General features: G+C 39.4%; 1 protein-coding gene across 1 annotated transcript; it reads right to left on the reverse strand.

The window, feature by feature from the left end:
- Positions 1-5,670: 5,670 nt before the first annotated feature.
- Positions 5,671-51,941, reverse strand: LOC143880215 (Melibiase family protein). The gene is made up of 15 exons (XM_077383028.1): positions 51,589-51,941; positions 46,179-46,237; positions 44,079-44,135; positions 43,960-43,994; positions 38,376-38,479; positions 38,110-38,182; positions 37,564-37,622; positions 37,375-37,440; positions 37,173-37,256; positions 37,024-37,088; positions 36,807-36,889; positions 15,832-15,922; positions 7,666-7,724; positions 7,190-7,330; positions 5,671-5,975 (listed from the first exon to the last, which is right to left on the reverse strand). Exons 1-15 carry the CDS (start codon positions 51,777-51,779, stop codon positions 5,871-5,873), a joined length of 1,272 nt encoding a protein of 423 aa, XP_077239143.1. The 5' UTR covers positions 51,780-51,941; the 3' UTR covers positions 5,671-5,870.
- Between the last annotated feature and the right edge of the window lie 20,148 nt (positions 51,942-72,089).

Below are 72,089 nucleotides of genomic sequence, written 5' to 3' on the forward strand. Positions count from 1 at the left end.
ATATAGAGAACCTTAACTTGGTATGGAAACCCAAAAAGAACCACACTACTACTATCGACGAGGATCGCTTCCTGGATGTCTCAGCCTCAATAGTGGAAGATTGAAAAAGAAGTCTTTAAGAGCTGTCTCATTGGAGGTTTGAAATCTGGTTCATGGCTTCCGGAAGATGTCTGGGATTGGGTAAAAAAGTCTTGGGGTATCCCGGAGTTGGAAAAGCCTTTTGCTATTAGTACAGTGGATATTCTCTTTCGTTTCAGTTCTGAGGCCCAAGCTACCTCTATCCTTCGAGGGGGAGGTGAGGCGTTTGGGGGTTATATCTCTTCGCTCTAGCCCTGGTTTTTGGCTTATAATACAGGGGCCATAACAGTTCGAATGCTATTTTATGACATACCATTTACACACATGGTCTGCCTCCACGATGGAGATTCTTGGTTCACACCTAGGCCAGGTCCTTGAGACCCAACTTTTTGGGAACCATTCTCATTGTTTGGCATTTGCCTCTGCCTTAATTGTATCCTCCTTTTGGAAATCCATACCTCAGTCCATTAATTTAAGAGTAGAATCTACCATTTACTCGGTGAGAGTTAATGTGGTGTATGAGGATAGCATAAATTCCCTGGCAATGTCGGTGGTGGGAGAATCTAGCAGTAAAGACAATTTGCCCCTTTTTGAGAAATCTGATCATATTCCTATTGATAAGGGTTTGCCGGCGGTGGTATGCAGATCGGAAAAGGTGGCAGAGACCTCTGAGCTTGTACCGGAGTCGGCCATGGTCCCTAGTTCAAATTTTGAATTGGCCACCTACCCAGTTGTCCTTTCTGAGAACGTTCATGTCCCTTTAGATAGTAGGGTAGCCAAGTGGAGTGGACCCGTGAGCATGCCCAAAGTACGGATAGTACCGCAATCAAATTTGACTGCCCCACGTGGCTCAAGGGGAAAGGTGAGCAGAAAGGATGTTGTAGACTCGTTTACCCTAAGATCGGCTAAGGAGTTGAAAGTTTTAAAACTAAAAAACAGGTTTCTTAAAGCAGACAAGAAAGTTGATGCTAAGGGTACACGGTCGGGTAAAAGTAAATTTAGGAGAGACCTCCGGAAAGATACTCGTATCCTGGCTATGCGTGGCGGGCTTTCAGTACTCGAAAGGAAGCTTACGTGTCTGAACCGAAAAAAGGAAGCCAGAAAGGAAGATAACGACCTGGAAAATCATCTCTCCGAAGGATTTCTGGATATCTCGTCTAATTCAAGTATGCCTGGAAATAATCGATCGGAAGATACAAGTAGAGTAGTTAAGGATGTAAGCTCCCTGATGGATGGAGATCTGGATCTCCTAAGAAATCTCAAATATAACGAAAAGTTAGCAAGAAAAGAGTCGCTCACACCAGGTGAAGTATTACTCTCACCCCTCAAGAAATAGTGGCTGAAAGAAAATGCAGCAGTCAGTCGAAACCCAGGATCGTCCCCCTCCTTGACCTCCTTGAATAGTGAAGAAGATAACTTGCCCATTTTCAATAAGATTTTAGAAAAAAAAAAGACAAACCAGAAGGCGTTTGTAGGAGGAGAAACAGTTGGCGATCTCGAGTTTGGAAAATCGACGAGAGACCCTGGGCAATTATCCGGATTAGGGACAAGGATCCTTAAATATGGACGGTAGTCAGCAAGTAAAGCAGCCAATTGAGCCCACCAATAATGACAAAGGAAAGGATATTCTGTTATCGCCCGCGCTTGATGATCCTGGGCACTCAGAGGATGAGGGCTTTAATGATTTCCTAGCAATGGGTGATGTTTTAGGAATTTCGTATCAGGAGGATCTTGGTAAGACCAGTGAAATGTTCCAGGAAATCCAATCCAGAGCTGCGAAGGAGAATTAGGTAAGGGTAACAAACTTGAAACAATATCTGGAGATTGAGACCAAAATACCCTATTTTGAGAGGTTGTTTAGTCTTACTAAGTTGGAGAGCTTGTATTGCTTCAGAGGTTCTACTTCAGGTTTTTTTTTCGTAAAGGGATGGCCCTATCTATGTGACTCCTCATTAATCGTTATTCAGAAATGATGCTTCTGGTTGACCTAGTTATAATGCCTGGTTGAGAAAGATTGAAGAATGTAGAGAGCACAGCCCTATAGTTAGGGGTAAGGTAATTTGCTACAACGAAGGTTTGTAGGGATCAAGCTTTGCACGAGATACTCCCTTCTCGCAGATGAGGTGAGAAAAGATTTAGCCACTCATTAGTTGGAGAGACCATGGTCTTTCGATAGTTGAGGCTCTTTGGTGTCGAAGGCCTTCCTATGTGATCAATTAAGAGGGAAACAGACAAAAGATTAGTGAAAAGGATTATGCGCAGACCAGAATCAGATGCAACAAAATCTTCTGGGTAGTCTGATAGAGAAAAAGAAATAGTTCATGTTCCTGTAATTTCTTCTGTATTTTTAGATTGGCTTCAGGAAAGGCTGTACCACCTATCTCTAATATTTTGTATTGCAGGTTGGGATCACTGGTCCCGAATGCTCTCTGAATATTAATGAAATTAGTCAATTTTCAAAAAAAAAAAAAATGATCAAGCTGCTGTATGTTGTCCTGACAATGTTTCTTGGATTTTAAGTGTGAAATCAAGGTTTTAGAAATCTCTCCCGCATCCTAAGATTTCTAAAACCTGGAAACATGGGATGATATGCTACTCTCTTGAAGGGCGAGAAGTCAGAAAACGACGGTTGGTCTGCTTCTTCTCTTGTCTCTTTTCTACAATTTTGAAGAAATCCCGGATTCTAAAATCTGCGTATCCAAACGGCCCCTTTACTTCCCTTCGAAATTCATGTAATCATACCAGAGATTAGATGTATGTGTTTGATTTTTACTCGTCTTGGGGCAAGCCCAGCTGTTTGTTTAAGTACCCAAGTTTTTACACAGATTGCTGAACACTATGTTTAAGGCCTTTGAGGCTCTTTTTTACTGATAGTTGGTTACCAAAGCTTAAGGAGAAATGGATGCAAATATTTTAGTTTTCTCCAATCATGATTAGCTTTTATCAGAGTCCGGTGCCTTTTATCTTCTCCTTGATCTTTGAGTTTGCATCATGGTGTTGTTCTTTTCATGCATTAGGAAAAAAAAGCATCTTTACAACATATTCAATGGTTACTTCAATGGCAGATTTTTAGCTTGAGCTTATATTCAATTAACAATTAGTGGTGCAAGTTAGTAGTGTTTATGTTCTCTAATGGCTGCTATTAGCAAAGAAAAGAATGTAGCAAAGAAGTGTGGAATGATTTCAAATCCAAAGAGCGGAGTAATATTATTAAAACAAAGGTAGCAATTTGGATTTCTGAGATTTCAAAACATTTCAAAAACATTTTACAAAACATTTTAAAAACCATGGTATCTTTCTAATCAGAATCATGCTATCTTTCGAATAAAAACCACATATGAACTATTCCAAGACAATTTACAAAGGAATCTAGAATTGGACAGCCAAATTCAATCATTTCCTACCTAAAATCAAGAATTCAGGTTTTATTGCTATAACTCGTGCGAGACTTATATAAACATGTACCACATTGAAAAATAACTAGTTTACCGCACTTTTTCAAATTAAAACTTGATTTCACAAATTTTATTTGTAATTTACCATGGTTTTTAGTCCTACATTGACTTATACAAGTTTTGTCCAGATTTATAGGCCCCATCTAAAGGGAACAATTTAAAAAATCTACCATCATTTCAAATTTCATAGAGGAGACTCGCGGTAATTCTATAAAATTGAGAATTCTTGAATTATACTTGGAGAACAACTGGAATTTTCATCCCTGTTGTTGAGCATTTGAAGAGAAGCTAAGAAACACTACTTCAACAATCTATTTTCAATCTTCGTCTTAAAGGTATTCTCTTATTTTGCTTTAATTTATTTAGTCTTCATTTATCTTTAGATCCATAGTTCTTCAATTTCTATTGGTAGAATTAGAAATTTCCTTGGATTCAGTAGCAATTAGATCTTCACTTCCAGCTTCAAATTACATTTCCAATTGGCTAAAAGGGGATTTCCTAGCTAATTTCATAGTTCAGATCTTCAATTTTCTAGATTCTCTTTCACTTGGATGTAAATCTATTACCTTTGTTTTGTTTATTTATTTCTAAACAATGGATTAGATCTTCAAATTTTAATAAATTCTTTACATAACGCTCAAGATCAGATCCAAGAGTTTCTTCAAATTCTATTCTTTTTAATTCTGAAGTGTTCATCTCTAACCTCTAACTACCTAACTGAAATTTGAAAGGAGTGTAGACCTGAGAGTGTTTCAGACCAGTTCACTAAAATTTTACAGTTACGACCCTCAAACTTGATGAGATCATGTCTGAATTCAATAAAAATAGAGATTAAAATAGTTTACTTCAGTTCTCTGTATTGAAATGTAGCTCTGAACTCAGTCAATTTATTTCAACAATTTTCATTTCTGTCACCACAATTAGAAGCTGTTTTCACTTCAAAATTGAAGAAAGATCAAATTCTGGTTAACGAAATTGCAAATCATCATGGCATGCATATTAGTTAGAAGGCATGATTGATAGATTATCTCATTTTTTAACTCTGTTCAGCAAAATGAGGAGCTGTTTGGTGTTCGCAGTATTGTTATCTCTAGTTAATCTGATATGCAGAAATGACTTTAGGGGAGGTTTACTAGCATGGTATTTTGAATCCCAGGTAGACTTCGCGGACTATGAGTCACTCTTCAACAGGGACTTCAAAGTGATCGGATCTTTGAATTCCTGTCTCAGTCATGACAAAATTGGGGACATTTAGAGTCCTAAAAAGATTTCCATTCTGTTGAATCAACATGAGGCCACAAATTCGGGCAAATGCCCTTGAGAAAACCTTGATTGAATGATCCTAGGCCCTTGATCAATTAAGTCTGTTTAGGGTTTCGGCGAGGAAAGCTAAATATTTGTACTTTTGTAGTCATTTAACATAAACATGGGATCTCCGTTCAGCATGAGACAAAGACAATGTATGTCTCATCATGATGTCCTACAAAATCAATTGTCTAGATTGCACATAAGGTCCCTGCATGTGACTTAGAAACTGCCTGTAAGCATTGACAACTGTCCCTCAAGTTGTTTTCATAAACCTAACAAAAGAAAATCAGGGTAAGATGGGAAGAAGCCCAAACCCAGACAGTGCTTTAATAAGAGTTATGAAAGTTTTGAGAGGGGGAGGGAGGGTTGGAGTGAGGAAGAAGAGATGGGGACATGGGTGGAGAATAACCTACTGTGAAGGACTCACCTATCCTGAAATAAAAACCGCACTACAAACACAAAGCCCAAACCCAGAGTGTTTTAATAACAGTTATGAGGGTTTTGAGAGGGGAAGGGAGGGTTGGAGTGAGGAAGAAGAGATGGGGACACGGGTGGAGAATAACCTCCTGTGAAGGACTCAGCTATCCTGAAATAAAAACTGCACTACAAACACAAGGAAATAAAAAAAGAATACTATCCACTAGCCAAAATCTGGATGTAAACCTGTCAGATAAAAGAATACCATCCACTAGCCAAAATCTGGACGTAAACCTGTCAGAACTAAATGTTTTTATGCACTAAAACATGCAGAAACAAGCATTACAGAGAAAACAGGTATAGTCTGTAGGGTGCTATCATATTCTTTCTTCAAATCAGAGAAGTTAGAATGTGGAGAATCTGATAACTGGATTTCAAGTAACAGTAGTGTAAAAACCTAGCAACCTAGGCAGAAGTAAAAGCTTCAACAAGAACATGCACAACTTACTTCCACAAGCATAAGCATACCAGTATACCAAATTACTATCGATCTGATAGATATTAGTGCAATGCATAATAGTTTACTAATATACATCAGGTCACTGTGGCAGATTAAATTACAGAGACAGTAGTTGGGGTAAGGATGTACATTTCACAAGCATGGGACTGGACCTCAGCTCCGAAAGATCCCACTGTAATTCCCGATAGATCTTCATGCTGGTAATCATCTCTTTGTGAGTGTTTTTGTATAGAAGAATAGGGAAAAGAAAAACAGAAATGATGAAAAAAACTAGCCATATGCACCACATCGTTGCATCCGTGCATGTACGTGCGTGTACACACCACACACTGCTGATATTCACACACCACGCACACACAGATATATATATATATATATATATATATATATAGAGAGAGAGAGAGAGAGAGAGAGAGAGAGAGAGAGAGAGAGAGAGAGAGAGAGAGACAGAATAGAGTTCTTGAGGGTGCCCTCATATAGCTTATATGAGGTGGCTCTCACAAAACATAAGGGGCCCACATTATTAGGATGATCCGAAGCATTCATTTGAAAGGCCCCATCATAGATAGGGAGTGTACAAAAAATCAGCTCCATTGGATCATCCTAACCCTTCCAAAAGTGGGGGCAAAAATGGATAGACACGTTTTGTCCACAAATCTGACGATTTTTGGCCCCACTTTTGGAGGGGTTAGGATGATCCAATGGAGCTGATTTTTTGTACACAACCTATCTATGATGGGGCCTTTCACATGAATGCTTTGGATCATCCTAACAATGTGGGCCCCTTATGTTTTGTGAGAGCCACCTCATATAAGCTTATATGAGGGCACCCTCACGAACTCTATTCTCATATATATATATATGGACACACACACACACACACACATTTACTACTGATATTCACATCACATTGCTTTGATAATTGCACTAACTCACCTTGTCCTTTATCAGTTAACCAGCTGTCAAAGGTTTATTATCCAATTAAAAAATAAAAGACAAGTTGAGTTAGTGCAAGTATCAAAACATGGTAGTGCTAGTACCAGTAGCCTATGTATACACACAAAGAGATGATATTCTCACACATTTGATTCAATAATGGTACAGTTCCCAAAATACTCTCAATAACCAATTCAAGAAGTGTTACCATTACTGAAAAAGGGAGTGGGGATATCATTTCAAATAAATACACAACACCTATAATGTGTGTGCCATGTTTATGCATGCACATGCACACATGAGCGCACGTGGGCGCACGCACACACACAACACGCACGCGCGCGCACACACACACACACACACACACACACACACATATATATATATATATATATATATATATATATATATATATTGAATGGTACATATGCACATGTTTGCAAGCATACATGAATGTTTATGCATGTATTCTCACCTTCCATAAATCTCTTACGGAAACACTGATAGTTGAGTCAAGGCCGAGTGCTTCCCATTTTGCTGTAATGTTCACAACTTTCAGGCATCGATTCCAAAGTGCAATTACCAAGCAGTTTCCAGATAGAGGACCTGCCCATACCTGCAATCACAAAGGCAAAATAATCAATGACATATCTACAAGAAAATGAAATGACCTGAAAATCTTGCACGCACTTGACTTCTGAAAGTCAATTAAGAGCAGTTTCTTTCGATGTAAAATTTGTTTTTTGTTATAAACATAAACATAAAACAAATTTACATCCAAGTTTACATCGAAAGAAGTGGAGCCTTAATGGAAAAAAGGCTCCGCTTCTTTTTTGTATAGTGATATAGTGAATCAAATAAGAATTGCAATTGTACAATTGGGTCATGCCAAAAGCTTGAGAAGATGAAAATGGGTCACAGATACTGAAGTAAAAATGTAAGCAAGATTACCTCGGCACAACTGTCACTTTCATCAACTGAAAGTTTCCTTCCTTGAACGCCAAGAAGGTCTGCAGAAACACCAAGTGCTTTCTTGTTATTAATCATAAACCATCTTAGAAAGGTCAATCAAAACGTATCCTAAACTATCAGGATCTCAAAAGATAAAGGAAACATGATTTGGTTCACACACAAGGGATATTAAAGCAGTTGCTTTTGCTGTCTCTGCTATATATTTGTAAAAGGAAATAAACTATAGCATCATAAAAGCATACCTGAAACAAAAGCAAATATATATGATTAAGCTACACCGACCCCAACTAGTTTGGGACAAAGGCTTAGTTGAGTTGAGTATATATGATTATGCTACACTGACAAGCTATGTAACTTATGACTCGCCGTGTTAGATAGCTTACTTGAATGTCAACACTTCCGGAAAGTAACCAGATGATGTAAAGAAATACTATTAATCTGTAATAAAATAAATGCTAAACCCACTCTCCCCATTCTCATTCCTACAGTGTGGAGCACGTACATCATGATTCAGGCAATTGATTCAGTGGGCCATCATTACTCTATAGGAATCTCGAGTGCCACAGGAAAAGGATTTCTTTTAAAAGTAACTGAAATTGTGAAGGCGGTTAATTTCCATTGGCCTTTTGCATTGTTGGTTGCCCATGCAAGGATGTTGATTGAGTCGCTTTCAATTATTAAGGGACCCCGATGAGCGTTCGTGTACCACTTGAGCTCCCCGCAATAAGTCTTTAGCTTCAGCTTCGTTCGAGTCATATATTACAGCCGATCATGAATAAGACATTATCATCCTTTTTTTCTGAAAATTGACAAATATATTCATACCGGCAAATTTTACAATGGGAACCAGTAGTCCCACCAGATTTACATAGTATGAATTGCCCATGAGCATTCTCCTTGGCCCAAAAGAAAACCCATTACCCTCACAATTCCCAATAGCCTTAATTGTATCGAATCCAAAAAAAATGCCATATTGTGGGCCCCCCCAAGCCAAGATCGTGACGTGCCACGTCATACCGACTTCACCACATCCCGAATTCGATTTTCAAAAATCCCGCTCAAAAGCCCAGAGCAATCGTACGCCCTCACCGTGCACGATAGCCAACCACCGAACAACATCGGATCTCCGACGGCCTCCACCTCGAACCACCACCAATCACCACGGTCACCACCTCCAGTCCCACCTTAGTTTCCTCTACAGAAAACATATTCGCCGGGGGAGTCTCAGCCACCACCACCGTCATCAAAATCCGGCAACCACCATTGCCACTGGCCACCACGCCCGTCCTCAGGCCAACACCCATGATCTTGATTCCAGAGACCACAGCCTCCTACAGCCAAACCCATCAACCCCATTGCTAATCCGGCAATCCACAGCCTCCGGTAATCCTCGGCCTGAAAAATAAGATCGCTTCGCCTATAGCCGGCCTTCCACGACTCCGGATCCAACAACCCACGGCCTTTCACGGCCTCCGACAACCTCCGTGGTTTTCTTCGGCTCCAGATCCAGCATCACGGCCTCCACATCTCCAGATCTGGCCTCCATGGTCCCAGATCTGGCCTCCACGGCCCTAGATCTAGCCACCACGGAAGAGCCATACTCCAGATCTGGCCTTCACGGTTAAACTTTTGCCAGCAATGGGAAGAGACAAGAAAGAGAGGGCGAGACTCAAAAAATGAAGAGGATGAGAGGGAGACGAGAAGGGGCCAGCAATGGGGAGAGACAAGAAAGAGAGGGCGAGGCTCAAAATTCAGAGAAAGAGGAGACGAGAGAGAGAGAGAGAGAGAGAGAGAGAGAGAGAGAGAGAGAGAGAGAGAGAGGGGGGGGGGGGGATAACCATCTCCCTCCCTAGGGATTCCATCGACCTAGGGAGGGGAGAGCCACGAATCACCTTTTCTTTCGCCTCTAGAATCGCCTGAATAGTTGGAAGAATTCACCTGCCCTCAAAAGCCCTAATTTTACATAATATCATAAGACATTATCATCCTGCCACTTGAATCATGGATAATATTCTCCAATGCGAGCGGGTCCCAGCTTTCCTTTTGAGCTCCCATCAAAGTTCACCTTTAACCACCCATCTGGTGGAGGTTGCCATTTTGGAGCAATGATAATCCTTGCTCCTTCCCCGTTCACGATTGTTTTCCATTTTCTTAATATGTCATCAAATTGGTAGCTTGCTCCTAGCTTTGTCCTTTCTCCTCGAATATCTGGTTGTTACTCTCCTTCCAGATATGCCATATGTGAGTGCATATGGGACTGACTTCCATAGAGCTTGGCTAGTTTCTCCAAAAGGTCTTCCACGCCAATTTAAAGAATTTTGCTAATCTATCTTTGAGGTGCCCATGCAACACCAAAACTGTCAATAATGGCCTTCCATTAGATCAGCGTTTCCTCTTGCTTTTCGCATAATATAAACCTACTTACAAGGTGGAATTTTCTTCTTCTTTTTCTTTGAGCCGGTCAAAAGAGTTAATTTTATGTGCACCATTGTCCAAGCAAAAGTTGTGATCCTTGGAGGAACTATGGATTTCCAAACCTTTGCACGACAGGACGTTCTCTTGTTGTTAGAGTTCAACCGGTAAAAAAAATGAGAGAATAGAAAACTGTCCTTGAGGGTCATATTTGCATATTCTCCCATCAAGAAGGTTGGGTGAGGCAATAACAAGCATGCAAGGTCTCTAAAAGAGAGGAGAAACTGGTGATTTCCTCATCTTTAAGGTTGCGCCTAAGCCTAAGGTCCCAAGTTACCCTTCCATCACCCCCTCTAACCAGGTAGTAAAAAACTCTCAACTCTACTGGTTGCTAAAACATATAGGTCCAGGAAAGCATGGTGAAGGCTCGACTCACCTAAACAATGGTCTGCATAAAACCTAGTGCTCTCTCTCCTCTCCACTCTATATCTAACAAGAGGTTCATACAGAGGTCTGGATGCACAAATGAACTTTATGCTCCCGAACCTTTTCCTAATCACCGGGTTCCTACTCTCCCAATCTCTCCAATCCCTCCCATATTTGTCCCCAATGATCTTGTGGCATAAAGCACTATTTTCTTCCCCATACCTCCACAACCACGTCCCCAATGATCTTGTGGCATAAAGCACTATTTTCTTCCCCATACCTCCACAACCACGTCCCCAACAATGCCTTTGGAGAAAGGCGTTATTTAATCTTTTATACTTTAACACTCCCCCGCACGTGTGGCCCACTTGGAAAACACGTGGCTCATGTGGTTCCACTTTGGGCCGACCATCGCATGTGGATTTTTGCTATCCGGGAGGTTTGAACTCGAGACCTTTGGCTCTGATACCATGTTAACTACCAGTTACTCCAAAAGCTTAAGCTGTAGGAGAAAGCAAGTATTTATCTTTTATACTTTAACAGCCTTGTTGTGCAATTTGATTTTTGCCAATTCCCTAGCTGCCTTGAGATTTAATTCTACAAACCCTCTTCCATTTGGTGAGACACTGAGCTTTTTATTTGATTTTCCTCCTCCCATAAGAAGTCTCTCTGTAGTTTCTCTATTCTCTTAGTCACCTTTCACCGAAATTTTACACAATGGCATGAAATTCACTAGTAAATTTGCTAGCGCCGCTTTACTGAGTGTGATCTTTCCCGCAAAGAAAAGGTATTTTTTCTTCTAAGTACCTAACATCCTTCCAATTCTTTCCACTACCAAGTCCCAAAGAGAGGCTTCAGGCTGCATATTAATTATAGCTACATAATCCTAAAAGGTAATTCTTCTTTCCCACATCCAATGATAGCTACATAATCCTCCACCTCTTCAGGCTGCATATTAATTCCAGCAAGTGAGCTCTTGGAGAAATTGATCTTCAAGCCTGACGTCAATTGGAACCACCTAATACCCTTTTGAGATTCCACATGTACTCTATCTTTTCTTACATAAAGATTAATGAGCATCTGCAAATTATAGGTGAGTAATCAGGGGAGAATTGTTGCTTGGTTTCAAACCTTTGATGAATCATGAAACCCTCAATTAGTCATCTCCAAAGAAATTTCACCATTTCCATTTGTTGTTATAGGCTATGATTGATGCATTATGATCATCAATTCTCAAAGGGACCAGTCTCTTAGAGGCTGATGGTGGCCTATCACATAAATGGACCAATTTCCACGTGTGGTGGGGCAGAGAATGTCTGGAAAGGGAGTTAGTATAGAGATTAAAAAGTATAACCAGATAAGTGGATTGCAAAAATAGACTAAAATTAAATAAATGACCAATAGTTTCAATAAATGGTGTCTGACCTAATAGTTTCTTTGGTAAGTGTGAGAATAAAATCAACATTTTCATCCACTATGATCGGCCAGAAACGGGATAGCTAACAACGTTCGATAGGTGGTTCTAACATATGAGGACCGCTAAGTATATAATAAAACAAGAAAAATGATAAATAATGATTTTCTCTCAATGTTTGTCACATTTGCCAGGGTGGGAAACAGATTCGGGAAGCGAAACGGGAAACGGAAACTGGAAACGCAAGGAAAAAATAGAGGTGAAACGAGAAACGGGAAAGCAATAAAAATCATAAGAGAAACGTCTTAGAAATGTTTCAGAAACGATAGAGAAGCGTTAATGAAAACGCATGTGAAACACAAGAAAAACATGAAATATATGGTTTTGTAGATTTAAATTTTGTAAGTTCAAATTTCCATTTGGATATTTTTTACTTTTAGTTTTTATTGCGGTATACACTGTTGTTTTCCTTTTTAATATCTATTCCACAATTTTTTGTGTGTTTTTTAACATGATTTTCCTAAGTTTCACACATATTTCCCACACGCTTCACATGTGTTTTCTATAGGTTTTCATTATGTTTCTCACGTGTTTCATATAAGTTTCTTATATGTTTCTCATGCATTTTGGAAATGGGTTTCCCACCTTTCCAAAACGCGTTTTAGGGGAAACGAATTTCCCACCTGCCCAAGGAGTTTCCGGTTACTATGTCTGTCAACATGAGTCTAAAGGGTTTAGAATTGAGACAACATTCTACACAAATTGGATAAAAAGGGGAAAACATTGAAAAATATATAATCTAGGGAAATGTTATCAGCACAGCGGTATTTGCACAAACCCAGCTATCTTTTCTTTTTTAATTGGCTCCTGAGAGCTTTTTGGGAAATGCAATAACCTTTTGACAGCTCTTTAAATACTAAAAGACAAGATTGTTTGTGAAAATATCAAAACATGGTTGTTCTGATATCATTTCCCATAATCTAAATCCCCATGATTTCTTTTAATCTCCAGTACCTTTAGAAACAACAATTCAGTTCTGCAATCTAAGCAGTTTTGGCAAGATTATCCCCCAATTTCAAACCTCCACATTTACTCCTTGCACTTAACAAACAGACTTGAATGTACCTTTAGTTATACAGTGGTCGAGCGGGAGCCGACTAAGATTTGTGAGCACATTTAAGGAATCAACAAACTCAGGTTGTCTTTTCTTTTTTAAATGGCATATGAGTAGTAGCATTTATCAAAACATGCTAGTGCCAATATAAGAATCTCTCTCTCTCTCTATATATACACACACACACACACACACACACACACACACACACACACACACAAAGGCTTCTTATTCCACAACAACGAAAGCACTTTTTCATTCTTTCATATACTAGGGGATTTCGCTTGGAAACGAAAATGTCCCATACTAACAGATTCGGGTCCATAACCATGGGTTCCAATGCACGAGATCTTGTAGCACTTACCAATGAGGCCCTATCAATTAGTATTACACAGAAGAAATCAATTATAGACACTAATACAATTAGATCAGCTCTTCATAGACAAACTTGGGATTTGCGATCCGAGGTAAGATCGGTTCAGGATCATGGGATCCTTTTCTATCATATAGGAAGGGCTGTTGCACAAAATGTACTTCTAAGTAATTGCCCCATAGATCCTATATCTATCTATATGAAGAAGAAATCATGTAAGGAAGGGGATTCTTATTTGTACAAATGGTACTTCGAACTTGGAACGAGCATGAAGAAATTAACGATACTTCTTTATCTTTTGAGTTGTTCTGCCGGATCGGTCGCTCAAGATCTTTGGTCTCCACCCGGACCCGATGAAAAAAATTGGACCACTTCTTATAGATTCGTTGAGAATGATTCTGATCTAGTTCATGGCCTATTAGAAGTAGAAGGTGCTTTGGTGGGATCCTCACGGATAGAAAAAGATTGCAGTCAGTTTGATAATGATCGAGTGACATTGCTTCTTCGGTCCGAACCAAGGAATCCGTTAGATATGATGCAAAATGGATCTTGTTCTATCGTTGATCATAGATTTCTATACGAAAAATACGAATATGAGTTTGAAGAAGGGGAAGGAGAAGGAGCCCTCGACCCGCAACAGATAGAGGAGGATTTATTCAATCACATAGTTTGGGCTCCTAGAATATGGCGCCCTTGTGGATACCATATATATATATATGAGAGAGAGAGAGAGAGAGAGAGAGAAGGGTTGCTGCACTCGAGCATAGAAACAGGGTGGGGCCACATTTTGGGTGGGATCCAAAGCATTGATTTGATGGGCCCTTTCATGGGTAGGGTGTCCACGAAAAATCAGCTCCATTGGATCACCTTAGGGTGTCCATTTGTGGGGCCAAAAATGGACAGATTTGTGGACAAACAGTATCTGTCCATTTTTGGCCCCACAAATGGACACCCATTGGTGATCCAATGAAGCTGATTTTTTGTAGGCCCCCCATCCATGATGGGGCCTTCCAAATGAATGCTTAGGATCACCCCCCCAAAGACCCCACCCCCCTGTTTCTGTGCTCAAGTGCAGCAACCCTTTTCTCTCTCTCTCTCTCTCTCTCTCTCTCTCTCTCTCTCTCTCTCTCTCTATATATATATATATATATATATATATATATATATATATATATATAAACAAATCGATAGCATTAAAGATGGACATATGGATAGTGGTGGCTAAGGAATATCCCTAAAAAATGTAAATTTTATTTGTTATTTAATATCATCCAGAAATTTCGGTAATTTTGGCTGAAATTTCGGTTTCGGTGAGGACCAAAACGCATTCTGAAACCAAAATTTAAAACCTTGGTTACATGGAAGAGGTTTGGAAGTGGAACTAAGAGTGACATTCCAAAGAAAATAATATATTTTTTCCTTTTTCTTTTTATTTAATTGTAAAGTTTGAACCCTTAAAGTTATGCACCTGATGCCATCAAAGCTGGGACAAAGGCTCAACTTTACCAAAGTAAAAGGTGCAACTCATGCAGAAGATTTCTGCCTCAAATTTCTGTTCCAATGATGTTCTCTTCGCTTCTAACCATACTCATGAAGAACAAATTAAAACTGCAATGGGATGATTGATTACAGTAAAATTAAATAAATTTATCAGTATTTAGTAATTCTAATAGAGAAGCCAAGTGATACAGCATTAGTGACTAAAAGTCAACAAAGATATTTGACGGAATCACACATTCTTACAATATCTAAACTTCCTTTGAAACCTCTTCAAAGTCTGTTAGATGCTACGATAAGGCACTAGATAAAAGTCCATTGATCATACACATGTGAGTTAAAAAACTCAAGTGCTTTGCTAAACTTTTGGCTGAAACCAAATGGTACAGTAAAGAGTTAAAAAACACACTGCTTTGCTGAACTATTGGCTCAAACCACATGGTGGAGGAGGTTTTTCAGTTTCTGAGGGTCCTTCTGCTCCATCAACCACCAAACTCATTACTAATTTATTATTTTAATCTTTCAACTTTTCCCCCATTTCTCTCATTCTTCTCCTTTATGATAAGTTCTTCATTGCTCTCATCTAGTGCCACCTCACGACTCCCTTAGCTATATAAGTGATATATTACTATTATTGCCTTTACTGCTTTTCAATATTATTTTGTAATTACAAAACAATCTTTTGACCTTATTCATTAACTCATTCAACTATGTTGTACTCGAAAGCACCTTAAAAGTGCTATGAGATGATAGATGCAAACCTAAAAATCTCCGATGTTTAATCAATTATGTCAGTCAAACAGGTAGACCAAATAAATCATCCATAGATCCAATTGTGCAACTCAACCAAAGTAAATAACATGAAACCACATATTTAGCCATGACATGTAAACTTTGAAAATGTATTACCTTGGTTTACTGCAATAACCTCCTCATTGGTTAGAATCTCTAACGTTTCCACAGTCATGTTTCTTACATCACAACCAATCAAAAGAGGAGCCTGCACACACATGAAAAATGCTAAAGTCAAAACAAATAAATAAGGTTAAATGACAAAGGGAAGTGATCTTCAACTATTTAGTTTTTCCAAGGGATGAAGGATGCCTATCAAGTGTGGGTTACAAAGCGAAAATGGATGATGTTAGCCCAAGGGTTCAACCTTGGTCACTTTCTCAATTCATTTTATGATGACAAAAAACACAATTTGTCTCTTTATATTAGTTCATACTAATGCTTGAAATGTGTTTAAGAATGGTTGTCCAAGGTCAAATTCAAGCAATCAATGCATGGATCAAAGTCATGAAGGCATGGAGCTTGAAGCCATGAAGAATGGAGAAGTATAATGATCCTAAAGAAGAAGATTCATGGAGCTTGAAGGAGAAGATTGAGGTCTTGAATAAGCTCTCAAGATTGAAAACTTAGTGATGTAAAAGTAATTCCTCAATGGCATTTGTGGATAATGGCACTAGGGTAGTCTAAAACAAGGTTAAGTGAGTTAAAATGAACATAATAATCATTGCACACAAGTCTCAATAGCCCACTGGAGTTTGAACCATAGTTGCCAGGGTGGGAAATGGAAACGGGAAACGAAACGTGAAACGAAAACGGGAAACGCATGAAAACAAATACAGGGGAAACGAGAAACGAGAAACAATAGAAAATTGTACGAGAAATGTCTTAGGAAATGATGTGTTTTTTCCACAGTGATTTTTGTAAGTTCCACACATGTTTCATATCCGTTTTCTACGAGTGTTGCATACGTTTATCACGCGTTGACACATTATTTACGTAAGCTTTTCATATGTTTCCCATGTGTTTCAGAAATATTTCTCCAATTTTGTATAATATTTTGGAAACGTTTCCGAAACGTGTTTCCCTCATTTTAGGGGAAACGAGTTTCCCAACCACGAGAAACGCGTTTTAGGGGAAACGGGTTTCCCACTTGCCCAGGGAGTTTCCGTCAACTATGGTTTGAACTATGAAAGAACAAATTCAGTGCTTTGGACGGATGACTGTGGGTCCTCACAGACGACCATGGGAGAAAATGTTCAAAAATAGGAGAAAAATTTCAATACCTTTGACAGATGACCGTGGCCCCACATTGTCGACCATAGCCTGTCCACTAAGGTTGCAACTTGGGTCCGCATCAACCCGACCCGAAAAAACCATGAGTTGGGTTCAGGAATCTAGGGGTTTTTTTTTTTTTTTTTTTTTTAAATCCGACCTGGCCTGAGATAGCTTCTAGGGTAGGGTAGGGTTCTATAAAACCCGACCTGACCCCAGTTGCAACTCAAATTTCTGTGCCCTTTCACTAACAATGATAAAATAATGAAAGGAAAGCAAGGAGAAAAATGATGACTGTACGTGTCACACGTCTAAATTGAATTTGCATAAAATTCAATTACATTCTCTTTGAATGTATACAGTGCCAATAGAATATTTCATTTAGAATCATATATGGTTCACTGAAAAGAGGTAGAAAGTTTGCCCATTCAAAAGAAAAAGAGGTAGATAGTGTGCCCATGAATTTTTATTTTTTTTTGAATGATAGAATTCATTAAAAAGACCAAGATGGTCGGAGAATACAAAAAAGAAATAAACAGTTACAACTCAAGAGAAAACACCCTCAAGGGGGAAGATAATCAAATTTCTCCAAAGACTCCAAAAGAAATAGTTTGCCCATGAATATTGTACATAGTAAATTGTAGACTACCAGTTTTATTGTCGTAGTATTATTGCTGTGCTGTCATATCTTATATTTAACAAGTTCCATATGTTTACTATATCATTTAGGGAAATGATATCAGCACAACCATAATTTAATAATTGCACAAACACAGCTTGTTGTTCCATTTTTAATTGGTTTGTAAGAGCTTAACCCTTGATAGCGCTTTAAATAATAAATGACAAGATGGGTTTAGTGCCTAAATAAAAACATGGTTGTACTGATGTCAATTCCCATGCATATGTGCTATAAATTCTGTTTCTAGACTATTGTTTGGGCTGATTTATGTGGGGGAGTGTGATCACCACGTTACTTCTTTTGATACACAATTAGAGTTTAAAAATCAAATTTTATAGCTTCTATTTTTTATTTGCGGAACTTTAGTTTTAGTAATTGACAACAATTAACATCATTTCACTTGAGAATGTGGAGAAACCCGACCCCGACCCAACCCGAGAAACTATATCACGGGTAGGGTCGGGTTTATGAATCAAGGGTTTTCCCTAAAAGAACCCACACCGAGATAGTTTCTTAGGTAGGATAGGGTTTTGGAAAAGCCAACCCGGAACCCACCCCGAGATAGTTTCTTAGGTAGGGTAGGGTTTTGGAATCACTTTTGAATACCCTAATAAAGATTTTGCCATTCAAAAAAAAGAAAATTAATGAGATTGAGGCGTGAGAGGAAGAGAATGGCGTGAGAGAGTTATCTCCCACTCCACACGAAATATATTTATCTATGTGTCTGTGTATACAATGAGAAGAATGCCCTCTTTAAAGTGGTGAATCTAACACCCCCCCTCAAGCTAGAAGGTATATATCATACATTCCAAGCTTGTTACAAGCATCTTTTAACCTAGCTGGCCCTAACGGTTTAGTGAACAAATATGTGAGTTGATGAGCTAGTCGAGTGAACATAGTGCATATCTCGCCTCTTTGAATTCTCTGACGAATGAAGTGGCAGTCTACCCAATGTGTTTGGTTCTCTCATGAAAGACTGGGTTAGAGGCAATATAAATTGTAGGCTTGTTATCATAATATAATCGTGCTGGACCTGAAGATGAAAGATCAATCTCAGACAAAAAAGAGCGTAACCAAATCAATTCTCCACTGGTATATGGCATAGCCCTGTATTCTGCTTCTGCACTAGATTTAGACACAATGTCTAGTTTCTTGCTTCTCCAAGACACCATATTACCTCCAACGAAGGTGCAATAGCCAGTTGTAGACCTCCTATCTGCTAGAGATCCTGCTCAATCTGCATTAGTAAACCCTTCTATTCTTTCGTAATCATTTCTCTTGAAGCAAAGTTCTTTCCCTGGCGTACCCTTCAAGTACCTGATAATCTGAACTATTGCTGCCCAATGAGATGTGCGAGGAGAATTCATAAATTGACTAACAACTCCCACTGCATACGAAATATTAGGGCGAGTAACTGCCAAATAAATCAGCTTCCCAACAAGTCTCCAGTATTGTCCTGGATTTTCCATTAAATCTCCTTGATCTGGAAGGAGTTTGCCATTAGGATCCATAGGTGTTAATGCAGGTTTCACCCCCATAGAGCATGTCTCCTCCAATATGTCTAACATATACTTTCTCTATGACAAAGAAAGCCCATAACGAGAACGCGCTACCTTGATGCCAAGAAAGTATATGAGGAATCCCAAATCTTTAGTGGAAAACTCTCCCTAGAGGAAAGTCTTTAATCTTCGTATACCAACTTGGTCATTTCTCGAGATCACAATGTCATCCATGTATACTATCGAGAAGATAGGCCCTATAGTGGACTCGTAGCTGAAAACAGAGTGATCAACATCGCATTGTTTCATGCCAAACCGTAGGACTGCATCATTGAACCTCCCAAACCATGCCCTCGGAGATTGTTTCAGTTCATAAATCGCTTTCTGAAGAAGACAAACAGAGGAACCGAAGCGGCTACCAAAGCAGTAGAAGTAAGGTGGCGACGGAGCTCTAGATGTAGATCATAACAATAGTCAATATTGTGGGCATTGATATGACAATGGGTACAATAATGAGACCCACGACCACGACCCCCCTCCCCCCTGAATCACGACCACGACCAGCACCATCATAGCCACGGCCATGACCACCACCATCACGACTGCGGCCAGACCTACCAAGACTACAACCTAGATCACCACCCGTATAAGTAGCAAGTGCAGACCCATCAATATGCGGCGCACTGATCGGAGTAGCTCTTATACGCTGTACACGAGAGAAAGTGTCAGCAAGAGACGGAAGAGAGCCAGAGCGGAAGATCTCCTGGTAGCTGAAGATAGTCGGGGCCCAGAGAGTTAAGATAGCGAACAACACGTAAATTCTGCTAACGCTTGGAAAGAACAACAGGATCTACTGTAAACGACATAAGTAGGTCAAGCTACCTTGCTAGAGAGATGCAATAATCTTCCGGACTCCAAGTAGGAAATCGGCTTCAAAATCAAATTAAAATCATGACGATGAGCTGCAATAAGAGTAAGAGGAGGGAAGGATAACTAGTAGGGAGAGATGTGGACCGGTTGAAAGAGAGTAGGGAAGGGAGAGAAGAAGACAGATGAGAGGGAGGGGGATAAGGGAGGCGACAGTCTGCTGCAGTGGCAGACGTATCAGTCACTCTACCCCTTTTGTTTTTGTTAGTTACAGCAACAACAATTATTTCAACCATTTTCTTTTCTTTAGAGAAGTCCCAAAATAAGGTGCCATTTATACCCCTTAGATCTAAATCCAACGGTTTGAGAGCTTTCAGTGAAATTCGTACAAAATGCTACATGCATCCCTCACATAAATTCTCATCATAATATTAATGTTGATCACCTGAATTAACTTAAGATATTAAAAAGGTGAAACTTCCATATATTAGACTCCAAAATGTCAATTATTCAATAAGAATTTGAGGATCTCTCTCAAATCTAACTGATAAGGTTATAATATGAACATAATGGAGCTCGGTTTCTTTTCCATAAGCAATTTAGATACAGAAGAATCAAATTCAAATCTACTTCAACATATTTAGAGTTATGTTTCTTTATTAAGTGGGTTTAGGCCCTCATCAATTGTGAATTCTTTCTTTCTGCATTCCAGTACAAGCAGCAGCCAGGTTCGCTCACTGGTTTGTCCCCCTCAATGTGAGAGTGCAGTAAAGATGTGGCCTTTGTGATACTGCCGGCCTCAATCTCTTCTAGGGCTCCTTATATTTCTCTTGCAAAGTCTTCTGATTTTTTTTAAAGTTTTCTTTTATGTTTACATTAGTCCTCTAGTTTAGGATTTTGTCCCCTAGTTTAGGAAGATATCCAGAAATCTGTCCCCTTAGGTTAGGGATGAGGATACTCGGAGCCTTCCATTGTCTCTCCCCTTCTTTAGAGACTTACTTAGTCTTATTAGATTATGTCTTATTCATTCTTGGGATCATTATTCATTCTTGGGATCATTCTTAGCATCATATAGGGACTCTCATTCATTTGTTTCGGGATTTCCCTTATGCTTCGTTTGGTTGCAAGTAAAAAAAATTCCATTGAATTTTTGTGGAAAAATGGAGGAGGCAAGGGAGGGGACAAGCATTTATTAAACAAGAGTGTCATTATGAGTGGAGAGAGAGGGAAGAGAGAGAAAGAGAGAGCATCATTCCCTAGAAAATTACATGGGAGACTTCCAAGGTAATGCTGATGTCACCTCCTTTTTTCCACAAAAATCCAATGGATTTTTGTTTTTTACTAACAACCAAACGAAGCATTAGGCTTTCGGGATTGTCCTTCCTTGTCGACATTCTACTAGCCTATGGTGAGTATAGAGTGTCTCTTGTACGTTCCCTTTAGCTGAAAGGGTGAAAAAACATAAAAATTATAAAAACACTTAAACAATATTGTCTGTCTTTTAGTTTAGGATTCTGATCATTAGCTTAGGATTTTGTCCTCTAGTTTAAGATTTTGTCCCCTAGTTTAGGAAGATATCTAGAAATCTATCTCCTTAGGTTAGGGCGATGATGAGGATACTCGGAGCCTTCCATTGTCTCTCCCCTTCTTTAGAGACTTACTCAGTCTTATTAGATTTTGTCTGATTCATTCTTGGGATCATTCGTAGCATCATATATGGACTCTCATTCATTTGTTTCAGGATTTCCCTTAGGCTTTCGGGATTCTGTTGTTGAATAAATACACATATATGTGTAAGGGCATATTTGGCATATAACATAATATATATATATATATATATATATATATATATATATATTAGTCGTGCATGAGGGAGAGAACTAATTTATTCTCTCTCTCCCCCTCCATCTCTTTCGTGTCTCTCTTTTCTCACCAAAGTTAATATACCATGTAACTTTACATAGTATCAGAGCCATGGGTGAATAAAGGTAGGTTTTCCTTCTTCGTTCCCCAAACCCTAACCCTAATAGGCCTTTTTCTTGACTGAAGTTTTGTTTTTTGGTTTTTTTTTTCTACACCCTAACCATCAATCATCTTACCTCACAACCTCCCATTCATACCTCACAATCATTTTCTAGCCGCACCTCCCCAGCACACAAAAACCTAGCCGCAACCCTTATTCAAAACCCAAACCCTAGCCGCACCTCCTCTTCACACCCAAAACCCTAACCGCATAATCTATTCCAACCTATACACTTTCCGGAGCCCTTCACCCAAACCCTAACCCTATCCTCTCGTAATGTGAGTTGTTCTCGTCTCGTAGTTTATGTTATTGCTGATTCTGTCGCATATGGATTTTGCTGGTTGGTGTGTTGTTGGTTTCTTCTATGGGCTATCGTCGTTCGTTACTGGTGGTTGTTGTTGAAGGGGGTCGTTTGGTGGTTCTTAGATGTTTTCTTTGGTGACTTTATGCAGTTGATTGTTTGTTGTGGTACTTGTAGTGGTTGTGGGATTTGATTTATTCCCTAAGGTGTTGGTTGTTGTTGTTTTTTTTGTGATTGGTAGTGCTTATGGCTTCTGAGGATCAAACCTCCCTCCAAATTGCTGCCCCTCGACTTGATGAGGCCCGTTCTTCTGTTTCTACGGGCCAATCAAGTTATTCGCATGTGGAACCCCACCCCCCACCCCCTCTTCAGATGGCGTCCATCAGGTTAGATGGGACGAATTATCCACCGAGGAAGATGGCCGTATTTATTTATCTCCTTGGACGTAGGAAAATCTCTTTTCTAGAACGTGTACTGCCAGCTACTACTGATCTGCAGTATGATCAGTGGTGCGAAGATGATGCCGTTGTTAGATCATTTCTCTGGGGTTGTATGGAACCCCCTATAGCCGCCTCCTTGATGTATCTTCAGTCGTCGAAGGAGGTTTGGGAGCAAACGACCACAATGTATTCTGGGGCAAATAATCTTACGCGTATTTGTGATCGTTTATCAGAATGGTTTAGCCTTCAGAGTAGAGACAAATCGGTGAGTGGCCACTACATGGACTATCTCGCACTCTATCAGGAAGTTGATCTATTGCAGCCGTTTACAACTGATCCAGTCGTTCTCAAGAAATGACAAGAGGAGTTGCATGTTGTCTGTTTTCTTGACTTGTTGGGGCCTGACTATCTTCAACTCCGACAACAGATTGTGAGTTCCCCACCCATTCCCACCTTGGAGGATGTTTTTTCAAGGGTTCAGCGTATGCGAGCGACTCAGCATCCTGACCCAATAGTTGATGGTTCTGCTCATGTCACATATGTTGGAGGTGACCGTAGCCGTGTTGGGTTAGGTCGCGAGGGTGGTGGTCGTGGTCGTGGCCGGGAGTCAGGGGGAGGCCGCGATGGTGGAGGAAGGGGTCTTGGGTCCTGCTATTGCACTCATTGTCGTATGGACGGCCACAACATTGACTACTATTATGATTTGCATCTCGAGCTTCATCCGTACAGACCTGTGAATGCCTCCGCTGCTGTTTATGAGAGTTCTTCATCCACTCATCCTCCATCTGTGACTTCTGACACTCTAGTGGTCTCTCGTGCAGAATATGACGATCTCGTCCATCTACGAGACAAAGGAAAACAACTGTCTGCCACGTTTGCCCAACAAGGTAGTTCATCTTGTTTTTTGTCTGTTATGTCTTATGGATCATGACTCATTGATTCTGGAGCATCTCACCATACAACTGGTAATCCTACCCTACTTTCTTCTTTCCAGTCCTTTTCATCAGAGGGCCCTAGTTCTGTTACTTTAGCTGATTGGACTACATTCCCTGTCTCTGGGGTTGGTGTAGTCACCACATCGACGGGCCTTCATTTATCGTCTGTTCTTTCTGTCTCATCTTTTCCTGTTAGTTTGTTATCTGTTAGTCGATTAACTAAGTCTCTTAATTGTTCTCTCATTTTTCCCAACTTATTGTGTATTTCAAGAACTGAAGATTGGGATGAGGATTGGCTCGGGCCGTGAGATTGATGGCCTCTACTACCTAGATAATGTTGCTGCTGGTGTTGCTCTTCGTACCTCTATGAATGCCTATCAATGGCACTGTCGTCTGGGTCACCCACCTATTGATAAGCTTAAGAAATCTTATTTTCTGTCGAGTCCTATTCCCACTTTTCATTGTGAGTCTTGTGAGTTGGGGAAACACCATCGTGTGTCTTTCCCACCTCGTGTTAGTAATCGTGTCTCAAAGGGATTTTGAACTTGTTCACTCTGATGTATGGGGCCCCTCTAGAACTCCTTCATTATATGGCTTTAGATATTTTATTATTTTTGTGGATGATTATTCACATACTTTTTTTTTGAAAAGGGCAGAATTTTATATATATGAAAACAAAACCGAGGTGGTCCTGAAGAAACAAAGATAAAAAATTACAATAAATCAAGTAGGAAGATAATCAAAACACTCAAATCCTGTCCTAAAGACACCTCCCCTGGCTAGAGAATCTGCTTCAGCGTTGGCTAATCTCCTGACATAGCCATACACAATGGAAGAGCCCACAGCCAGGTCCTCAATTTCCTCAAAAAAAGGCAAAAATCTCCAAGGGGGAATCGCCTCACCCGAAAGCCATCGAATGACATTTAAGGAATCCCCTTCGACTATAATTTTGTCGAAAGCCTGACGATCCAGCAACTTAATCCCGCTATGAACAGCTCTAACCTCTGCTTCATTCGAGTCTGCTATTCCAATAGGACCCGAGTAAGCCCAAAGGACTTCCCCCTTATCATTTCTACATAGACCCCCAATTCCTGCCTCGCCCGGATTACCAAGAGACGAACCATCGAAGTTAAGCTTCATGATCCCCTGAGAAGGAGAACTCCAGGATTGTAAGATTTTCCCTTTGCTGACCCCTTCCATACAGATGATTACCCATCCTTCCCAAAGGTCAAAAGCTGAAATGAAACGAAACAAAGGAAGGATTCGAGCCCAAGATATAACCGCAGCGATCAGCTTTACATAAATCCAATAGGGAGATCTAGCCTCTCCTTCAAAGACTTGCGCATTCCTCTCTTTCCACAAGAACCACCACGCAGCCAGAAGGCACATCTTCCAAAGGATCCTGTCTTTCTTTCTCCAAGGATTCCATTCCCAACTCCTAATGAAATCAGCCATAGATCTGGGTGGTACCCAGCAGATTCCAAAGCGAGTGAAAATGAGACCCCAAATAACTCTAGCAACCTTACAGTGGATGAAAAGGTGATCAATTGATTCGCCAGCGGATAAACAGAGAGGGCAATAATCAACCAACCACATTCCTCGTTTCCTCAAAAAATCCCTAGTCTGAATGCAACCACAGCTAACAGACCACCCAAAGAAGGCAACTCTTGGTGGGCAAGATAACTTCCAAACTGAGGAAAATAAAGGCTCCGCTGAACTAGTGATCATTTGATGATAAAAGGATTTGACTGAGAATAAGCCCGATGGGCTCCAAAGCCAAACTCGTCTATCTGCGCCCGATTTCTTGATGTAGCAAGTTTCTAATAGAGACAGGAGATCTTGGAGATAATTTAACTCTCTATCAAAAAAGGCTCTTCGAAACTTAGGAGACCAAACCACTTTCTCATGCACTCTTTCAAAGCAATCCGAGACCCATGCCTCTTTCTGAGATGACACCATAAATAAGTCAGGGAACAGCTCCTTAAGAGGCTCCGCCGAGCACCAAGGATCCTGCCAAAACCGAATCCTATCCCCCACATATACCTTGAAACGGACTCCAGATGCAAAAAGGAACTTCAACTTCAAGATGTCCCTCCATACCGTGACGCCTTTAATTTTAAAGTTGTCGGCAGAGCACCAGTGCCCATTGGAAAACCCGTTCTTACTGCCAATAACTCTAACCCAAAAAGAGGATTGTTCTTCGCCAAACCTCCAAAGCCACTTTCCCAATAGAGCCTGGTTAAAGCCTTGAACCCTCCTAAGACCCAATCCTCCATTTTTAGTAGGCAGACAAACCGCACTCCATTTAATCAGAGAAATCCCCTTTGAAGACCCCGAACCTCCCCACAGAAATCGTCTCTGAATTTGCTCAATTCGCTGAGCGACACTCACGGGACATTTAAAAAGAGAGAGAAAATATATCGGAATATTTGATAAAACTGTCTTTATGAGAACCAGCCTACCACCTTTGGAAACCAAACTGTGCTTCCAGGTGGCCAATCTCCGCTCAATTCTTTGAATAATGGGGATCCATAAGTGTTTTTTTGGTCTTCCCAGTCCTAGAGGAAGACCCAGATAAGATGCTGGTAGAGCATCTAAGGCACACCCCAGAATACCTGCAAATGAGGATGCATCACACTCGGGAACGTTGATCGCATACATCCTAAATTTCGCAAAATTAAATCTTTGACCCGAGACCATCTCATAACATCTTAAAATTGCTTTAAGATTTAGAATCTGGGATAATACCGGCGGGCAAAACAGGAGAGTATCATCCGCGAATTGAAGGATCGATACTTCTACCTTATTATTGCCAATTAGAAACCCTTCAAAAAGACCCAACTCACTTCCTTTTTTCATCAATCTGCAAAGGGATTCTGCTACAATCACAAAAAGGAAATGAGATAAAGGGTCCCCCTGCCTCAAACCTCTAGTCGATTTGAAGAAGCCTTTGGCTGAGCCATTGATGAGAACAGAGAACCAAGCAGACGCTAAGCAGTTTCGGATCCACCATCTCCATCGGCCACCAAAGCCCATTCGACCCAATAGGTAATCTAAAGCTCCCCAATCCACCCGATCATAGGCCTTCTTCATATCAAGCTTGCAGAGAATCCCTCCTTCCCCATTCCTTCGATAATAATCAATAGCTTCATTGGCTATCAAAGAACAATCAAGAATTTGTCGGTTACTTATAAAAGCACTTTGACAGTCCGAGATAATTGATGGTAAAACCACTTTGAGACGATCCGCCAAAACCTTTGCGAGAACTTTGTAGAGGCTACCCACCAAACTAATCGGACGAAAATCCAAAATTTTTATTGCTCCTTCAATCTTTGGAATGAGGGCGATAAAAGTAAGCACCTGTCCCTTTGTCAAGGACTGATCCCTCAAAAAATTCGAGGAAAAATTTTAGTAAGTCCGGTTTAACAGCTTCCCAACATATTTGAAAAAAAGCCAAACAGAAACCATCTGGACCAGGGGCTTTATCTTTCGCTAAAGAAAACAGAGCTTTCCTAATTTCCTCCTCAGAGAAAGGAGTTTCCAACCAGGCTGATTCCTCCAAGCTTAAACTTTTAAACGGAATCTCTTGAGGTATTGGGCGAATCATCCCATCGGCAGAGTACAAGGACCTGTAGAAGTCAATAATTTCTGCAATAATCTTCTCCTTGTCCGACACACACACCCCCTCCACTACTAAGGATTCAATTCTGTTCTTTCTTCTGCGAGCGCTGGCCATGGCATGGAAGAAAGCTGTGTTTTTATCGCCCTCAGACAACCACTTGACTCGGGATTTTTGACGCCAAGAAATTTCTTCGAGCAACAGCAGCCCTTTATGCTCTTGGCTTAACCTTCCGTGATGCTCATAGTCCTCTTCCGAGGCCAGACCACACTCTTCGAGGGCATTTAGCTCCATCATACTGTCCTCAGAATCCTCTTCCTGCCGAGAACAAGCTCTTTCTTCTCCTTAGCCCACTCTTTCAACTTTGTCGTAAGGAATCGTAATTTTTTGCCAATGATTACATCAGCTGGACCTTCAAAGACACAATCAGTCCACCATCTTACTAAGCGAGCCTCCAGAAGGGAGTCTTCCAACCAAGCTAACTCTAATCTAAAGGGGGCCGGGCCCCACGACTCCATTTTAGGAGTTCAGAGAATAGGGCAATGATCAGAAACTGAATGAGGTAAAGCTTTCTGATAGACCTCCAAAATTATTGCTAACCAGTCTCCCGAAAGTAGAAATCTGTCGAGCCTGCTCCTGATCGATCCTCTGGCCCAGGTGAAAGAGGCGCCACCCAAAGGTAAGTCCACCAGCTCATTGGACGCAATGAAATAAGCAAAATCTCTCATGCCCGCATTGACTCGCTGGCACCGTAAACGATCCCTTATAGCTAAAATTTCATTGAAGTCTCCCCCAAATACACCAAGGGAATGAGCAGAGACTTCTCATCTTTGTTAATTCTTCCCAGAAAAGGCACTTCTCAGAGGATGATGAAGTAATAACCAAACAGAATTGTCGTTGGATTTTCGGAAAGCCACTGAGAGAGAAAAAACTCCTCGCCAAACCTCCTTAATGGCCCATTTGACCGTGTCCCAAGCCACCAGAATGCCCCCCGAAGCGCCTTTTGAAGCTAAGAAAACAAAATCCCATTCATTTTTGAACCCCATACTTCTCATGTCTATTCTGCTAATATGTGCCATCTTTGTTTCCTGAAGACACACAACCTCAGGCCGCCATAATTTAACTAATTCTTTAATTTGAATTCTTTTCTCCTGTAAACCCAAGCCATTGATATTCCAGGATAAGATCTTCATTAACAACCTTATTCAGATGAAATCTTCCCCGTCCTGACACCGAGAGCTCTTCCTTTTTTCTGGGATTTGGGGCCTTTGCTATGCGACCCTGAATCATAATTGATATCCGATTTTAATCTTACCAGCTCTCTTTCCTTTCTTTTCAAATTCGCTTCAGAAAGGGTATTTGAAGTGATAACACCACCAACCTCCCTGAGCTCAGCCTCCTTAATACTAGATCTGTATTCCTCTTCAGGTCCCGAAAATACTAAACCCAAGTGAGAACTAATGTGCAGAGTATGATCCACCATCAATTCAACCACATCCTGAGGAGAAACCGACTCAGAGTCATTCCTCGACAAAACAGGAGAGAGCTCTGAAACGAAAGGTAGTAAAAAATTCTCCTCCTTGCTACACCATTTCAGAGAAGAGAGATGAGAGAAACTTCCAAGCGATACCCTTACTAGAGATCGAAAAGAGAGCTCCCTGGTTCCACCAGAAAAACAATTCACCAGCCCTCCTAAACCACTAAAATCAAGCATCACCTTTGTGTAACCCAAAGAGCACAGAAGGAAAGAACTGCCAACAGGAAGAATGATAGGAGGCCTAAACTTGAAACTATTCTCCACCAAACTACTCCCCCTCAGATTTTCCCCCTCAATCTCCTCCTCAGTCGCGAAGGAGGGTCGAGGACCACCCACTAGAAGTAAATCGTGAAAAAACCTCTGAGTTATGGAGCCCGACAAAGAGGAAGAAGGAGAAACAGATGAAGTGATCTCTTGACAAGAAGATTCCTGAAAAAGATCGATCTCTGAGGTAGAAGGAGAGAGAAAAACAGGCCCAGATGCATTTTCCGGATGACACCGAGTGCCAGGCCCATCAAAAATGGGAGGATAAACAGAGGCCCAAGTCTCCTCTTGACTTTTTGGGCCCACAGGAGAAGAAACTTGAGGGCCCGCTGGAAGAGAATCTTCTCTTCCATAAGTATCTAGTGGGTCCATTACTGAGACCTCGAAAAACGAAGGCCGAGAGACTTCGGGATTTGACGGGGGAGATAATACTGATATAATATCCTCGAAACTGTTGACCAGAAAAGAAGACCTGCTGAGACATCCCTGACAGTACCACACAGACTTCGCCACCTGTAGCCATCTGGGGGACCAGCTTTTTGAAATTCAAAATTTCCGCCAGCTGTAGCGTTGCTAACCTGCGCCCCATGCAGCACACGATAGACTGTAGTCGAGAATACCGCCGGATCCACCGACCCTTCTTCCCCAACATTTATCTCCTGCTCAACCAACGATGCAGAGTCTTCATTAGTAGCATTGAAGATTTCCTTATCCAAATTTATGGGATTTTCACCTACTTCAACTGAAAAAAACCCCTTCATTATCTGGATTTAAAGAAGCCCTCTTCTCGCCATTCCTAGCCAGCCGCTCAGCCACAGAAGGTTCAGAGATTTTTGCAGAATGCTCGTCTTCTTCTTCTCGTTCTCTGGTAGCTAGAATCCATCTGAGAGCTCCATCAATAGAACTTTGAATGGATAGCTCACTACCAAGAATTCCTTCTGACATAATCAGCAACCTGCCCGCTTCATAACCATACCCCGCATAACACGACGAATCGACCTCCACCACCTTGCCTATTTTTCTCCCTATTTGACGAAAGTTAGCTGCGCACCAGGCTTCAGGCGGGACTCCTTCTATCTTCCACCAGAATGGAGTCCCCGCCTTAGGAAATTTTGTATCCCACTTCTTAAGATCTTCAAGAGGAGAGTTAGTTGGAAGGCACCAATCTCTGATTAATTGAGATCTGTTAGCGCCCGCGGGTATAGAGATTTGAGTTTCTAGAGTTGCAATTTTATAAACCACTGCCTCGACCCCATGACTACTATTGCGTGAGAGTCAGGCCTCCATCGCATCCAAATCACCATCCCAAGCCTCCTTCATCTTCCCCCAAAAACCTAGATCGGCATTGCTAATAGACTTTAAAGGGACCACTTCGATACTGAAAGCTATACCTTCCGAGGTAGCTGGAAGCAAAGTCGCCACTCTAGCTTTCTCTTCTTTGGGCTCTTTGGGATTAGGATCAGGCCTCCTGCTCTCCACCCGAGTGACCTTCTTTTCTGGTTGCACTAGGAAGTTGAAATCCAAACTAGACTAGAATTTATTACATTTCCAGCATCTGGCCCTCTTTCTAAAATTTCTGAAAGCACATTTGCAGCACCGCCAATCTCCCAGGTCCTTATCTTTTCTTCTTTTGGACACACTTTCCATTCTTCTTCCAGATTTGCTTTTTACTGGGAACCAATCCACCCCCTCATCTCTGTGGAACCAATTTCCCAGCCCAGCGTCAGAGACAGGGCCAAGCGGTATCAGATTGGCTCCAGAAGCGACAGAGATCCCTACATCTGGACTACTTCGCCGGACCCAAAGAGGAACCAAGTTTGCCCCACTGGCCCATCTAGGACGAGCTCCCACTTCGCCTCTTACACCAGCTGAGTCCCTAGGAGGATCCCTATTGGTTCCCCTCATAGGGAACAAACTTTACGAAAGCCTCCTCCTTTCAGAAGAATGTGCCGGCCACAAGACCGCTTTAATCCACCGGATTCAGAGTCTGAAACCCACGAAGACACTGAGATGGAAGATGACACCGAAACTGAGGAGACGGAAGAGGAAGAGGAAGAGGAAACAGAGGAGGAATACGATGAGCCCTACGTGTACAACGTAGAAACCTCTACTTCAGAAACTTCGGTGACAGGGTCGGAGAGGGAAGAGTTTGAGGCTGCGATGGAAAGAAATAGGGGAAGAGATGGAGCTACTACGGTTAACCAAAGAAGGACTCCCACTCCAATACCTCCCAACTCCGAGTCTCTCCGAATCGCTTACCAACCACCCATTAATCGCCAGAGAAGAAGATCTCCACGGCCACCAAGTCCCATGGCATTCATAGATTTATCCACAGATTCTGCCTCGGATTAATCTTAAAACTCAGCTAGATTTCCAGAGAGCATAAACAGCTCCGAAGAAGCTCCCGCCGGAGAAGCTCACCCCAAGCTCGCACCGAAGAAGCTCCGGAGAATAAACCTGCCGGAGAAGCTCACCGCCGCCGTAATTATTATTCACATACTACTTGGTTGTATTTGCTTAAAGATAGATCTGAAGTGTTTAATGCCTTTCAGAAATTTTATTTTGAGGTGGTTAATCAGTTTCAGTGTTCTATTAGTTGTTTGTGTACTGATAATGCTAAGGAGTATTTTTCTGTGGCTAATGGTTTTAATTCTTTCCTTGAATCTCATGGTATAATTCATCAATCCTCTTGTTCCTATACGCCGTAGCAAAATGGAGTTGCTGAGAGGAAGCTTCGATACTTGATATGACTCGCACACTAATGTTTCAAATGAAAGCACCTAAAATATATTGGGGAGATGCCGCACTCATAGTGTGCTTCCTCAGAAATCGTCTCCCATCGTCGGTTGTGTCTGGGGAAATACCGTTTTCTATTCTCTACCCTATTGGTAATCAATTTCCATTGTTACCTTGTGTTTTTGGGTGTATCTGTTTCGTTCATAAATTGGGTCCCGGTCTGGACAAGCTATATCCTAGATCAGATAAGTGTATCTTTTTGGGATACTCAAGTACCCAAAATGGTTACAGGTGTTATAGTCCGCGTCTGCGAAAACTGTTTATCTCTGCAGATGTCACATTCTTTGAGGACAGACCGTTTCATTCTGATCCTCCACCCTTGTCGGCAGACATACCCACTCCGTCGTTACCTGTTTTGGTTAGCCCTCCTCTACCAGCATTTATCCCAACTCCATACATTCCCATAGGACCCACAGGTGTTAATAGTGAATCTGCGCCACTAACATATCTTCAAGGACCTAGGGAGGTTGTTTACGCTACCATTGAGGCATCATCTCAACCAGCTGATCCTTCTCCACAGTCGGACGACCCTCATTCAGGTAATTCTGATTCACTTGTTTCTTATTCTCCCATTGCGACACGTACTAGATCTCTTCTGCTCACCCCATTTCATCGTTTGTTTCTTATGAGCATCTTTCACCAAAGTTTCGCTCGTTTGTTTCGAGCTTGTCATCGGTTACTCTACCTAAGTCGGTTGCAGATGCTCTTAGTCATCCTGGATGGCGCAACTATGGACACTGAAATGGTTGCGCTTCACTCCAATCAAACGTGGCAGTTGGGTCCTCTTCTATCTGGAGCCAAGACAGTTGGATGTCGTTGGGTATTTTCCATAAAGTATTTTACAGATGGAACAATTGAACGCCTAAAGGCCCGCCTTGTTGCAAAGGGGTATACACAGACTTTTCGTATCCTGATCTCTCTCGCAATTAATCGTGATTGGCCTCTATATCAGCTCGATGTTAAAAATGTCTTCTTATACGGTGATTTACCTAAGGTGGTTTATATGGAGCAACCTCCTGAGTATGCTGCTCAGGGGGAGCTGTGCTCCTCATTATGCAATCTTCGTAAAGCCCTTTATGGTCTGAAGCAATCACATCAAGCGTGGTTTGGAAGGTTTAGTGCTGTTGTCTTACGTTTTGGGATGAAACAATGCGTTGTTGATCATTCGATCTTCAGTCACAAGTCCACTCCTGGGCATATCCTTCTGATAGTGTATGTTGATGATATCGTAATCACAAGAGATGACAAATCTGGTATTTAGAGATTGAAGTCCTTTCTTCAAAAAGAATTCTCTACTAAAGATTTGGGTCTCTTAAGGTATTTTCTCGGTATTGAGGTAACATATTCTCACTATGGTCTTTTGTCACAGAGGAAATATGTGTTGGACATTTTAGAAAAAACGGGTTCAATGGAAGTCATGGTTTTAAATTTCGGCCAAAATCCGAGATTTCGGCCGAAATGTGTCGGTTTCGGTCACGTCCAACACCGAAGTACATGGATTCGAAAGATTACATTGTGTCGCAGAAATTTCGGCAAATTTCGGCCGAAATTTCGTTGAATCAGTAATTTCAACCGAAATTTAAATTTGGAGAGTACTGAAATGCATTCAATGCAGCCAATGAAGCCACAAAAGTCAACAAAATTAAAAAAATAGGCTGTTTTTCGTCAGAGATCTCCGCCCAAAGCAATTTGATATTTAAAATAAGGGAGAAAAATGATTTACATAATTCAATGCATGCCGCAAAAGTCAAACAAAATTAAAAATAGGCTGTTTTTTCAGCAGAGATCTCTGCCCAAAGCCATTTGATATTTAAAATAATGAAAAAAATGATTTACATCATTCAATGCAAGCCACAAAAGTCAAAAAATCAAATACACAGCTTGTGTTTCGTCAGAATCTCTACCCAAAGCCGTGTGCATTGATCTTATTATATCTTAACTATAATGATTGTATCCACCCCGTTTTAACTGGGAAAGCCCCTCTGCTTTAAAAGAGTGGTCATATATACACAAAAAAGGGCTGTCCCAAGTAAAAAAAAGGGGCGTACATTTCTCTTGAAAAACACCTAAGTTATAACTGTAACAGGGACAACCCCCTTGTTTACTTGGGGTAGCCTCCTCCAGTGTATTTATTACTATTGTTTAACATTAGAAGGGGCTGTCCCAAGTAAAAAAAGGGGATGGGAAATGATAACACCACAACCATATGCCCCTTTTTTTACTTGGGAGTTGGGACAGCCCCCCTCAAGTGTATTTATTACTATTGTTTTACAATAGAGGGGGTTGTCCCAAATAAAAAAGGGGATGGGAAATGATATAACAACAACCACTGCAAGTGTTTTATCCTTTCAACTGCTAAAACATGGTTGTGCTGATATGATTTCACTACATGAAAAAAACGAAAATTACTATTAAGTGTTATATGTGCCCTTGTTCTTTAATTGGGACAGCCCCCACTAGTGTATTAATGACTTCTTCTACACTATAAGGGGCTGTCCAAGTAGAAAATAGGTGACTGTTTTTTGGGACATGAGCTCATCTCACAAGATGTTCACATTCTTAAACAATTATGGATGTCATTTGCTTATGTGATGCTTTCTAAGTGTGTATTTATGCTTATTTTAGCATTTCCTGAAGTTTCATCTTAAAATTCCATCATTTGGATATGTTTCCATGCATTTCATGCATTTCCATGATTTTACAGGATTTCCACCGAAACCGAAATATTTCCATTTCCTTGAGGTCCGAAACCGAAACCGAAATTTAAAACCTTGATGGGAGTGAAACCTGCAGCTACTCCTATGGACCAGAACGTTAAACTTCTTCTGGATCAAGGGAGTTGGTGACTGATCCTAGTAGGTACAGAAGACTAGTAGGCAAACTGATACATTTAACTGTTACTCGCCCAGACATATCGACATATCGTTTGCAGTTGGTATGGTTAGTCGCTTTATGAGCTCTCCACGCACTTCCCATTGGGCTGCTGTTGTTTAGATTATCAGGTATTTGAAGGGTACACCGGGTAAAGGTATGTGTTTCAAAAAACATGGTCATGAGAAAGTAGAAGGATTCAGTGACGCAGACTGGGCAGGATCACCTGCATACAGAGGGTCAACCACTGGATATTGCGCATTTGTAGGAGAAAATTTGGTGTCATGGAGAAGCAAAAAGCAAAACGTTGTCTTCAAGTCAAGTGCAAAGGCGAAATATTGCTCTATGTCTTACACGAGTGGTGAAGTGATCAGGATTCGCTCGTTCTTATCAGAGATTGGGTTTTCATCAATGTATCTAGCACAGTTATAAGTCTGCAATCCATATTGCGACAAATCATGTGTTCCATGAACGCACCAAACATATTGAAGTAGATTGTCACTTCATTCATAATCGGATTCAGAAAGGTGAAATTCGCACTATTTTTACTCGATCTGCAGACCAGCTCGCAGATCTGTTTACCAAACCGTTGAGATCAGCAAAACTGAAAGATTCTTGTAACAAGCTTGGAATGTGTGATATATACATTCCAGCTTGAGGGGGAGTGTTGAATAAATACACATATATGTGTAAGGGCATATTTGGCATATATATATATATATATATATATATATATATATATATATATATATGTGAGGAAAAGGATTGTACGCTCGACCGTACCTAAAGTTAGGTACGGTAGAGTGCCAAATCACATGGGTCCCCCATTTTTGGTGGGCATCTAAACCATTCATTTGCAAGGCCCCATCATAGATAGGGTGCATACCAAAAATCAGCTCCATAGGATCATCCTAACCCATCCATTTGTGGAGGCCAAAATGGACAGACAGTCTTTGTCCACAAATCTGCCCATTTTGCCCTCCAGTTTTGGAGGGGTTAGGATGATTCAATGGTGCTGATTTTTGGTATGCACCCTATCTATGATGGGGCCTTGCAAATGAATGGTTTAGATGCCCACCAAAAATGGGGGACCCATGTGATTTGGCACTCTACCGTACCTAACTTTAGGTACGGTCGAGCGTACAATCTTTTTCCTCTCTCTCTCTCTCTCTCTCTCTCTCTCTCTCTCTCTCTCTCTCTCTCTCTCTCTATATATATATATATATATATATATATATATATATATATATATATATATATAAATTAGTCGTGCGCGGGGGAGAGAACTGATTTTTCTCTTCCTACACACACGCCTACTCTCTCTCTCTCTCTCTCTCTCTCTCTCTCTCCCCCCCCACGAAAGTTAATATACCATGTAACTTTACAAGTTTCGGTAAGTTCTATTTCTCATCATTGTGTTCCTCTTTTATAATTGTAATCAGTACATTATGGTAAATTTTTTACTTTCAATTATGCTGGATTATCAGCACATGTGCTGCATTGTATCTCCCTCACAATCTCAACAGTACACTCATCATGGAGAAAGCCAAAAATTAGCATGAGACAATTGAAATAACATTTGCTAACTTGTCTGATGAACAGAAAACTTGGAATTATTCAGTAATTCACAGTTGTCTTAATAGAAGTACAGTAGCTGGATCCTTTGCTTTGTAGAAGGCCAGAAAAAACATTCAAGGCAACAAAGGGAGTTTGCCAGCATAGTACAAAATAGGTCAAATGGTGCAAAAAACATAAAGTTTGTGTGTAGAAAAATGAGCATGGAAGGTGGTGTTGTCGCAACCATGAGGTCACTAGTTAAATCCCTGCTTGGAAGGTGTTTTTTGTTGCAATCATGAGGTCACTGATTAAATCCCGTCCGAAGAGGAAAAAAAGATACCACCAATACCACGTTAATAATGGATAACTTCACCTAGTATGATTGTCCAAGTAAGAAAAATATATAAACTCCAAAATATCGAAGAAGAGCACCTTCATCAAAGCCCAGATACTGAAATGTGCACGATACTCTTGGTAAGTCATACCTCCATTGCCAACCTCTAACATATCCGGGTCTACGAATAAAAGTTTGATAAAATATATTAGCATTTCACCAACAATTTCCCTGACAAAAGTCAACTTAGGTAGGGAAGATCTCCACACTGACATATACAATAATCATTTATGAACTGACTAGATTACATTATACCATTCCATCCACCAGGTCCCGCGTATGCAGCCCACTTGTCATTGAGATCAGCAATTGTAGTCATACTAATGGAGAAACAAGGTTCATCAATATGAGGTATAGAAAATATCAAAAATCACTTAATCAAAGACAAAATTTAAATTTCTCACCTTGCCCAAGTATCATTGATATCATCTGTTGTTCTCCAACTATTTCCAACTCCGCCAGCCCATAGGGCGGGGTCATCTTGGCCCCTATAGAAAGGAAAATCAAGTGAGATAAAACTTTTTTTTTAATAAAGTGAGGATGTATTTGTTAAGAACTTAGGATACATAATTTGGAACTTAGAATTTGGAATAAATCAAGACTCACCATTCACAAAGTGAGTAGAAAATGGTGCGCCCGGTTGCATTTAGAGCATCACGCATTGGAGGATAGCTGAAACAATAAAGATAGACTGAATAAATAACCTTGAGAAATAGATAAGGTCATTGTAAATGGCTAAGTTTAAGAGAAACTAGGATGTGAATGAAAAGACTGAATTTGAAGTTGAGATAAAACCGTTTCTCCGGAGCAATCCCCAAATTGTAGCAGTTGTCGTACTTTAAATAGTCGACGCCCTAAATGACACATTAAGAAAAAGAAAACAGATAAAATAAAAGTGATAATTAAAAATAATTGTACTAACTAATACTTATCAAACTTTATTCCAATTTAAATGATCATTAAAGTTCCCATCTTGAATAGTCTGAATGAATCACTACATCAAACACAAAATCCTCATCTGCTCATCTTGCATGCATGTGTGTATCTTTAGTCCCTGTTTGGATTGCAAGAAAAGCATTTCTGACAATTTTTTTCTAGGGAATTTTTTTTCTTCCACAGGTATGAGGGTAATGGTACGATTATGTTTAATTTAGAGGGATATCATCATAAATTGAAGGTCCGTCTTCGTAAAAGTTGAATAGGGTTTGGTCAAGTTATCTTTTTTGGTGTGAAAACTAGTAACTTTTCGAAATAATTTTCCGTTCCAAACTTCTCCAGAAAATTCCTGCAATCCAAACAGAGCCTTAGGGAAATCCTTGTAAGAAATATCTGAATCCTTACCCAGGATGCAAACAGTTCTGCATCATTACTTTCATGTTTGAGGGACCCAGGTCGAACTTGACATGTAAAAAGCCTGAAAGGTTCACTTCATTCAGGAAAAAAAAACAGAAATAGGCCAGAGGCATACGATAAATAAAAAAGACTGATAAATGGCGATTGCTTTTCATCATGTCAGTGAAGCTTGTTCATAGTTCATTATGTCATTATCCTAAGTATAACTAATTATTTAAACATTTTACACAAGATAACTGAAAAAATTATCCTACCCAGCATCAGAATAAATACCGAGCTTGAGGCCCTTTCCATGTATATAGTCGGCAAGAGCTTTGATGCCTGATGGAAATGTCTTTGGGTCAGGAACCAACTCACCCTGCACAACTAACCAAGCTACTTATCTCTATGTGGAACTTCAACATACAAATGTGACAATGAATGTATAGCAAACTTTAGTTGAGATCTCTTGGAGCCATGGGGACGCTAAGAACAACAAAATCCCCAAAATTCAAGAGAATGTTGACTTAAGGATGCAGGCAAGGAAAACAAATAGGGAGTTAGAATGAGTATATAATACGACAGCAGAGTTTAACTTTAAAATAAGAATGGAAACCATGGAACTGGAGATCAGATGGGGTGAGGATGACACAATTCTAAAAGCAGAGTCTCAGCGGAATGGTTTCTATTTCTAGAGCTACTCGGCTTACGTAGATCATGCATCATGCTTCTAAGAAGTTGAAGACAATTTGTGCATAACTATATCAAAGTTGTTATTAGGTTACTGTCAGGGAGCAATTACCTTTCTCCATGTAAATTGTTTATTATTTTAGTGAAAATTTAGAGGCATATTCTGCACACAAAATAACGTATTTAAAAAACTACAAGAAAATGAGAAATTAATTGTAGTTTCGTCTCTCAAGTAACTTCTTTCCTCCACCAAGCCAGTTTTCTGGATGTGACTTCCAAAGAGCCCACCAGTAAGGCTTGCATGACGAAAGGCTTGTTTAACTTGTTGCCTTGCAGGTATATGTTAATGTTCACCATCCATAAACGGGTGATCAAGCTATAATCTAAGTGTCGAGAAAAGAGAAGCACAACACTCGGCTCAGACATCCAATCACTGACTGCATTTATGTGCGCAATAGCAGTTTGGGAACAATTGAATGTCTTTCATTTCATATTATGGTTTCCTAGAAAGGTCTCAGAGCCACAACGATGTCATATTGATTGGAAAAGAAAACACACAGTGTGCATGGCCTCTCAAAATTACTGAAAGAATGTCTATTGCCATTTTTTTGAGAAATGTCCATTTCGAAATAAATACATGAAGAACAGATAGATGCACAAAGCAATCTAAAAAAGTTAAAATTTCGGTTGCTACAAATGCAATATAACTCCATTTTAGTCGACTTAAAGTAAAGGGCCATCCCAGTACGAATCAAAATTCCTATCACAACATATTAAATACATTAGTTCAGAGGACGATCATGATGACCATTCTGACTCAATTTGCTGCTCTTCAGACTGAAAGGTTCAGGGATGCCAAAAAAAGTTTTGGAAGATTTTCCTCACCTTATGTAGACAATCTAAAAGTTTCAAAGTTTCAAGTTTCTGAAACCTAGATAAGTTGTCCCAAGATATAATTGTTATGTTTGTCTCAATTTTCTAAAGGATTCATTAGCCGACCCCAACTAGTTTGGGACAAAGGCTTAGTTGAGTTGAGTTGAGTTTTGTCTCAATTTAATGAGTCTCTTCGGACTTTATATATCTGATCATAAAATAGGATCTGGTTCTATGTGATTTTGATAGTTCGTATTTTCTGATTTCGTTTAGAGAGAGTTTGTATAGATGCTTCATTTGAATCAATGACCCAATCCTACCCATAGAGTGAGGAACTTTTAAAACATAAACAAAATGCTTGGCTTGTAAGGAACTTTTCAATAAAAAAAGGGGAAGCGCCATCAGCCTTTGAATCAGTAAACATAGGAAAACAAGGTCTACCCACAAATGAAATAAAAAATCTTAAAATATTTATCCCAGGATCTAACATGGTAATGCATGGATGGGATCGTGATCCAACAAAGGGACCATAAGACAAAGGGGACAAAGGGGTTACTTTAGTTTTAGAAGCTTAAGAATGTAGGGATATACTTTAGTAACCTGAGAGGATCTGTGGAAACGGATTCTAGTGTCAAGTTTACATGCCGACATGACAACTCCTAAAAATATATAAATGGGGACAAACCTAGTGCCCCATGCCATCCATTGCCGCCACCTGCGTGGTCCAACCGCCGCGTGCCAGAGTGCCCACACGCATGGTGATCTGTGGACCGTCTGGATCATTCGTTTCATTATTACGGCTAGATCCGGCATTCGCTTTAACCGTGATTGTCCCATGGGATCGGGCGAACCAGATCTAAGCAGGAGTCGCCTCATACCCATTTTCAGCCACGGTAACCAGGCAGACAACATCTTCTGGAATCTAAAGGGTCTTCTGATTACCAGGTTAGAATTAATAAAAGAAATTAGACTCCACAAGCTATTAGAGAGAACCCTGCAAAGCCTAGCCCTCACCACCACACCCTCTTCCTGATTATTACATTTGGTAAATCTACTACCCGTGCAGCCAACAACCACTAATCCAGCCCCATCAATAGCATCCTGAAAGACATGCATGGATCTTAAGGAGATCCCCTACCTCCCGTCTTTTCCTATGGATTTAATATCGCATTGAAATCCCCTCCAACCACCAATCTTTGACTGATATTGGTAATACAGCACACAAGATAATCCCAAAGGGCTCTACTTTAAATAACTTGCATAAATGAAACTAAAAACAGTCAAAACCATACCATCATTTTAACTAACTGAAAACTGAGACAACATTGTTCATTGAATTGATAATATAGAAAGCCAAGTTATTTTTCCACATCATTCAACTTCTAGGACGACTTTGAAAAAAAAAAAAAAAAGTTCTAGGATAAGCCTCATTGACCATAACATGATACATACCTATTTTACCTGCAATATCATTGATTTTCCAACATTTTCCATAGGTTCAGAAATAACAAAAATAATATTATGGAGCTTGATCAAATATTGCAATCTACGGACAATAGGTTTATCCTTAACCCCCCTAATATTCCATATTAATCCATTAATTATTGGGACACATCCTGTTGACCTTCTTGCGCGGGTTTTAACCCCACTAACATGATTTCCTGCTACATATCAGACCATTTTTTCTCCGATTTTTCTCAGTAATTTCTCCCACTTCAACTGCCATCAACTTTTCATTAGTGTTTCCTTTATAAACCATTACCATCACTTCATTTTAAAATTGAGTTCTGAGTTCATCTTCATGCCTCCAACCTTTTTTATGACTGTTTATAGAGTCAGTAACAAAACTATTATTTCCTGCTAATGTCTTTTGTTGGCCATTACTGTTGCCATCATAAGCCTCAGAATCGATGCCTTGATTAGCTTTTATTGATGTTTTTCCATGAATCCGGCACGTGCCAACTATCCCTTGGGACAGGCCCCGCTTTTCTATTTTCAATGCTATTTCACAACTTGCATATTTAATATTTTCTGTCAAAATATTCGTCATGACTGAAACTTTTATGTTTTCTGCAGGTTTCCAGAACTGGAAACTACTTTCTTCTATAGTTTCCTCCTGAGAACTGTGATTTTCGAGAACGGGAGTCTTTTATGGCCTGAGTCATCGGGACTTTGGCACTTCTTTTATCGGTCCTGCCTCACTTTCACACTCTTCTTGAGACAAAACAGTGTTTGTTTCAACAATAATATCAATAGGCAAAGCTTCCAAGGAAAATCCTGCATCAAATTTCCCATCTTCCTTCTTCGTTCCAGATTCCATCACCATCATAGGTAGCCTTCCCTTAGAAATCCATACAGATTTGGACAACATATTTTCCCCTGATCCCCTTTCAGGTCCTTCCCCTTTTTATTTTAAGAAGTGTTTGATTTTTTGTTAGAAGTGGATAAGGAAAGAGAAGAAGAGGAAGAGTGAGGAAGAAGATGGTGAGATTCTCCACTGTTAGAAGCCATGAGAGAAGAGAGAAGAATGAGATGAAAGAGTGAGTCCGGTATTCTCCCCCTCATTATATAAAGAGAGAATATACAATGACCACTATGCCCTTAGTCAACATAAACATACATAATGCCTATCTAACACTCCCCCTCAAGCTGGAATTATTGAGCATTCCAAGCTTGGTACAAATATCACCAAGTCTAGCCTTGCTTAGGGACTTGGTGAAAACATCAGCACCGACCGAGTGAAGGTAGTGCATCTCTCTCTCTCTCTCTCTCTCTCTCTCTCTCTCTCTCTCTCTCTCTCTCTGCTGAATCCTGTGGCGTATGAAGTGACAATCCACCTCTATGTGCTTCGTACGCTCATGGAAGACCGGATTGGTAGCAATATGAATAGCTGCCTTGTTGTCACAATATAGCTGAGCTGGGAATGATGAGGAAAGGCCAATCTCAGACAGGAGGGATCGAAGACAAATAAGCTCACTGCCAGTATGTGACATGGCTCGATACTCTGCTTCAACACTGGACTTGGCTACCACATTTTGCTTCTTGCTTCGCCAGGATACTAGGTTACCTCCCACAAAGGTACAATGGCCAGTAGTGTGTTAAATTTTAAAGTGCATTTTTTCATTAGCTTTATTTTTTATTTATTTTGAGTGATGTAGTGAGGACAAAATTGTATTTTGTGTCCATGGGCATGTTGGTCATTTTGCCTAACTTGCACATGTGTGAGCCACACATGTTTGCTCCATCTTTTCCACTACCTACCTATTTCAAATTCAAACCCTTACTTGGAACTAAAAACCCACCACTTCTCTAAGCATTAAAGACTCCACTTTCCCACACCCACTACCACTTACCTAAGCTATTTTCTCTTTACTTTCCATTGACTAAGCCTATTCCAACTAACTCATTTTGGTAGAGATTCTCCACTATCTACCTAGACCTCCATTGAAGCTATTGAAGCTCTCTTGTGTGCAAGCTTATGTTTGAAGCAAAGACCAACTTTCAATATTTTCTCTATGTGTTGAAGCTTTCCTCTTGAAGCTTTCTACTTGTAGTTTTGTTCTTCTCTCATATATTTTGGATTACATCTTGTGGTGATTGTTCTTTTTCTCTTTTGGTTATTGTTCTTGGGCTAGTGTAAACTTTGGTTTCACTATTTGAGAAGAGGATTTTTCGGTGTTGTGAAATCAGTCTTTCTCTATATAGTGGAGCATTTATCTGCTGGAGAACCTGCCCAGTTAGCATTGCTGTATCCCTCTATCCTCTGATGGCCATGTCTTTTGTTAGAGTGTGTGATATGCCTAAGGGCATAATGGACTTTGTACATGTAACTCTAATATAAATATAATAGAGTGAAGGGGAGATCCTCTCAACTCATTATTTTCTCTCTAACTCTTTTCTCCCAACACGGTATCAAATCCCTAGGGTTAGCGTGCCCTAGGGACCTCAACTGAAGGGACCTCAACTGAAGACCTTCTATCTTCTTCTTCTCCATGCCGCCGCCACCTGCCTCCATGCCCTAAACCTCGTGTCGCCGCTTTCCTTCTCTCGCCCCTCTGCCACCACCCCCCCCCCTGTTTTTAACCAAATAAAACAACAAAAGAAAATGAAGGACGCATATCAATGATATCATACATGGACCCCACAAATAATATTGAAATAACACATTCTATAGAAGATTTATGCAACCATAAGTTGATTATATATCCATGTGATCTACCATCAGTGAAAAAATTATTAGAACAATGTACCAGTAATGAATTTCAAGCATATCAAAGAAATGAAGTTCTAGCGAACCTTTAGATCTCGTTTGTGAGAAGACCAACAATCATCTGCCAACAAAGACGAAAATGTCAATACAAGGGACTGCGAGATAGATCTACAAAGCTTATAGAAAGAATATGTATTGGCAGTACCTATATTAACATAAACATAACCCAAACCAGCCAAACCAGTTGATATAAGTGCATCAGCTGCCCACAGGAAGTACAGTAGTTAGGAACCATAAGTCAGTAAAATTATAGTAGGTTGAAATCCTAAAAAAGACACGTTGGAGAAAATTATATTCAGCATTTATGACGATACATAATTGAACAGCCATATATATCTATATACTATATAGTAGAAGAGAAAAGAAGAGAATTTTTTGAAAATTCTATGAGAATTACACATCACTTTTTTTGACTTTTTTTTAACAAATGCACCTATTCAACCCACATATTTTCAATCCTACCCCCTCCTTTATGCTTTTTAACAAAGGCACCCATTAAAGCCACATAATTTCAATCTTACCCCCGTCCTTTATGCTTTTTTAATAAAAAATCTATAGGGTGATCTTAACCATCCGATTGAAGAGGAATTATGGAAACCTCTATAGATTGGAGGGCTAGGATCAGCCTATGGAAATGATTTTTGGGGCACAACCTATTTATGTTGTGTTCCATCACATGGACGGTTTAGATCAACCTATGATGTGGTCTATACTATTCTTTGTCGGCCCGTGCATCGCACGGGGTTATTTTGCTAGTATATATATATAAACCACAAAATAAGAGCAGGTTGGTTGAAGTGGAAGCATGCTTCAGGAGTTCTGTGCGACCGCAAAATACCTCCCAAGTTGAAGTGAAAGTTTTATAAGACAGCTGTAAGGCCAGCCATCCTGTACGGCCGAGAATGTTGCGCCACCAAGAAGCAGCATGTGCATAAGATGAGTGTAGTGGAGATGCAAATGCTTAGATGGATGTGTCGCCACACAAGGTCAGATAGAATTAAAAATGAAAACATCCGTAAAAAGGTGAGGGTGGCACCGATTGAGGAGAAGATGAGAGAGCACCACTTAAGATGGTTTCGGCATATCCAACGTAGGCCTTTGGATGCTCCAGTGAGAAGAAGTGACTCGTGCCAAGTTGATGGAGTAAAAAGAGGTAGGGGCAGACCGAAAACAAATTGGGTAGAAAAAGTGAGGAAAGACTTGATGGCTAGGAACATAACAGAGAACATGACCTTGGATAAGAGAGAATGGAAGAAAATGATCCATGTAGATGAACCCAACTAGTGTCAGGATTATACTTAGTCAATTTGACTTGGGTAGATTCTTTCACCTTCTTCATGAAAATTTTCCAAAGGATTCATTAGCCGACCCCATCTAGTTTGGGACAAAGGCTTAGTTGAGTTGAGTTGAGTATATATATATGAGTGATAATAACCAAAAGGGAAATGATATCAGCACAACCATATTTTGATATTTTTGCTAACCCATCTTGTCTTTTAGTGTTTAAAGAGCTGCCAAAAGGTTAAACGAGCCAATTAAAGAAGAAAAGACAAATGGATTTGTGCAAATATCAAAATAAGGTTGTGCTGATAACATTTCCCTAACCAAAATTGCCACACCAGAATACAAACAAGCAAATTCAACATCTTGTTTCCTAGGAAATAGTCATACATATGTCATACCTATGTATGTATGTCAAAGAGGCAAACTCAATCAAACAAAAACAGGAATAATCACATGAAATCCAGAATAAGTATGTCATCGGAAATTCGATCCAGCTTTTGTGAGGACTCCTAATGAACAGCTATACATAAGCATGCAAGGATTTTAATCAATTTGAATACTAAAACAATTCATTAATAAGTGTATTCGGCGGCTTGGTTCCTTATAAGTGTGCACACATATGTAACTTTTTGTTTATTTATGTAGCATTTGTATGCAAGTTCACAACAAATCTGTTGTTCAGATGTCTTGTATTCTAGCATCATACAGGACCCTGACGGACTAATGTGCGTGACGCACACGCGGGTCGAGCCAAAGAGTTTGTAACCCTGGAACCTAAATAGTGAAAAATCTTCTCCCGTGGACCTAGGCACACTGCCGAACCACATAAATCTCGTGTTTCTTCGCATCGTTTCTTGGTGTTTTGCTGCACATTGTGGTTGATCCTTGTTGATAAGGTATTTCTCGGTTTTCTACAAAATCAAATAAAAGGAGCAGGCCATAATTACAGATAAAATCGTACCTGTTTCCTTGATAACTGTTTCATTGATGTCACAAGCAAAGAAGTTCCAGCTATTCCATCTGCACCAACAAATAAACAGACAAATAATCATTTTTTTACCATGAAATCCAAACAAAATTATACCATAATACCTTGAAAAAACATCCAAGAAGTGTGAATACAAGAATCAAAACCCAATAACATATGAACAAAACTCATTATGCATACAGTCTAGACACTGTCATACCTTACAGAATGTTGTTAATAAATCTCATATTATACGAGAATCATCGCATGTCACATGCCATTATTCACGTGAATATTGACTCGTCAATACCGCATGAATAGTTTTCATGTGAATAGTATGTAAAAAGTATGTGAATAGTGAATCTGTAACCCATATGTGTAACATTTGACCACACACACACACACACACACACAGATATATATATATATATATATATATATATATATATATATATATATATATATATATATATATATAATAAACATAAAGGGAAGTAGGTTTTGCATTAAAACGCAACTCTTTTCCTCTCCTCCCTTCCTTAGTTCTTCTCTCTTATTTCGTTCTTTCTTGATTTGTTTACAAGGTTAAATCACAACTTGATATGAGAGTAAGAAGATTCATAGGATGACTGCTGCTTCATTTTCTTTGAGTTTTGAACATCTAGGTAGCATCATAAGGTTGTATGGCTGACGTCAATAGTCGTATGGCCCACACCTTTAGGCTGATGAACCCAAGACTCTAGATCACATTTTTTACATGATTTATGAGTAATTTTGTATGATTGCAGAAGTCATTTTGCAGAGTTTCTGCTGAGATATCTCCATCAATTCAAGAAAAATCAATTTTTTTGGCTCAACAGCTTTGCAAGTTTATACAGAGAGATTTTTGGTGAAGCAATCACAGGTTTTTTTGGGGTGAAGAACCCTTTTTCAAAATTGACCCTTTATTATCCTGTGAGATTTCGAGACTAATTGAGCAAGTATTGGGGATTTCTCCTTCCTAAATTTTTCCCCGTTTCTCCTATGGAAAAAAAATATCTCTTTAGTTATGCCCAGGTTTCAGGCTATTGGCAAGTGAGAATATTTCAAAACAAGTTATAGGGATTGTTTGAAGGTATTACATGGTCTCAGAGATCGAAGATGTCGATTGTTGGTGATTTTGAAGCCACTATCAATGTCCCGTGACTCCACGTAATGCTCCCTTCGCTGGAAACTATGGTGATCTTATGCATGGTCATGTCAGTACAATAAAGCTCGATGCTTTAAATTACCTTGAATGGTCTCAATCTGCCAAGATGTACATTACTGGTAAAGGAAAGCTCAGGTATTTGACTCGCTGGATAAAGCAGCCAAAGGAAGATAACACAATTTATAATTAGTGGAAATATGAGAACTTGATGGTGATGTCGTGGCTGACCAGCAGGCGCATATTAGTAGAGCATATGTTCTTAAAGGCTGCACATGAGATTTGGGACAAGGCAACACGAACTTATTCTCTAAGGACAAGTACCACACATTGTATCGAGACATGAGATCGCATTACTATGACAAGGTTAGAACAGCATGTTCACATATTACTCAATCTTTCGAAGTCTTTAGAAGGACCTAGAAGATCACCATCGGGTAGTGGAATAGGATAATCAGAGAGAGAGAGAGAGAGAGAGAGAGAGAGAGAGGGAGAGGGGGGGGGGGGGGGGGGGGGAGAGGGCCATTTCTTCAATTTTTTGGCAATGAAAATTTTAAAGAGAGATAATCTTCCTTCTCTTAATGATGAATACGCTTTGGTCATAAGTCAAGAATTTCAGAAGAAAGTGATGCAGATGCATCTCATCAGATTGACAGCCGAAAGCCTCAAATACATGATCGGGTCATTAAAATTTTACAGCTCGATGACCACCCCCCACCCCCCCAATAAAATTTTAGAGAGAGATAATCTTCCTTCTCTTAATGATGAATATGCTTTGGTCATAAGTCAAGAATTTCAGAAGAAAGTGATGCAGATGCATCTCATCAGATTGACAGCCGAAAGCCTCAAATCCCTGATCGGTTCATTGAAACTTTACTTCCAGATCAACGATTAGATGGTTCATATTGACGATCAAGCCGAATCTATGGCAGAAGAACACTATCAGATGGATGATTATCCCAAGATTGCCAAGAGATCAAAGAGTCTTCAAGATCGACGACTCTCGTCGATTTTATCACAATGAGGAGGATAGATAATTCTATTCTATCTTGGATAGGACCATGGATTTAAATTTCCACAATATGACTGAAATGTTTCCATTTCCATCCCTACTGAAATGAAATCTACATGATTTCCTTTCATGTAATTATTTTCCCGAAATTTCCAATATTAGACCTAAATTTCCGAAATTGGATCGAAATGGTCGTAACGACAAAAAATGGGAAAGATGTTATTTGCATTTCATTTCATTAATATGAAGAATTATATTTGGTAGGCAACATCATTGAACTAAACATCAAAATAACCGAATCTTATGCATGGGATGTCAAAGCGGAATGTGACCAATAATACCTCGTAACTCTATTTGGTATTGACATAGAGTTGGGATCCTTAAAGGGGAGACTGGTCATTGTACTTTGTAATACTTCATTATATTGAACTTCTTTATTGACTTGACTATTCGAGACATGCGTGACAACGCATGTCACTAGGTTTTCGATGTGATTAAGCCAGTGTTTAAAAACGCGGATGCAACGCGGATAGGGGTGCAACTTGGGTCGGGTTCAACCCGAACCCGTCGGGTTCAACCCGATTTTGGGTCGGGTTGGGTTGGCCAAATAATATCTCGGGTTGGGTTAGGGTTGAAAATTGGAAACCCGATTTCATTTCAGGTTGGGTTCGGGTTGACTCATTAAAAACCCAACCCAACCCGAAACCCGACTCTTGTATGTGATAGCTCCTGGAAAAACAAAATCGTAAGGCGGTTTTTCTTCAAACTATGTGTTTTAAAAGTTTAAATAAATGCTAGTCAGTTGATTTGACTACATTTTGACAGGTTAGAAAAAGTTGCATGATAACTTTTCAGTTCTCCACACACCATTCGCTCTTATTTTATTCGTTTTTACTACTCCCAATACAATCAATCAAGTACAGATGCACTCTTTCTCCACGTATTCAACTGATTCCACCAAAGCAACAAGTGGTTGCATTTTTCTTTTTTTTTTGTATGGCCAGCTGGCCCCTTATTTAAAGCTTAACATTGCAAAACGTGAGAGAAAAGTCTAATATCCATCTTCTGTTCTGACCTTCAGTCCAGCTGCCATGCATTCATTGCCTCTAAAAGAGGCAACACCCTGATCAAAAGCACAAAACCCATCTATTTTTTACCACTATCCACCTGCCTCATTTTTATTGACCTTAAAAAAGGCAATACCCAAAATCACAGCAAGGCAAATCGGGTTGGGTCGGGTTGACCCTCATCGAGTTGAGAGTCGGGTTGGGTCGGGTCGGGTAGGGTTCGGGTTGGCCTAAACCCGACCCAACCCGACCCGAGTTGCACCCCTAGACGTGGAACACGGCCGAAGAAAATCCTAGTCGACTCGGCACGACACGGTCGAATACTCGGTTGACGCGGCTGAGTACTCAGTTGATGCGGTCATAATTCAGGAGAGTCGTCAAACATGGATGTGGCGCAATGTAGAACGCGGCAAAGGTAAAAGGGAGTCGACTCAGCCGAGTTCCAAGCCGAATCAATGAGTTTTTAAACACAGTATTAAGCCATTATGGAAGATTTGTTGCTTATGTGATGGTTTCTGAGTATGTATTTGTTCTTATTCTAGCATTGCCCAAAGTTTCATCTAAAAATTTCATCATTTGCATATTTTTTTAAAAAGATTAAAAAATTTCATCATTTGCATATGTTTCCATACATTTCGCTGATTTTACAAGATTTCCACCGAAACTGAAATGTTTCCATTTCCATGCCGAAACCAAATTCGAAACCGAAATTTAGAACCTTGGATAAGAGTAGCAAATAGTTTGCTAAGGAGTCCCTTTTTGGAAAAGTATATTACTAGTAGTAGGAATTGTTTTACTGCCTTATTTTTGTTTAGTGGAGTTGCTGTGGTCAAATATGGGTACTGCCTTATTCCTTAATTTTCGTTTGTTTCCTTGTTTTAGCCGAACACATTTTAGAGTTAAGTGGGTTTTTTCCTCTTAGTTGATGTTTTAGTCGAAACAAGTTTTGGAGTTAAGTAGGTTCAGTTGCATAAGTCTTTTGCCTTCCTAAATTTTCGTTTGTTTTATTTGCTTAAGTCTTTTTTTTTGTTTTGCTTGGGTGGTTTTAGTCGAACATGTTAGTCGTGTTTGGAAAGGAGTTGGCTATTACTAGCCTATATTTAAAGAGACCCAATTTATTGAATGACATTCGATTTTTTTTTTTTTTAACGATTGTGTATGTGTTCGGAATTCCTTTTGAACTAGAAGTAGAAATCAACTGGTTTCTAATTTCGGCTTCTTGTTGCTTCTTTGCTTGTTCTGTGCAAGCTACCAACAAGAACTGGTCATGGCTTGATCAAGCAAAACTCCTAACTGCATTTCCAGCTCCAGCATGTAGGACGGTATTTCTAATTCTCCATGGTGGTTCATCAAAGAACCAATCACAGTTCCTGTGGCCTATATATATATATATATATATATATATTGGAAATGACACCCCTATTTTTGCCCCTACTCTCCGAGTCTATGCTGCGCAACCAAACACTATTGTAAGTCTATTCCACTATTCTCCGAGAGTTAATCCTAGAGGAATCCAATGCGTATCTCCTCCCTTTTGACTTCTTATTCCACTACTCTTTGGGCCTATGCCATGCATCCAAACATAATATTAGGAATTTTGGTTGGCATTTGGGTGCCATGCCAGCAAAACCCCTTGTTTGGTTGCTAATATAGCATTGACATCCCACCAGGAATGTCTCCTGGTTAATCAGTGAATGTCTGCTAACGTATCATCCTTGTCCCCTTGCTATGAATTCCATGCCAAAATCCACAAAAAAAGATGGAATTTTGCATGAATTTCTTGGGAATGATGCTTTCTCTCTGTTCTCTCTCTATATTGGTAATGACACCCCATACCACTACTCAACGAGGTTGAGAACCAAACACTAAACAATATTACTTGCAATCAAACAGAAGAAAGGCCTCAGAGAAATCTAACATGCAGGCCAGGCACAATCTTGGATAGGAGAAATTGCTCAAAGAAATGGAATAAGGCCTTACAGAAATTCCACGAATCTCCCTATTCCATTCGAGGGTTTTCAATCTCGTTTGACAAGAAAACCAAATCAGATTGAATCAATAACCCTGGAGTTGTCTTTCATTGTTCGATTAGAAATAGATAGAAATTTGAGAATATAGAATAAGAAAAAGAAGACATACCCCATCTGAGGTGTTAGAGCTAATCCGTTTTTGAGCTGCAATCTTCCATACTTAGAAGTATCAAAAGCGTCAAATCTCAAAATGGGTCTCTCCAGATTTTGATGATTTTCGAAGTGAGGAACGGTTACACCTGCGATGGTTGAGATAATGATCGAGAGGGAGAAGAGTAGAAGGGAAATGAAGATAGACATTTTTTTCAATCTCCCTCTGTCCTGAGATTCTTTCTTTCCACAAACTCGATAGATGGAAGGTGGCTATTCGGTGTGTAGAGAATCTTTACTCTTCGCGGAGACAATTCCAAACGTAAACCTTGCTTCACTTGCTTGCGGGACAAAACTGGTCGGGTCTAATCCCTATGTGTCCTGACAGTAATTATCCTTTGGGAAATGATATCTGCACAACCATTTTTTGATATTTTGATTTTTGACTAATGCATATTTGTCTTTTACTAGATGGCAAAAGGTTGTTACAGTTCGAGAAATCTCTCAAAAGGCTAAGAAAAGAAAAGATAAGCTGGGTCTGTTCGATTATTAAAGCATGGTTGTGCTGATGTCATTTGCCCTTTTCCTTTTTGTCAATACCGACTTGGATTGCTTATAAAAAAGAGACGTGTAGGCATAGGAAACGAATATAGATTCATTTCTCTTTAGTTACCCTTTTTTCTTCTTTGATTTGACATTTGTTTGGCTGAGATTGCTTAAGTTGACACCAGTGGTGTTGATTTGTGATGTAAGGGCCCGTTAGGATGCTGAGAAGATTTTGATTTTGATTTCTCATGTTTGCAGCCCTTTTTGTGTTGTGATTTGAATCGGGATCAAATCCTTTGATTTCCAAATCAGCGACTAAGAATGAAAAAAATTGGATTTCCAAGATGATGTGGAAATATGTAGCTGGAAATCCATAGATCTAGCAGTTTCCTTCACCCTCTTTGCCCCTCAGCCTCTACCCTCCAGTAAGAAGTACCCCTTCCTTCTCTTTCTCCCTCAACATGTGCAGGCCCTATTCATTTTGTATTCAAAACTCAATTCCAAATCCAATTACAAAATATGAGGTATCCAAACGGGCCATAAAAGTCTAAAATTCAATTCTAGGGGTACAGGGTAATGGCATTATGTCTGTCGGATTGAATTTCATGCAATTGAGAAGAATATGGTAACGTCACTTCTTTCTTGGGCTCAAATGCCTTTTTAGAAAGAAGGACTTTTAAATGATGCAACACCAAAGTGATAGCTATTAATGTCAATACACGCATAATGTAAACAACATGTCGGTACGCGCGGAATGTAAACGACTTAAATCAATGCTGACGCATGCAGAATGCGAACAAAGATGCCGGTGCAAAGCAGAATGCAAACGGCAAGAGATCAACAGGAATCCAGTTAACCTCTTAATAAAGCAACACAAACAAACATCAGTGCGAAGGATAGAGAATTAAAGTGATGCTCATTTAAGACAATGAATTCCTTCCGTCGGGTCTTCAATTCTTGGAATGAAACTACAACTACTCAAAAGTAAAAGTACAATGCTAAAAAGTAACTTAAGTCCAAAGATAATTAATATATGCTTGATGATGGTTCTTACCTTTTGTTCTGATGCAATCACTCCTTTATAACAACTTTCCTCCACAACCACTTGCAACTACTCCATATCTTTGAGAGGGAACTTCCTATAACCAAGGTTTTAAATTTCGGTTTGGGGGGTAATTTCATTCCTCACCGATTGAAATTTTAGCTGAAATCCCAAAATTTTGGGCGAAATTCAGTAAAGGTGTTCGAAATGTCATTCTTTTGGGCCAAAATTTCGGCCAGTAATTTTGGCTGAAATTCTGTAAAGAAATAAAAAATAATAATAGTTTATCAAAAAATTTTGAATTTTTTGAAAGTTTGACCGAAATTTGGTAAATTTCGGCAATCTCGATTTCGGAACGTTTTGGTTTCAATCCTCACCGAAATACGAAATGGCGGTCCAAAATTTAGGATTTCGGCCAAAATTTAAAACCTTGACTATAACTACGCACTTTCGTTTTGAATTTCAAACTTCTACTCATTTAAAAATAAGTGCCCCCCCCCCCCCCCCCCCCCCTACCTTTTGAACATGTGGCAATTAGCACATAACTGCTTTTAATTCAAAGGGTTAGCTATTAACCAATGATTCAGTTGCCCTTGATCGATTTCAAATTCAAAAATGGGTCTAAACATTGCCCCCATAAGATTTTATATGGTGAATGCGCATCTAGATCGGTGTAGGCGGTACATATCAAATTCAAAAAGTGCCTGTTGTTGGATCAAATATCAAGGACGGCACTTCTGTCGTACTACCTACATCGATGTACATGCACATTTGCCATATAATTTCTCTACGTTCATTGAATTGATGGAAGGAAATTGATGGAATGTTTTGTACACTAAATCAACATGTCAGATGTGTAGATGGATCAAATATATTGATCTTCACGTTAGATTTTGGGTGTATGCCCATGTAGATCGAACTGACATTATTATAATCCTTCGTATCGGTCTTTTACGTTTTCAAAAAATTTCATATCCTAATTTTTGCATCATTCTTGCACATGTGTCGTTAACTTATCTTTCTTTCGAAAGCAACTGAAGGCACTTTTTAGCAGTGAACTATCATTACGGATACTTCAGTTTTAGGTCTCTTTATTTTTCTTCTTCAACTTTTCACTTCCCTAGATCATTATTGCGCCTCGATCGTTCGCCTATGCACGCGGGGAAAAATGGATGAGTGCGGCCTCCCAACTCGGAAGAAGTGATGGTGCGGCGATGGATTCCCCCGACGGAGGGGGAAGGAGACGCATTCATGGCTCTCTCCCTCACTACATTCCCATGCAACCTTGTTTCTCTTTCTCGTTTGTACTTTTTAGGTATTTTGCTTTCGTCTCATGTTCTTGGCCCATTCTTTCTTACTGCTGACTCAAAGGGAAGGATTAGACATTCCCTTCTCACTAAGCATGTTGTATTGTATAGAGGAGGTATGTGGCCTTAATAACAAGGGACATACCTGTAAGAGACATGTCATAGCCCCACTTGTCAACACCACAACTTACTAGACTTATCAAAACACAACTTAATAGACAACTTACTAGACTTAGTTAATAAAACTCAGCTTTCTAGACACTAGTTAATGAAGCATAACTTACTAGACGACTTGGTGAAATACCACTTACTAGGACTAATAAATAGGTAGTTGTAGAAAAAGCCTTCCTAGCATTTATTTATAAACAACCTTGGTAGTACCACTCAAGCCACCTAGGCGTGACATGGTTGCTAAGTTAGCACTAAATTAGGAATGAAAGTTTATGGGCTAAAGATTAGGGGTGTTCGTTCGGTTATAATCGAACCGAACAGACCGAAATTTGATAAACGAAATAATTTCGATTATGAAAATTTGAAAACCGAAACCGAACCAAAATTTCCAAAAACCGAACCGATTAACCGAATAACAGAATAGTGGGAGAAAAAGAGAAAAAAAAAAGCAAAATCTCGGTTTGGATCGGAGGGCTAGGATCATCCTAATGAAATAATTTTATGAGCACAACCTATTTAAGTTGTGATCAATCAAATGGACGGTTTTGATCATCCTACTGAGTTCCCATATAGCACTTTTTTGGAAAAATAATGATTTTTATCCATAATTTCGGTTATTCGGTTAACCGATTTTTTTTAGATAACCGAACTCGAACCCAAATAACCGAATTTCCAGGAAAAAAAATGAAACCGAATCGAAAAGGGAAAAAACCGAACCGACCAAACCAATTTGGTTTGGTTCGGTTATTCGGTTATAACCGAATAATGAACACCCCTACTAAAGATGATTGGAATAAATGGAGTAGAGAAATTCTATTAGCTAGGTTTGCATGGGTTGTATATAAGAAGGCTCTGAAAACCTGCTTTCCCTAATTCCATTTATCTTATTCATATGTTGTAAGCATGAGAATTATATTGTGAACTCAGTTCCATTCTATTACCTCCACGATAAAAGACTCTCTTGACCTTGTTCTTCTCATTATCAAATTACATATGTTGGAAATGATATGCTCGTTTGTTTCTGTCAAAGTTGATATTGATTGGAAATTCAATTTACTACATGTATGTTCTTCTCCATTGATTGAAACCCAAAGTAATATTGTGTTATAAGTAATCTAGTCTTGGAATTGGGCAGTACCTTAGTACAAATCCAAACCATCAAAACCAACTAATCAGGTAAACTTCATTGATCGATCCTGAACCTTTGTGAAGGCCATTGTTGAGCAATGTGAATATATTCGTGTAGTTGGAATTGGAATTTTGACTAGTGTAGTCCAAGCTAGTTGAGAGAAGCTAAGGATTGAACTAGGCCGGTGGGTGTTGTGGACCCCAATCCGGAGGAGGCGATGAGGAACGGATCCTCCGTCGGTCCTTTAGGATCATCCACATGAAGGAGAGCTCTACCAATGAACTCTCGAAACAGATGCTACCCTCATAGCATAGCACGAGTGGCCATATAACATAAAAGGGATACCTCTTGATCCGGAGCTAGGGCTCAAAATTAAGACGTACCTAAAATAACTCAGAGTCGCCATCCATGGATAGGCCATGGAACCCCAAAAACAAATCCTCTGTGCAATGGATAATCAGAAATATATATGAGTCCGTGCCTGATTAGGGATGAGGAAGGTCTGAAGAGCATCTCAATCCGTCTGAGTGCGAGCACTTGGTCTCTTATGCCATTTATTTATTAGCTTTGAAGAGTTTTGGGCGAAAATCAGAAATGGGAACAAATATCCTCGAGTGAATGTCTACCTAAACATGCATGACCCGGGGATAATAAGTATATACAAAAATAAATAAATAAAATGTCACATAATCATAGCTAAGTTATGAGTGTCATGCCTAATGGGTGTCTAAGTTCTGGTGGGCAAACACATGCATGCTACAGCTAAAGGTATAAGGTCTGCAAAAGAAAGTAAGAAAACACAACAAAACATATAACATGACTCGATACTACACACGACACAACAAAACAAACCCTAAGACTCTAAACGTTTTCGTCTGATTCTTTAGATGGTCTGGTATTCATCCAAAGCCGTCTACGTATCCCCGCCTCCACGGGAATCAAAGCAACGTAGTTCTTCTCGCCTATTCTAAACTATGATGTCTAAGACATCTAGACCACTAAACTAGACTCAACCTAACAGACCAGACTGGTTTTTAAAGCTTCTTTAATGCTTATTTAAGTTCAAGTGAATTGTGGATTTTAGGACACCCTATATGCCCTAACTAAATGCAAGTTAGCCTTAAACTAATGCAGGTGGTTCCTATATCCTATGTGTAGCTAGGCTGTATGTCCTAGAAAAAATAATGGACAAACTAATCGCATCCTATTCTAGTCATCAGTCGGCGACATGAATCGCCAACTGACTGAACGGAGGCGTTCCTAGCTAGGCCAAACTCCAAACTCTAAAACAAACACACAACAATCAAACAACATATCAAGGACAGACTCCTAACTCTAAAACTCTCTACCTAGGACAAACTCCTAACTCTAGATGAAGAGTTTTTGAAAAAACAAGATTTTTAAAATTGTTTGAATGATCTTTTAAAGATTTATAAAGTTCTATTTAGAAAGTTTGGTTGGACTTGGGATATGGATCCCAAGCTGCCTACGTATCTCGTGAAAGAGGATCAAGCCAACGTAGTTCGAAAATAAACTCTCCTACTACGCTCCTAAAATCTTTTTGACATCAGATATTCTAATATTTTTTATGTTTTTAAAGTTTTCAAATATTTTTGAATGCTTTTGAATATTAAATTTCTGATTTTTTTAGATTTTAGGATGTTTTCACCCTTTTGGTCAAAGACCTAAGGGAACACATAAAGCAACACCCTAAGGCAAAGGAAAAATCCCAAACAAACAAACTCACTAAAAGTGAAATGATCATAAAACGAGTAACTAGCATCCTAAGGAAAGTGAAACTGATCTAAGATCCCAAGTAGATAAGATTCTAATAAGACTGTGCTAGTCTATAATAAAGGAGAGTGACAACAACTCTAAAGGGTAAACTCCTAACTAACAACACTAAGAAATGGTGCATATAAGTCAAAGACTCTCTAATAATGCTACCATAGCAATAAATGAGTCAAAGACTCTCGAATAATGCTACCAAAGCGATAAATGAGTCAAAGATTCTCTATCACTTTAAGAGGGGGTAGATAAGTCAAAGAATGACTCATATATGACAAGAACAACCAAAGTAAATGAGACAAGGCATGTCTCCTATAAAGGGAAAGCAACTACCACTAATGAGACGGTGTATGTCTCCTAAGAAAGGCTCCAAGTAACCTTATCATCGCCCTTGAAACGATAAATAGGGACAAGGCAACTGACAGACCAAGTTGGTCTCCAACTAACACGGGGTACAAGTTGGGGTACAACTTAAAAAAGGATTCTATAAATGAGGCAGGGCATGCCTCCTATAGGTAAACTCTCTAATGCATCTAAGGTAAACTCCCTAAGAGATAGGCTCTAAACAACAAGGCTTATCTCCAAATGAGAACTACCTTAATGAGACAGAGTGTGTCTCCTAGTGTAACTCGCTAATGAGACCACAATGGTCTCCTAAATGGGGGTTCTAGATGACTCTCTCATTGCCCTTGCAATGAGAAGGGTTCTACTATCTAAAATGTGTCTAAAAAAAAACTGTGTTAGTCTACTAAATAAAGAGGGGAGCACTACTTGGACTGAGCAAGTCCCCTAATGATGGGCTTGGGCTATCGCCTTCATCACCCTAGCAATGAGAAGGGAAAACTATCATCTAAGGATATCTAAAGGACTATGCAAGTCTACTAGAATAAAAGAGGAGTGCTATTAGGACTTAGCAAATCCCCTAAGGATGGGCTTGGGCTAACGCCTTCATCGCCCGCTCCTATAAGGTGCTATCAATGGTATTCTTAAAAGTACAAGAAGTCCAATGACTATGATATAGGCAAACTGAATTTACATCATATCACAACAAGCTAAAGGCTATAAAAGGTACTCTCGTTAAATCAAGCTACTTGTTATGAAGACAAGCGTTCTTAGTGGAAAGATCCAAATCATTACTAAATGATAGAGATTCAGTTGTCTATAATTATGTATAAAACCTTAAGGCAGAAGAAAATAGATAAGCATACAATATGATGATGCTCTAGCTAGGAATGCAGGACACATGAAGAAAAGGGAACAGATAAAAAAAATAAAGAATAAAAAATACTAATGTTTACAATGGATTAAATAATCCTTCAGACATGCAATTCTGACACTAATCAAATGACTACTCTTATGCAATAAACCAAAAATGTACACAGGTCATTTCACATATACCCCATTCCGAATTAATGTTCAGGGCCCTATACCAAAACTGTGAATTCTATCTCATACACCTGTAACATCAACTAAATAAGCAATCAACTGATATGACGTAACCATACTCTTTAAAATATAAAAATAATATTCCATTATCTAATATCCATTATCCAATAGACCCTATAAGCACCCATTCTGTAAAATAATCACAAACATCCTATTAATTTTGACTCATCTGTACCATAAAAGAAACACTCCCCAAACATCATAAAAAAAAATTTCAATTACTTCATAAGTACTCCATGATAAAAAGGAATATGAAATCAAATTACTCTCCTACTGCCTTTTTAAAATCTGCTCCACCAATGAACATGTTACGAAACAATTTCTGCAACTAATTAACAGAATTAACAGCTAAGTGTGAATCATTTCCTCCCCTTTTCCTAGTTTCTCATTATAAAGCACATGAAGAGGACACAGACGAAAGAAAAATCTAAATAGTAAATCACTGACTATGAATATGGTTTTGAAAACAAGAGAAATGGAATAATACAAAGAAGGTTATTGACATGGTGTCATCCTATTTTGACAACTACATCAAATTCATCTTATTCTTAACCATTTAATAAGATAGATGTCCATGAAAACATTACTGATACACAACTCTACACCCCATTAGATGAACATGAATGATCATTAGAAAGTTTACTAGAAGATAAACAAGTCTAATGAACTAAAAGATGGCATCTATCACAAGAAATAATGTTTTGAAAGCAAAACTTTAGACAATCAAGCTTAATTATGTTGATACCAACCCTTACAAAAGCACTAGGGAAAATAACTCTATTGAAAACCAAATCAAAGAAAAGAGGCCAACTTACACTGTTTGCACAACATAGCCTAAGAGGACCTTTTTCTTCAAAACGTGAGAACAGCACGTGTAAAAGCATTTTAATAATGATACACATCAACAAGATACTACTATACTTCTTTGTTATCCGAATATGTATCCAAATAAGAGTCAGTACAGCATAAATTTTTATTTTCTTCAAAACAAAACAAGCTTCCTAATTTATTTTATTCCAAACTGAGGGGACAGTTACGGTAATAAAATCAATTATTGGAGTAATGAAAGCGATCTAAGAATGTTCTAAACAAGAAATGAACTCTATGCACAAAGCAATACAAGGCAATGCCCATTCTAACACCTGACAATCAATAACCCTACTAATTCATTGTACAAGACTATTGTTAACATTACCACACCTCTATAAAAAATGATTAGAGAAATGAGATAAACATGTACAAACCATCCATTATTTCTTACAAGTGCTAAACAACGTGACAGTACTCCTTACTATACAGTAGCACAAGTAAAGGTCATGGAAGAAGGAAATGAGGTCTGTAGGCTTTAGTTTTTCTTTTATGCAATTGGGATTTAAAGCAAAGAAGAAGAAAAATATCGGCATTCAACACAAGATCCCTCACAAAACTGTAGAATGACCAATCATTCCTGTAATCTAAATCCTAGAATAGCTCTAAATATATCAAAGAATTAGAGAACCAAGATTCCAAAAAGGTGTAAATACTAAAATCACTCCGAAATCTGCTACAATCTCTTTGCTATATAAAAACATATCCATAAAAAAAATCAAGTATGAACACATTCCAAAAATGCATAAATCATTCCAAGAATAAGAACAAGCATTTTGATACTAAAACTTGCCTCAAACTGAGATTTAAGGGATTGAATCTAAGGCAAGACTTAGCCCCTTAAATAATTCAAAAGGAATACTCTGAATCATAAAATGGCTTCGAGCTATAATCTTCCATTCCGAACATGCAGTAATGATAGGCTATAAGATAGTAAATGAATTGCTACCACTTTCCAAGCAGACCTCATAATCACATTACCTCAAATGAATACTAAAAGAAGAGTAACAACTGATTATGAAATCATCTATCAATTCTCAGTTCACCGAAGGAAAATTATCACAGATTATGGAAGAATCATAACATATTCCTAGCAAAGAAATAATCAACAAGAATCTAATGAACTTCAACAGAATCAAAGCCAAATTATAGAAAAATCATCTCTAATCCAATAAAGATAATAATCACACGCCATCAAATAGGCGTCGAATGAAAATGTCTTCAGGTCATAAAAAGTTACCATAAATTTAAGCATAAATCACTATCTTATAACATCAAACAGGCCATGGAAAGATATGATCACAAATTATGAAGGATAACAAAGTCTAATAAGGTTCCAGTAGCTATTACCTTCTTCACTAGTTTATTTACCTTCAATTTGATGCTTTTGTAGCCCCTATTCCTTCTCTTTTCCTTCTCAACTGATACTTCTTCGGCACATCAAGGAAAAGAATATCGGAACAGCAACAACAGGCATTGGAGTTCTGAAAATGACCAAATTTGTATGGAATGTTCTAATATGATATGAATCTCATCAGATTAGGGCCAGAGAAAAAACAATTGCTGAAATCTCAAGTTCTTTCCAGATTTACAGGTGAATGGTCAGATCTAGAGTTCTTTGCTCAAGATAGTTGAGTTCCGGCAAGAATCACCGAAGAAGATGAGTAAAGAGCTTAGGGTTTCTAGCTAAAAAAAATGAATCTATGATTTTTACAAAGCTTGAACTAGAGAAAAGAGAAGACAGCTAAAGCATTAGCAAGACTAGAAAGGAAATCTCATAGAAATTGGCTGGAATCCGACATGAATTTAGTCGGAAAAGGAGGAATTTGACCAGAGGGGGTGAAGATCCATGAGATCTAGGGTTTGAGAAGATGATTTTTGGGGTTTTCTATCTCTTGCTCTCTTTCACTCTCTCGTTCTCTCAAATTTTCCAACGAAAATGAAAAATCCCCTTTTATTTTTTCATCATTTTTTTATACAATAAAGAGGCTATTGATATTGGCACCCCCCCAAATTGATGGGCGCACAAAATCTGATTGGCGCGCCAAACGAGTTGCGAAATGATCAAGCTAATTCACCCTCCCTTTTTACATGTTATAAAATTCTTCTTGTTTCTTTCCTTGGACAGCCAGCTCTTACCTCGGGACACCCCCCTTTATTCTTACACTACACCACATTATGACACTTGTTTGCTAGGCAAACCTCGACAGATTTTGACGAAATTTCAGAGGGACCTACCTGGAATACTAACGTACCTTGGGGACAAATTTGGGACTCTAGAACACTAGTCTAATAGGGTATCTAATCAAACGAAGCTATTAGGGGTTCGGTCAAAATGGGATGTCTTCATGTGTTTTTGGAAATGTATTAAATGTGTTGGTTCATCTGATCTAGAATGGGTCCAAGTGTTGTTCGTGAATTGATTCTGTTTAGCCTATCCATTAAATTGAATTAATCATATTCCCGAACATAAGTAGTTGGGGTTGGTTTCATTATGGAAAATCGATCACAAAGTCTTGCCGGCATTTGTATGGGGTTGCCTTTTACTCATGAACACTAACATTTGCTTATGGAGAGGAGTTTTTGTAATGGGGTAGGGTTGGTGCATTGGACAACTTTACCCACAGCTCTGAAAGTTGGTGGTGGAATTGATATGCTCAGGGGAAGCTAGTTTCGCGAAAAATAATTTTTTTTGTTTCCACCAACCTAACCAAGATCCTAGTTATTAGATTTATATTGGTGATGAATTGAAATTTGAGAGTAAAGAAAACTTTACGAAAGATGTAAAGACTTGACCCTGCCAATGGTGGGGAAAATTTAAAAAATTTAATGTAAATCTTCGCCGTAGATCCTTAGGACAAAATCATAGTGTATTTTCATTACTTTTTGTATAGCTCATTTTTGGGACATCAAAACTTTTCCGTTCGACGTGGTTTAGGCTCCAATAGATGGGATATATGAATACCTATCCAACAGGCCCCAGATCACGCGATTTTGACGTGATTAGGCGAAGTTGTGGGCCTTTTTCTGTTACGGTGGGGCCTAATTACGGGATTTGTCCTATTTGGCCAAATTTTTAGCATTTAAGGAGTCTATGGCTATCATTAATTTTTATACCATAATAAAAGACCTATAGTAGTAAAATTTTCCTCGGAATCGAATTTTCATGGAAAATAACTTAATTTGGGGAAAATCTGTAATCAGATTCTTGCCTAGGAGAAAAAATAGGGAAGTGATAACGTAATGAGGAGAAACCAAATCTTCCCAAAATTCCTTCCGCAAATAAACTCCCAATTTTGTGAGTGGGCCCCCTTAAAAACTAAAAATCTTGTATAATATTATTAGTTACTAAACACGCTAAAACCTAAATTCCTTAGGAGTCTCCATTGGGATGGACTCTTGCTATTGGAGGAAGGGTTATAATAAGAAAGAAACTAAGAATAACATAATAAAAAGGGAATAAACCAACTCTAGGTTTTATAAAAAAAATAAAACCAAAAGTCATGGGTTTCTTCCTACATATCGTGCGAGAGAGAGAGAGAGAGAAAGAGAGAGAGTGAGAGTGACAGTGAGTGAGAGAGACCGAGAATGATAGAGAGGCAGGCTGAGAGGGGAAAAGGAAAAAAAAAGAGAAGAAGAAGAAGAAGAAGAAGAGGGAACTAGGGCTTCATCTTTTAGATTCAATTCCAAGTAAGTGATAGAGTTGGTGCCCTAGAAGTTCCTTTTCATGACAATTAATGGGTAACTAAAAGTTAAATATGTGTGACATGCTACTTGTTATTGACACATATTTATCCTTAAGTAGCAAAGTAGGAAACCCATGCTTATGGGATTCCAGTTCTCTGCAGACTTTAATAGTTCCTAGTTGGGGTTGAGGTTGGACACCTCCTCCTGTATACAACTAGCATCTATCTTGACAATATGCACGAGATGTGGAGTGACGTATCTCAATCACTTGGGTAGTGGACCCTAAGCAAGATAGAATGGATACGACAATGAGATTGCGTACTGAACATGATCATATTAGAATAGCTTGTGGACATGAGACAGTTAAGCTATTCTACCAGACAGGACCCTTTACATGTCCTTTGACCTGAGGGGTCATATTGGTCTATTGGCGAGTCTCTCATTCTTAGTTTATCTAACCGTGATTCTCTTGGTGTCACTAGAGGGTAGTACTGGAGTGTTGGACAAACCTTCGAGGTCAATAGCGATACCCGACATGGAATTCTCTAACTATTTCATAGGATAACATCTACGGTATTGGTCAGAGCATTAGGCCTAGAAAAATACCTGGCCAGGTAGATTTGATAAACTGTATATCAAAAGGATTTCACAAAATAAGTTTTTGAAAACCCAGGGGGATGACAACCCAAGAGGGGGGTGAATTGGGTTTCAAAAACTTTTGCCAAAAATGAATGCGGAAGCTAAAAGACAATGGCAAATATAAACATTCAAGCTACAATGCACAAAGGATAGAGAAGAGGTAGAAAGAGTGCACCGAATTTTTAAGTGGTTCGGTCCAAGAATCCACACCAAGGCCTACATCCACTCCACCAAGAATCTTTATGGCTTCACTAATCTGATTCCCTTAACGGAGGGGAATCAACCCAATTACAACCCGGAGAAAGCTCCGCGTCTCCAACACTTGCTCTGGAGAAGGCTCTGTGTCTCCTACACTCGCCCTGGAGAGATGGCTCTGCGTCTCTACCACCACTCGCCGGTCGACCGCGGTGGGTCGGAAGCCCTGAAGGCCTGCTGGAATTTCAGCAAAAAATAGTTTTTCAGCCCGTTTTGTAAAATTCATATATCCCTCGTTTCTTATCGGATTTTGACATTCTTATACTCTATTTGAATGGAAATGATGAGATCGTTTTGTTAAAAATATTTTTAAAAATACTTGAAAATATTTAGGACTAATTATTATCAAATTAAGGATTGTGGTCACTAAGTAAACTACTAAGTAAGTGCCATTCATTTCTATCTTTTGGGTGAGTTCTCTAGGGTTCGTCCCAAGATATTTATCATGTTTTAGGATCCTAATAGAGTATGTTTAAACCATGTTAAGTGCTCATTTGTCCTCTCATAGGTACTTGCTAGGATTGGGTTTTTACATTCTAAGACTTGACAAACACTTAATTTCTTCAATGTTTTCATCTCTTCAAGTCTTCATCTTCCTTTAGCTTCAAATGATCTTCTCCATTTGGTTCATGCCACGATCCATGTAATGTTCTTGACTTTTGTGTTTAATTACTTGAATCTCCAACACATGCACTTCAACATCTAACACATTAGAAATACAACACAAATCAACTTGTGTTTGGAATCATCAACACATAGAAGATTGCCAAGGTGGCAACCATTGGGCTTACAGTTTTGAAACGGTTTTAGCAAATGCATTTGCGGGCAAACACTGCTTGATTGAAAGGTATACCGTGAGTGAGCCCAGGGGGTAGTTGATGTCTACCCCCCGTAGGACTCAACTCAGTAGATGTGGACTTGGAGAAAGGACTTGCACATTTGTAAGCCCAAGGGTTCAACCCTACCTATGTTTTGATGATCCACAAACTCAAATTGATTATATAATGCTAATAGTTTTGCTAGTGCTGTGATTTAGACAGGTTTCATTCATATCAACACTTGAAGCAAGAAGAACAAGGGCTAGTCTTGGAGAAATTCAAGTCTTGGTGGTCAATCTTGGAGCCGTATAGTCTATCGAAGAATCAAGGGAACCATAAGTGCGAGATCAAGTTTGAAGACTATCTCAAGTCAAGGAAAGGCTCATGCAAGCGCCCAAGATTGAAGCTCGAGAAGACTCAAGGTTCATTAGTTTTTAGAATGCATTGGAGTCGTCATGGCATTTAGTGTTTGTATGATTTAGTGTTTTCAAAACACAGTTAAACCTATCTTTACAACTGACAAAAAATATTTGAAAACACATGTACAAAGCCCAAACACCCTTGAACTAAATCATTAAAACCAAGTTTTTAACACTTGGCCGGTCGACCGGGCTAGGCCAGGCGACCGCCGAAGGGTAGCTGGACAACCAGCAATCTCTGAATTTAAGCGGGCAAGTCGACCGGGTAAAGCGGGCAACCGCGGATGAGTTTCTGGAAATCCAGAAACCATCCAGGAAGGTCTTGGTGGGCGACCGATATGACCCGGTCGACCGCGGAATGTTTTTCGAGCCAAACAATTTTCAAAAAAGAAAGCCCTTGGCGGCCAACCGCGTCAGCTCGGTCGACCACGCTATGATTTTAAGCTTAAGTTTTAATCGAACAGGTAGCCCTTGGCGGGCGACCGCATCAGCTCAGTCGACCACGCTATGATTTTAAGCTTAAGTTTTAATCGAACAGGTAGCCCTCGGCGGGTGACCGTAGCCACCCCGGTCGACCGCGGATGTTCGAAATTCAAAAATAAAAAAGAGCGCTCGATAAGGGCGGGCGACCTCCGTAGCTCGGTAAACCGCCCCGGTCTGGCGAAAGAGTCGTTGAGGCCTGCACAGGGCAGGTGTATCTAACCTAGAAATTACAGTATTGCCCTTAAACGGTCATAAACTTGTTAGGGCTATATAAACCCCATTAAAGACCTTCATTATAACCTTTTGAGAGATTTTTATCAAACCCTAAAACTTTAAATTTGAGAAATCGAAAGGAATCATCTTCTACCTCTTGTGCATTTGAACTTGCATCTATTACTAGTCAAGAGGATCTCTAGGAGCGTTTAGTTTTAATCATTTGGACACTTTGTGAGCTTGAGAGTTGTATTTGCCTATTAAGAGCCTTGAGAGTGTTTATTTTGTCCTTCCATTCATTTTTGTAAAGAGGGTTCTACGCTTCAACCCTATAGAAGAAGAAGCTTGTTTGTAGAGAGGGTTTCACGCTTCGGCCCTTGAGAAAGGAGAAGCTCGTGTGTAAGGGGTTTTACGCTTCGGCCCTTGAGAAAGGAGAAGCTTGGTTGTAAAGGGTTTTACGCTTCGGCCCAAGAAATGAGAAGCTTGGTTATTGTAATCGGCTCATTGATCCGGCCATTTGAAGGAGGATCGGGATAGTGGAACTCGCGTGCGGACGTGAAGAGTGGAGTAGGTCTTGTGATAGACCAAACCACTATAAATCTTGTGTTCATTGTCTCTTTCTCTCTTCTCTCCTTTGTACAAGAATTGTGGTAATATCTTTTACTTGTTTATTTATTAATCAACAAGGGCTAGTTGCACTTTAAATTTCTAGGGTTAAACAAATTGCATATTGTAGAGATTTTTAATTAGATTCACCCCCCTTGGTTTGCCTATTGGGATTTCACTTGGTATCAAAGCTAAAGGCTCTTATAGAGATTTTTGTTCTAAAAAGCTATAAGAGAAAGATCCATGGCAACAAATTCCTTTCCGATAGCTCCCTCCGGGTACACGGAAGGTCAATCTTCAAATAGACCCCAATACTTTAATGGACTAAACCATGGATATTGAAAAATTAGAATGTACTTTTATCTTAAATCCATAGATTTTGAAATGTGGGAATTAATTGAAGAAGGATATGTTGAACCTACCACGGAGAGAAAAACTTGGAGTGCCGCAGATAGAAAGAAGGCTACGTTGAATGCTAAGGGAGTGACACAAATTTTTTTGTGTACTATCTCTCGGGGAATTCAATAGAGTCTCAAATTGTAAGCCGGCAAGGGAACTTTGGACCACACTTGAGACAACCCATGAAGGGACAACTCAAGTTAAAAAATCGAAAGTTAATATGTTAATTAGTGACTTTGAATCTTTTGAAACGGATGAAAATGAGTCTATTACCGATATGTTCACTCTCTTCACTAACATTGTTAATGAGTTGAGTGCTTTAGGAAAGACTTACACAAATTATGAGTTGATCCAAAGGCTTCTTCGGTGCTTCCCGGACAATTGGGATCCAATGATTACGGCGATCGAGCAATCTAAAAATTTGGATACCGTTAGACTTGATGACGTCATGGGAAACCTCATTACTCATGAGATGAAGATGAAGAAGATGAAAGAAAAAAGACAAAGTAAAAAGGAAGAAACAAGGAAGAAAGGGGTGGCCTTCAAGGCAAAGGTCGATAGTGAGGAAGATGAGAGTGACCAAGAGTCAAGTCTTGAGGATTTGGCTAAAGAATTGGATATCCTCACCAAAAAGATGAACAAGCTTGGGAGACTCAACCGAAAAAATAGATATGCTAGAAGAAGCAACTCCCCAAGAAGAGAAGAAGATGAGGATTCCGTCTATTGCTATGAATGTGGGAAAGACGGACACATTCGCCCGGAGTGTCCTTTGCTCAAGAAGGACAAAGATACAAGAAGAAAAAGAGCTTTAGCGCAAATTGGGATGGCTTGAGTGACTCATCCAAGAGTGACTCAAGTGAGGATGAGAAGTCCAACTTTGTATGGTACATGATAAGTGACCCGTCCCAACTCAATGTAAGCCAAATTTTAGATTCTTTCATTGAAAGTGATAGTGATAATTGTAGTGAAAATGATAGTGATATAGAAAAACCTACCATAGAAGAATTAATTGAAACTTGCGAAAAAGCTAAAGAAGTCATGCTTTTTGAAGTTTCCAAGATCCAAATATTCAAAAAGTCTCTTGAAAAGATAACTAAGGACTTTGGAAACTTGAAGAATGGACTTGATTTGAAAATCTCCTCAAATGATAAATTAGTTATGGAAAACAATTTATTGAGTGGAAAATATGAAAATCTTGTTTGTAAATATAATCATTTGAAGGAAAAAAATAAAAAACTTTACAATGATATTGACAAGTTATATTTGGAGAATAAGAGCTTAAAATGTGATTTTGATAAGCTTATTCTCAAACGTTATTGTGGAAGGAACAAACTTGATGAAATCTTGGAAAGCAAGATTTCTTTAGGAAAGAGAGGTCTTGGTCACCAAAATTCCCAAAAGAAAGTTGCTTTCAAAAATAAGTTTATCAAGTCCAAGGCTTCATATGCTAGCTACTCTCATGCTCATACATATGCTAGCTTTAACTCCTTCGCTCCTACATGTCATTATTGTGGATTACTTGGACATTACAACTATGCATGTAGATTTAGAAGATCATCTAATCATATTTGGGTGAGAAAAGACAAGTGTTGTGAGACTAACATAGATGGACCCAAAAAGGTTTGGGTGCCTAAAACCAGGACTTGAATATTTATCTTGCAGGGTGTGCTTAAATGTAATATCATTTGGAAACAAACTTTAGATGCATGTGTGTGCCAAATTATTTCATAACTTCATTTAGTCTGTCGAAAGCATGCAATTTTATAGCCCAAGGGTTCTCCTTCTCCTATTCTCATTGTTAACCCTTGAGGACTATGGTTGGACATCCCTTTGATTCACTTATGGTGTCAGTCATTAATAAAGGGGAGTTTTAAAGTTATATCTGTCCCATTTTGGACTTATCATGTAGGACCTCATGTGTTCATTATTCACCCTTATAGGTTTCTGATTTTGAGCCTTAACCTGCAATTCCATTGAACTTCATCCATAGGATCCCATTTCACTTGATTAATCATTTATCCTATGTATCTTTATGCTTATCATGTGCGTTTGAAGATATACACATCTATCTCCATGATAAGTTTGTCCATGATAACCTATCACTGTCATATCTTTAGTTATCTTACTTGTCATGCCTTTTTTTTTATCATAGGTCAATGACAAATTCTTAGGGGAGAGCCTTAGGGTCTCATTTCCCATGCTCATATGGACCATCATAATATATTCACATTGTTATACATCCCTCTAGTTGTGCTCAATAGGTCAATCATTATAGTTCAAACAAAAAAAAGGGGAGAAAACTACTTCAATGGTTATATTCTTTCCCCACCTATTTGAATTGACAAAAGGGGGAGAAGTAAGGGTAAATTGATTATGTTCAACATATTGTTCATGGTATTTGGACTAACTTTGTTCATATTTCTCATATCATGCTCATATGTCCCTTTATGATCACATAGCATGTATATTCTATGCTTATTGTGCTTTAATGTTAAACACTTGCTAAACAAAACTTAATATAATAATTTGAAATGTTTATTTTAAGCATAGATTGAGGGGGACATAATCAAGTTGGTTTGTCATCATCAAAAAGGGGGAGAATGTAAGCCCAAGGGTTCAACCCTACCTATGTTTTGATGATCCACAAACTCAAATTCATTATATAATGCCAATAGTTTTGCTAGTGTTGTGATTTAGACAGGTTTCATTCATATCAACACTTGAAGCAAGAAGAACAAGGGCTAGTCTTGAAGAAAGTCAAGTCTTGGTGGTCAACCTTGGAGCCGTATAGTCTATCGAAGAATCAAGGGAACCACAAGTGCGAGATCAAGTTTGAAGACTATCTCAAGTCAAGGAAAGGCTCATGCAAGTGCCCAAGATTGAAGCTCGAGAAGACTCAAGGTTCTTTAGTTTTTTAGAATGCATTGGAGTCCTCTTGGCATTTAGTGTTTGCATGATTTAGTATTTTCAAAACTTAGTTAAACCTATCTTTACAACTCACAAAAAGTATTTGAAAACACATGTACAAAGCCCTAAGACCATGGCCCAAAGGCCCTTCAACTTAATATTTAAAACCAAGTTTTAAACATAGGGACGGTCGACCGGCTAGGCTGGGCAACCACGGAAAGTTAGCTGAAAAGCCAGCAACCTCCGAATTTAAGCGGGCTGGTCAACCGGGTAAAGCCGGACGACCGTGGATGAGTTTCTGGAAATCTAGAAACCATCCAGGAAGGTCTTGGCCGGGCGACCGATATGACCCGGTCGAGCGCGGAATGTTTTTCGAGCCAAACAAATTTCAAAATAGAAAGCCCTTGGCAGGCGACCGCATCAGCTCGGTCGACCACGCTATGATTTTAAGCTTAAGTTTTAATCGAACAGGAAGCCCTCGGCGGGAGACCGTGGCCACCCGGGTCGACCGAGGCCATCCCGGTCGACCGCGGATGTTCGAAATTTAAAAATAAAAAAGAGCGCCCGATAAGAGCAGACAACCTCGATAGCTCGGTCGACTGCCCCGATCTGGCAAAAGAGCCGTTGGGGCCAGCGCAGGGTTGGTGTATTTAACCCAGAGATTACAGTATTGCCCTCAAACGGTCATAAACTTGTTAGGGCTATATAAACCCCTTTAAAGACCTTCATTATAACCTTTTGAGAGATTTTTATCAAACCCTAAAGCTTTAAATTTGAGAAATCAAAGGGAATCATCTTCTACCTCTTGTGCATTTGAACTTGCATCTATTACTAGTCAAGAGGATCTCTAGGAGCGTTTAGTTTTAATCATTTGGAGACTTTGTGAGCTTGAGAGTTGTATTTGCCTATTAAGAGCCTTGAGAGTGTTTATTTTGTCCTTCCATTCATTTTTGTAAAGAGGGTTCTACGCTTCAACCCTATAGAAAAAGAAGCTTGTTTGTAGAGAGGGTTTCACGCTTCAGCCCTTGAGAAAGGAGAAGCTCGTGTGTAAGGGGTTTTACGCTTCGGCCCTTGAGAAAGGAGAAGCTTGGTTGTAAAGGGTTTTACGCTTCGGCCCAAGAAAGGAGAAGCTTGGTTATTGTAATCGGCTCATTGATCCGGCCATTTGAAGGAGGATCGAGATAGTGGAACTCGCGTGCGGACGTGAAGAGTGGAGTAGGTCTTGTGATAGACCAAACCACTATAAATCTCGTGTTCATTGTCTCTTTCTCTCTTCTCTCCTTTGTACAAGAATTGTGGTAATATCTTTTACTTGTTTATTTATTAATCAACAAGGGCTAGTTGCACTTTAAATTTCTAGGGTTAAACAAATTGCATATTGTAGAGATTTTTAATTAGATTCACCCCCCTTGGTTTGCCTATTGGGATTTCACTTGGTATCAAAGCTAAAGGCTCTTATAGAGATTTTTGTTCTAAAAAGCTATAAGAGAAAGATCCATGGCAACAAATTCCTTTCCGATAGCTCCCTCCGGGTACACGGAAGATCAATCTTCAAATAGACCCCAATACTTTAATGGACTAAACCATGGATATTGAAAAATTAGAATGTACTTTTATCTTAAATCCATAGATTTTGAAATGTGGGAATTAATTGAAGAAGGATATGTTGAACCTACCACGGAGAGGAAAACTTGGAGTGCCGCAGATAGAAAGAAGGCTACGTTGAATGCTAAGGGAGTGACACAATTTTTTTTGTGTACTATCTCCCGGGGAATTCAATAGATTCTCAAATTGTAAG

This window comes from Tasmannia lanceolata, unplaced genomic scaffold (assembly GCF_043159265.1).
Source record: "Tasmannia lanceolata isolate RefF3 unplaced genomic scaffold, GAP_Taslan_0.1 ptg000006l, whole genome shotgun sequence".
NCBI classification, from domain to species: domain Eukaryota; kingdom Viridiplantae; phylum Streptophyta; class Magnoliopsida; order Canellales; family Winteraceae; genus Tasmannia; species Tasmannia lanceolata.

Excerpts from the sequence above, each read along its gene's own strand:
- LOC143880215 (XM_077383028.1), bottom strand. The coding sequence starts at position 51,779 with ATGTCTATCTTCATTTCCCTTCTACTCTTCTCCCTCTCGATCATTATC. Across the intron at positions 44,136-46,178 it reads AACAGTTATCAAGGAAACAG|CTGATGCACTTATATCAACT; the intron begins GTACGATTTTAT and ends TCCTGTGGGCAG. Across the intron at positions 37,257-37,374 it reads TTCTACTCACTTTGTGAATG|GGGCCAAGATGACCCCGCCC; the intron begins GTGAGTCTTGAT and ends TCCTTTCTATAG.